This window comes from Symphodus melops (assembly GCF_947650265.1).
Source record: "Symphodus melops genome assembly, chromosome: 5".
NCBI classification, from domain to species: domain Eukaryota; kingdom Metazoa; phylum Chordata; class Actinopteri; order Labriformes; family Labridae; genus Symphodus; species Symphodus melops.
In genome coordinates this window covers 8,201,567-8,273,655 of record NC_136695.1, presented here as the reverse complement: position 1 = coordinate 8,273,655, position 72,089 = coordinate 8,201,567, and the positions used below count along the sequence as shown (strand labels likewise).

The 72,089-nt window shown below is 41.6% G+C and overlaps 1 protein-coding gene across 3 annotated transcripts; it reads right to left on the bottom strand.

The window, feature by feature from the left end:
- Window positions 1–23,268: 23,268 nt before the first annotated feature.
- On the bottom strand, window positions 23,269–70,529 carry LOC306823531 (dynein regulatory complex protein 9-like). Of its 3 annotated transcripts, none has more exons than XM_079343120.1 (10): window positions 70,273–70,529; window positions 69,150–69,273; window positions 68,955–68,989; window positions 68,745–68,864; window positions 66,881–66,965; window positions 66,629–66,790; window positions 51,583–51,657; window positions 47,911–48,042; window positions 47,719–47,808; window positions 23,269–23,406 (listed from the first exon to the last, which is right to left on the bottom strand). In XM_079343120.1, exons 2-10 carry the CDS (start codon window positions 69,270–69,272, stop codon window positions 23,296–23,298), a joined length of 933 nt encoding a protein of 310 aa, XP_079199246.1. In that variant the 5' UTR covers window position 69,273; window positions 70,273–70,529; the 3' UTR covers window positions 23,269–23,295. The 3 variants fall into 3 exon arrangements, with proteins under 3 accessions (XP_079199246.1, XP_079199248.1, XP_079199247.1); XM_079343122.1 differs by having other exon boundaries at window positions 68,745–68,826; XM_079343121.1 differs by lacking the exon at window positions 51,583–51,657.
- Between the last annotated feature and the right edge of the window lie 1,560 nt (window positions 70,530–72,089).

The window sequence follows — 72,089 nt, the reverse complement described above, 5'->3', positions numbered from 1 at the left end:
ACTAAATGGTTCAGAGACTTCTCTTCATTGAACTAAAAGGTTCAGGAACTTCTCTTCAAAGAACTAAAAGGTTCAGGGACTTCTCTTCATGAAATAATAGGTTCAGGGACTTCTCTTCATAGAACAAAAATGTTCAGGGACTTCTCTTCTCAGAACTAAAAGGTTCAGGGACTTCTCTTCATAGAACTAAAAGGTTCAGAGACTTCTCTTCATTGAACTAAAAGGTTCAGGAACTTCTCTTCAAAGAACTAAAAGGTTCAGGGACTTCTCTTCATAGACCTAGAAGGTTCATGGACTTTTCTCCAGGAACAAAAAGGTTCAGGGACTTCTCTTTAGGAAGTAAAAGGTTCAGGGACTTCTCTTCATAGACCTAGAAGGTTCAGGGACTTCTCTTCATAGAACTAAAAGGTTCAGGGACTTCTCTTCATAGACCTAGAAGGTTCATGGACTCCTCTTCAGGAACTAAAAGGTTCAGGGACTTCTCTTCATAGAACTAAAAGGTTCAGGGACTTCTCTTCATAGAACTAAAAGGTTCAGGGACTTCTCTTCATAGAACTAAAAGGTTCAGGGACTTCTCTTCATAGAACTAAAAGGTTAAGGGACTTCTCTTCATAGAACTAAAAGGTTCAGGGACTTGTCTTCAAAGAACTAAAAGGTTCAGGGACTTCTCTTCATAGACCTAAAAGGTTCAGGGACTTCTCTTCATAGACCTAGAAGGTTCATGGACTTCTCTTCAGGAACTAAAAGGTTCAGGGACTTCTCTTTAGGAAGTAAAAGGTTCAGGGACTTCTCTTTCAAGAACTAAAAGGTTCAGGGACTTCTCTTCAGGAACTAATAGGTTCAGGGACTTCTCTTCATAGAACTAAAATGTTCAGGGACTTCTCTTCTCAGAACTAAAAGGTTCAGGGACTTCTCTTCATAGAACTAAAAGGTTCTGAGACTTCTCTTCATTGAACTAAAAGGTTCAGGAACTTCTCTTCAAAGAACTAAAAGGTTCAGGGACTTCTCTTCATAGACCTAGAAGGTTCATGGACTCCTCTTCAGGAACAAAAAGGTTCAGGGACTTCTCTTTAGGAAGTAAAAGGTTCAGGGACTTCTCTTTAAAGAACTAAAATGTTCAGGGACTTCTCTTCATAGAACTAAAAGGTTCAGGGACTTCTCTTCTCAGAACTAAAAGGTTCAGGGACTTCTCTTCATAGAACTAAAAGGTTCAGGGACTTCTCTTCAGGAAGTAAAAGGTTCAGAGACTTCTCTTCATATAACTAAAAGGTTCAGGGACTTCTCTTCATAGAACTAAAAGGTTCAGGGACTTCTCTTCATAGAACTAAAAGGTTCAGGGACTTCTCTTCATTGAACAAAAAGGTTCAGGAACTTCTCTTCCAAGAACAAAAAGGTTCAGGGACTTCTCTTCATAGACCTAAAAGGTTCAGGGACTTCTCTTCATAGAACTAGAAGGTTCATGGACTTCTCTTCAGGAACAAAAAGGTTCAGGGACTTCTCTTTATAGAACTAAAAGGTTCAGGGACTTCTCTGCATAGACCTAGAAGGTTCAGGGACTTCTCTTCATAGACCTAGAAGGTTCATGGACTTCTCTTCAGGAACAAAAAGGGTCAGGGACTTCTCTTTATAGAACTAAAAGGTTCAGGGACTTCTCTTCATTGAACTAAAAGGTTCAGTAACTTCTCTTCATAGAACTAAAAGGTTCAGGGACTTCTCTTCATAGAACTAAAAGGTTCAGGGACTTCTCTTCAAAGAACTAAAAGGTTCAGGGACTTCTCTTTATAGACCTAAAAGGTTCATGGACTTCTCTTCAAAGAACTAAAAGGTTCAGGGACTTCTCTTCAAAGAACTAAAAGGTTCAGGGACTTCTCTTCATGAAATAATAGGTTCAGGGACTTCTCTTCATAGAACTAAAATGTTCAGGGACTTCTCTTCTCAGAACTAAAAGGTTCAGGGACTTCTCTTTATAGACCTAAAAGGTTCATGGACTCCTCTTCAGGAACTAAAAGGTTCAGGGACTTCTCTTCATCAAACTAAAAGGTTCAGGGACTTCTCTTCTCAGAACTAAAAGGTTCAGGGACTTCTCTTCTCAGATCTAAAAGGTTCAGGAACTTCTCTTCAAAGAACTAAAAGGTTCAGGGACTTCTCTTCATGAAATAATAGGTTCAGGGACTTCTCTTCATAGAACAAAAATGTTCAGGGACTTCTCTTCTCAGAACTAAAAGGTTCAGGGACTTCTCTTCATAGAACTAAAAGGTTCAGAGACTTCTCTTCATTGACCTAAAAGGTTCAGGAACTTCTCTTCAAAGAACTAAAAGGTTCAGGGACTTCTCTTCATAGACCTAGAAGGTTCATGGACTTTTCTCCAGGAACAAAAAGGTTCAGGGACTTCTCTTTAGGAAGTAAAAGGTTCAGGGACTTCTCTTCATAGACCTAGAAGGTTCAGGGACTTCTCTTCATAGACCTAGAAGGTTCAGGGACTTCTCGTCATAGACCTAGAAGGTTCATGGACTTCTCTTCAGGAACAAAAAGGTTCAGGGACTTCTCTTTATAGAACTAAAAGGTTCAGGGACTTCTCTTCATAGAACTAAAAGGTTCAGTAACTTTTCTTCATAGAACTAAAAGGTTCAGGGACTTCTCTTCATAGAACTAAAAGGTTCAGGGACTTCTCTTTATAGACCTAAAAGGTTCATGGACTTCTCTTCAAAGAACTAAAAGGTTCAGGGACTTCTCTTCAGGAACTAAAAGGTTCAGGGACTTCTCTTCATAAAACTAAAAGGTTCAGGGACTTCTCTTCTCAGAACTAAAAGGTTCAGGGACTTCTCTTCTCAGATCTAAAAGGTTCAGGGACTTCTCTTAATAGAACTAAATGGTTCAGAGACTTCTCTTCATTGAACTAAAAGGTTCAGGAACTTCTCTTCAAAGAACTAAAAGGTTCAGGGACTTCTCTTCATGAAATAATAGGTTCAGGGACTTCTCTTCATAGAACAAAAATGTTCAGGGACTTCTCTTCTCAGAACTAAAAGGTTCAGGGACTTCTCTTCATAGAACTAAAAGGTTCAGAGACTTCTCTTCATTGAACTAAAAGGTTCAGGAACTTCTCTTCAAAGAACTAAAAGGTTCAGGGACTTCTCTTCATAGACCTAGAAGGTTCATGGACTTTTCTCCAGGAACAAAAAGGTTCAGGGACTTCTCTTTAGGAAGTAAAAGGTTCAGGGACTTCTCTTCATAGACCTAGAAGGTTCAGGGACTTCTCTTCATAGAACTAAAAGGTTCAGGGACTTCTCTTCATAGACCTAGAAGGTTCATGGACTCCTCTTCAGGAACTAAAAGGTTCAGGGACTTCTCTTCATAGAACTAAAAGGTTCAGGGACTTCTCTTCATAGAACTAAAAGGTTCAGGGACTTCTCTTCATAGAACTAAAAGGTTCAGGGACTTCTCTTCATAGAACTAAAAGGTTAAGGGACTTCTCTTCATTGAACTAAAAGGTTCAGGGACTTGTCTTCAAAGAACTAAAAGGTTCAGGGACTTCTCTTCATAGACCTAAAAGGTTCAGGGACTTCTCTTCATAGACCTAGAAGGTTCATGGACTTCTCTTCAGGAACTAAAAGGTTCAGGGACTTCTCTTTAGGAAGTAAAAGGTTCAGGGACTTCTCTTTCAAGAACTAAAAGGTTCAGGGACTTCTCTTCAGGAACTAATAGGTTCAGGGACTTCTCTTCATAGAACTAAAATGTTCAGGGACTTCTCTTCTCAGAACTAAAAGGTTCAGGGACTTCTCTTCATAGAACTAAAAGGTTCTGAGACTTCTCTTCATTGAACTAAAAGGTTCAGGAACTTCTCTTCAAAGAACTAAAAGGTTCAGGGACTTCTCTTCATAGACCTAGAAGGTTCATGGACTCCTCTTCAGGAACAAAAAGGTTCAGGGACTTCTCTTTAGGAAGTAAAAGGTTCAGGGACTTCTCTTTAAAGAACTAAAATGTTCAGGGACTTCTCTTCATAGAACTAAAAGGTTCAGGGACTTCTCTTCTCAGAACTAAAAGGTTCAGGGACTTCTCTTCATAGAACTAAAAGGTTCAGGGACTTCTCTTCAGGAAGTAAAAGGTTCAGGAACTTCTCTTCCAAGAACAAAAAGGTTCAGGGACTTCTCTTCATAGACCTAAAAGGTTCAGGGACTTCTCTTCATAGAACTAAAAGGTTCATGGACTTCTCTTCAGGAACAAAAAGGTTCAGGGACTTCTCTTTATAGAACTAAAAGGTTCAGGGACTTCTCTGCATAGACCTAGAAGGTTCAGGGACTTCTCTTCATAGACCTAGAAGGTTCATGGACTTCTCTTCAGGAACAAAAAGGGTCAGGGACTTCTCTTTATAGAACTAAAAGGTTCAGGGACTTCTCTTCATTGAACTAAAAGGTTCAGTAACTTCTCTTCATAGAACTAAAAGGTTCAGGGACTTCTCTTCATAGAACTAAAAGGTTCAGGGACTTCTCTTCAAAGAACTAAAAGGTTCAGGGACTTCTCTTTATAGACCTAAAAGGTTCATGGACTTCTCTTCAAAGAACTAAAAGGTTCAGGGACTTCTCTTCAAAGAACTAAAAGGTTCAGGGACTTCTCTTCATGAAATAATAGGTTCAGGGACTTCTCTTCATAGAACTAAAATGTTCAGGGACTTCTCTTCTCAGAACTAAAAGGTTCAGGGACTTCTCTTTATAGACCTAAAAGGTTCATGGACTCCTCTTCAGGAACTAAAAGGTTCAGGGACTTCTCTTCATCAAACTAAAAGGTTCAGGGACTTCTCTTCTCAGAACTAAAAGGTTCAGGGACTTCTCTTCTCAGATCTAAAAGGTTCAGGAACTTCTCTTCAAAGAACTAAAAGGTTCAGGGACTTCTCTTCATGAAATAATAGGTTCAGGGACTTCTCTTCATAGAACAAAAATGTTCAGGGACTTCTCTTCTCAGAACTAAAAGGTTCAGGGACTTCTCTTCATAGAACTAAAAGGTTCAGAGACTTCTCTTCATTGACCTAAAAGGTTCAGGAACTTCTCTTCAAAGAACTAAAAGGTTCAGGGACTTCTCTTCATAGACCTAGAAGGTTCATGGACTTTTCTCCAGGAACAAAAAGGTTCAGGGACTTCTCTTTAGGAAGTAAAAGGTTCAGGGACTTCTCTTCATAGACCTAGAAGGTTCAGGGACTTCTCTTCATAGACCTAGAAGGTTCAGGGACTTCTCGTCATAGACCTAGAAGGTTCATGGACTTCTCTTCAGGAACAAAAAGGTTCAGGGACTTCTCTTTATAGAACTAAAAGGTTCAGGGACTTCTCTTCATAGAACTAAAAGGTTCAGTAACTTTTCTTCATAGAACTAAAAGGTTCAGGGACTTCTCTTCATAGAACTAAAAGGTTCAGGGACTTCTCTTTATAGACCTAAAAGGTTCATGGACTTCTCTTCAAAGAACTAAAAGGTTCAGGGACTTCTCTTCAGGAACTAAAAGGTTCAGGGACTTCTCTTCATAAAACTAAAAGGTTCAGGGACTTCTCTTCTCAGAACTAAAAGGTTCAGGGACTTCTCTTCTCAGATCTAAAAGGTTCAGGGACTTCTCTTAATAGAACTAAATGGTTCAGAGACTTCTCTTCATTGAACTAAAAGGTTCAGGAACTTCTCTTCAAAGAACTAAAAGGTTCAGGGACTTCTCTTCATGAAATAATAGGTTCAGGGACTTCTCTTCATAGAACAAAAATGTTCAGGGACTTCTCTTCTCAGAACTAAAAGGTTCAGGGACTTCTCTTCATAGAACTAAAAGGTTCAGAGACTTCTCTTCATAGAACTAAAAGGTTCAGGGACTTCTCTTCAGGAAGTAAAAGGTTCAGAGACTTCTCTTCATATAACTAAAAGGTTCAGGGACTTCTCTTCATAGAACTAAAAGGTTCAGGGACTTCTCTTCATAGAACTAAAAGGTTCAGGGACTTCTCTTCATTGAACAAAAAGGTTCAGGAACTTCTCTTCCAAGAACAAAAAGGTTCAGGGACTTCTCTTCATAGACCTAAAAGGTTCAGGGACTTCTCTTCATAGAACTAGAAGGTTCATGGACTTCTCTTCAGGAACAAAAAGGTTCAGGGACTTCTCTTTATAGAACTAAAAGGTTCAGGGACTTCTCTTCATTGAACTAAAAGGTTCAGTAACTTCTCTTCATAGAACTAAAAGGTTCAGGGACTTCTCTTCATAGAACTAAAAGGTTCAGGGACTTCTCTTCAAAGAACTAAAAGGTTCAGGGACTTCTCTTTATAGACCTAAAAGGTTCATGGACTTCTCTTCAAAGAACTAAAAGGTTCAGGGACTTCTCTTCAGGAACTAAAAGGTTCAGGGACTTCTCTTCATAAAACTAAAAGTTTCAGGGACTTCTCTTCTCAGAACTAAAAGGTTCAGGGACTTCTCTTCTCAGATCTAAAAGGTTCAGGGACTTCTCTTAATAGAACTAAATGGTTCAGAGACTTCTCTTCATTGAACTAAAAGGTTCCGGAACTTCTCTTCAAAGAACTAAAAGGTTCAGGGACTTCTCTTCATAGAACTAAAATGTTCAGGGACTTCTCTTCTCAGAACTAAAAGGTTCAGGGACTTCTCTTTATAGACCTAAAAGGTTCATGGACTCCTCTTCAGGAACTAAAAGGTTCAGGGACTTCTCTTCATCAAACTAAAAGGTTCAGGGACTTCTCTTCTCAGAACTAAAAGGTTCAGGGACTTCTCTTCTCAGATCTAAAAGGTTCAGGAACTTCTCTTCAAAGAACTAAAAGGTTCAGGGACTTCTCTTCATGAAATAATAGGTTCAGGGACTTCTCTTCATAGAACAAAAATGTTCAGGGACTTCTCTTCTCAGAACTAAAAGGTTCAGGGACTTCTCTTCATAGAACTAAAAGGTTCAGAGACTTCTCTTCATTGATCTAAAAGGTTCAGGAACTTCTCTTCAAAGAACTAAAAGGTTCAGGGACTTCTCTTCATAGACCTAGAAGGTTCATGGACTTTTCTCCAGGAACAAAAAGGTTCAGGGACTTCTCTTTAGGAAGTAAAAGGTTCAGGGACTTCTCTTTATTGACCTAAAAGGTTCATGGACTTCTCTTCAAAGAACTAAAAGGTTCAGGGACTTCTCTTCAGGAACTAAAAGGTTCAGGGACTTCTCTTCATAAAACTAAAAGGTTCAGGGACTTCTCTTCTCAGAACTAAAAGGTTCATGGACTTCTCTTCTCAGATCTAAAAGGTTCAGGGACTTCTCTTAATAGAACTAAATGGTTCAGAGACTTCTCTTCATTGAACTAAAAGGTTCAGGAACTTCTCTTCAAAGAACTAAAAGGTTCAGGGACTTCTCTTCATGAAATAATAGGTTCAGGGACTTCTCTTCATAGAACAAAAATGTTCAGAGACTTCTCTTCATTGAACTAAAAGGTTCAGGAACTTCTCTTCAAAGAACTAAAAGGTTCAGGGACTTCTCTTCATAGACCTAGAAGGTTCATGGACTTTTCTCCAGGAACAAAAAGGTTCAGGGACTTCTCTTTAGGAAGTAAAAGGTTCAGGGACTTCTCTTCATAGACCTAGAAGGTTCAGGGACTTCTCTTCATAGAACTAAAAGGTTCAGGGACTTCTCTTCATAGACCTAGAAGGTTCATGGACTTCTCTTCAGGAACTAATAGGTTCAGGGACTTCTCTTTAGGAAGTAATAGGTTCAGGGACTTCTCTTTCAAGAACTAAAAGGTTCAGTGACTTCTCTTCAGGAACTAAAAGGTTCAGGGACTTCTCTTCATAGAACTAAAAGGTTCAGGGACTTCTCTTCTCAGAACTGAAAGGTTCAGGGACTTCTCTTCATAGAACTAAAAGGTTCAGAGACTTCTCTTCATTGAACTAAAAGGTTCGGGGACTTCTCTTCATAGACCTAAAAGGTTCAGGGACTTCTCTTCATAGAACTAGAAGGTTCACTGACTTCTCTTCAGGAACTAAAAGGTTCAGGGACTTCTCTTCATAGAACTAAAAGGTTCAGGGACTTCTCTTCTCAGAACTAAAAGGTTCAGGGACTTCTCTTCATAGAACTAAAAGGTTCAGAGACTTCTCTTCAGTGAACTAAAAGGTTCAGGGACTTCTCTTCATAGACCTAAAAGGTTCAGGGACTTCTCTTCATAGAACTAGAAGGTTCAGGGACCTCTCTTTAGGAAGTAAAAGGTTCAGGGACTTCTCTTTCAAGAACTAAAAGTTTCAGGGACTTCTCTTAAGGAAATAAAAGGTTCAGGGACTTATCTTCATAGACCTAGAAGGTTCAGGGACTTCTCTTCATAGACCTAGAAAGTTCAAGGACTTCTCTTCAGGAACAAAAAGGTTCAGGGACTTCTCTTTATAGAACTAAAAGGTTCAGGGACTTCTCTTCAAATAACTAAAAAGTTCAGGGACTTCTCTTCATAGAACTAAAAGGTTCAGAGACTTCTCTTCATTGAACTAAAAGGTTCGGGGACTTCTCTTCATAGACCTAAAAGGTTCAGGGACTTCTCTTCATAGAACTAGAAGGTTCAGTGACTTCTCTTCAGGAACTAAAAGGTTCAGGGACTTCTCTTCATAGAACTAAAAGGTTCAGGGACTTCTCTTCTCAGAACTAAAAGGTTCAGGGACTTCTCTTCATAGAACTAAAAGGTTCAGAGACTTCTCTTCAGTGAACTAAAAGGTTCAGGGACTTCTCTTCATAGACCTAGAAGGTTCAGGGACTTCTCGTCATAGACCTAGAAGGTTCATGGACTTCTCTTCAGGAACTAAAAGGTTCAGGGACTTCTCTTTAGGAAGTAAAAGGTTCAGGGACTTCTCTTTCAAGAACTAAAAGGTTCAGGGACTTCTCTTCAGGAACTAATAGGTTCAGGGACTTCTCTTCATAGAACTAAAATGTTCAGGGACTTCTCTTCTCAGAACTAAAAGGTTCAGGGACTTCTCTTCATAGAACTAAAAGGTTCTGAGACTTCTCTTCATTGAACTAAAAGGTTCAGGAACTTCTCTTCAAAGAACTAAAAGGTTCAGGGACTTCTCTTCATAGACCTAGAAGGTTCATGGACTTCTCTTCAGGAACAAAAAGGTTCAGGGACTTCTCTTTAGGAAGTAAAAGGTTCAGGGACTTCTCTTTAAAGAACTAAAATGTTCAGGGACTTCTCTTCATAGAACTAAAAGGTTCAGGGACTTCTCTTCTCAGAACTAAAAGGTTCAGGGACTTCTCTTCATAGAACTAAAAGGTTCAGGGACTTCTCTTCAGGAAGTAAAAGGTTCAGAGACTTCTCTTCATATAACTAAAAGGTTCAGGGACTTCTCTTCATAGAACTAGAAGGTTCATGGACTTCTCTTCAGGAACAAAAAGTTTCAGGGACTTCTCTTTATAGAACTAAAAGGTTCAGGGACTTCTCTGCATAGACCTAGAAGGTTCAGGGACTTCTCTTCATAGACCTAGAAGGTTCATGGACTTCTCTTCAGGAACAAAAAGGGTCAGGGACTTCTCTTTATAGAACTAAAAGGTTCAGGGACTTCTCTTCATTGAACTAAAAGGTTCAGTAACTTCTCTTCATAGAACTAAAAGGTTCAGGGACTTCTCTTCATAGAACTAAAAGGTTCAGGGACTTCTCTTCAAAGAACTAAAAGGTTCAGGGACTTCTCTTTATAGACCTAAAAGGTTCATGGACTTCTCTTCAAAGAACTAAAAGGTTCAGGGACTTCTCTTCAGGAACTAAAAGGTTCAGGGACTTCTCTTCATAAAACTAAAAGTTTCAGGGACTTATCTTCTCAGAACTAAAAGGTTCAGGGACTTCTCTTCTCAGATCTAAAAGGTTCAGGGACTTCTCTTAATAGAACTAAATGGTTCAGAGACTTCTCTTCATTGAACTAAAAGGTTCCGGAACTTCTCTTCAAAGAACTAAAAGGTTCAGGGACTTCTCTTCATGAAATAATAGGTTCAGGGACTTCTCTTCATAGAACTAAAATGTTCAGGGACTTCTCTTCTCAGAACTAAAAGGTTCAGGGACTTCTCTTTATAGACCTAAAAGGTTCATGGACTCCTCTTCAGGAACTAAAAGGTTCAGGGACTTCTCTTCATCAAACTAAAATGTTCAGGGACTTCTCTTCTCAGAACTAAAAGGTTAAGGGACTTCTCTTCTCAGATCTAAAAGGTTCAGGAACTTCTCTTCAAAGAACTAAAAGGTTCAGGGACTTCTCTTCATGAAATAATAGGTTCAGGGACTTCTCTTCATAGAACAAAAATGTTCAGGGACTTCTCTTCTCAGAACTAAAAGGTTCAGGGACTTCTCTTCATAGAACTAAAAGGTTCAGAGACTTCTCTTCATTGACCTAAAAGGTTCAGGAACTTCTCTTCAAAGAACTAAAAGGTTCAGGGACTTCTCTTCATAGACCTAGAAGGTTCATGGACTTTTCTCCAGGAACAAAAATGTTCAGGGACTTCTCTTTAGGAAGTAAAAGGTTCAGGGACTTCTCTTCATAGACCTAGAAGGTTCAGGGACTTCTCTTCATAGACCTAGAAGGTTCAGGGACTTCTCGTCATAGACCTAGAAGGTTCATGGACTTCTCTTCAGGAACAAAAAGGTTCAGGGACTTCTCTTTATAGAACTAAAAGGTTCAGGGACTTCTCTTCATAGAACTAAAAGGTTCAGTAACTTTTCTTCATAGAACTAAAAGGTTCAGGGACTTCTCTTCATAGAACTAAAAGGTTCAGGGACTTCTCTTTATAGACCTAAAAGGTTCATGGACTTCTCTTCAAAGAACTAAAAGGTTCAGGGACTTCTCTTCAGGAACTAAAAGGTTCAGGGACTTCTCTTCATAAAACTAAAAGGTTCAGGGACTTCTCTTCTCAGAACTAAAAGGTTCAGGGACTTCTCTTCTCAGATCTAAAAGGTTCAGGGACTTCTCTTAATAGAACTAAATGGTTCAGAGACTTCTCTTCATTGAACTAAAAGGTTCAGGAACTTCTCTTCAAAGAACTAAAAGGTTCAGGGACTTCTCTTCATGAAATAATAGGTTCAGGGACTTCTCTTCATAGAACAAAAATGTTCAGGGACTTCTCTTCTCAGAACTAAAAGGTTCAGGGACTTCTCTTCATAGAACTAAAAGGTTCAGGGACTTCTCTTCATAGACCTAGAAGGTTCATGGACTTTTCTCCAGGAACAAAAAGGTTCAGGGACTTCTCTTTAGGAAGTAAAAGGTTCAGGGACTTCTCTTCATAGACCTAGAAGGTTTAGGGACTTCTCTTCATAGAACTAAAAGGTTCAGGGACTTCTCTTCATAGACCTAGAAGGTTCATGGACTTCTCTTCAGGAACTAATAGGTTCAGGGACTTCTCTTTAGGAAGTAATAGGTTCAGGGACTTCTCTTTCAAGAACTAAAAGGTTCAGTGACTTCTCTTCAGGAACTAAAAGGTTCAGGGACTTCTCTTCATAGAACTAAAAGGTTCAGGGACTTCTCTTCTCAGAACTGAAAGGTTCAGGGACTTCTCTTCATAGAACTAAAAGGTTCAGAGACTTCTCTTCATTGAACTAAAAGGTTCGGGGACTTCTCTTCATAGACCTAAAAGGTTCAGGGACTTCTCTTCATAGAACTAGAAGGTTCAGTGACTTCTCTTCAGGAACTAAAAGGTTCAGGGACTTCTCTTCATAGAACTAAAAGGTTCAGGGACTTCTCTCCTCATAACTAAAAGGTTCAGGGACTTCTCTTCATAGAACTAAAAGGTTCAGAGACTTCTCTTCATAGACCTAAAAGGTTCAGGGACTTCTCTTCATAGAACTAGAAGGTTCAGGGACCTCTCTTTAGGAAGTAAAAGGTTCAGGGACTTCTCTTTCAAGAACTAAAAGTTTCAGGGACTTCTCTTAAGGAAATAAAAGGTTCAGGGACTTATCTTCATAGACCTAGAAGGTTCAGGGACTTCTCTTCATAGACCTAGAAAGTTCAAGGACTTCTCTTCAGGAACAAAAAGGTTCAGGGACTTCTCTTTATAGAACTAAAAGGTTCAGGGACTTCTCTTCAAATAACTAAAAAGTTCAGGGACTTCTCTTCATAGAACTAAAAGGTTCAGAGACTTCTCTTCATTGAACTAAAAGGTTCGGGGACTTCTCTTCATAGACCTAAAAGGTTCAGGGACTTCTCTTCATAGAACTAGAAGGTTCAGTGACTTCTCTTCAGGAACTAAAAGGTTCAGGGACTTCTCTTCATAGAACTAAAAGGTTCAGGGACTTCTCTTCTCAGAACTAAAAGGTTCAGGGACTTCTCTTCATAGAACTAAAAGGTTCAGACACTTCTCTTCAGTGAACTAAAAGGTTCAGGGACTTCTCTTCATAGACCTAGAAGGTTCAGGGACTTCTCGTCATAGACCTAGAAGGTTCATGGACTTCTCTTCAGGAACAAAAAGGTTCAGGGACTTCTCTTTATAGAACTAAAAGGTTCAGGGACTTCTCTTCATAGAACTAAAAGGTTCAGTAATTTTTCTTCATAGAACTAAAAGGTTCAGGGACTTCTCTTCATAGAACTAAAAGGTTCAGGGACTTCTCTTTATAGACCTAAAAGGTTCATGGACTTCTCTTCAAAGAACTAAAAGGTTCAGGGACTTCTCTTCAGGAACTAAAAGGTTCAGGGACTTCTCTTCATAAAACTAAAAGGTTCAGGGACTTCTCTTCTCAGAACTAAAAGGTTCAGGGACTTCTCTTCTCAGATCTAAAAGGTTCAGGGACTTCTCTTAATAGAACTAAATGGTTCAGAGACTTCTCTTCATTGAACTAAAAGGTTCAGGAACTTCTCTTCAAAGAACTAAAAGGTTCAGGGACTTCTCTTCATGAAATAATAGGTTCAGGGACTTCTCTTCATAGAACAAAAATGTTCAGGGACTTCTCTTCTCAGAACTAAAAGGTTCAGGGACTTCTCTTCATAGAACTAAAAGGTTCAGAGACTTCTCTTCATTGAACTAAAAGGTTCAGGAACTTCTCTTCAAAGAACTAAAAGGTTCAGGGACTTCTCTTCATAGACCTAGAAGGTTCATGGACTTTTCTCCAGGAACAAAAAGGTTCAGGGACTTCTCTTTAGGAAGTAAAAGGTTCAGGGACTTCTCTTCATAGACCTAGAAGGTTCAGGGACTTCTCTTCATAGAACTAAAAGGTTCAGGGACTTCTCTTCATAGACCTAGAAGGTTCATGGACTTCTCTTCAGGAACTAATAGGTTCAGGGACTTCTCTTTAGGAAGTAATAGGTTCAGGGACTTCTCTTTCAAGAACTAAAAGGTTCAGTGACTTCTCTTCAGGAACTAAAAGGTTCAGGGACTTCTCTTCATAGAACTAAAAGGTTCAGGGACTTCTCTTCTCAGAACTGAAAGGTTCAGGGACTTCTCTTCATAGAACTAAAAGGTTCAGAGACTTCTCTTCATTGAACTAAAAGGTTCGGGGACTTCTCTTCATAGACCTAAAACGTTCAGGGACTTCTCTTCATAGAACTAGAAGGTTCAGTGACTTCTCTTCAGGAACTAAAAGGTTCAGGGACTTCTCTTCATAGAACTAAAAGGTTCAGGGACTTCTCTTCATTGAACTAAAAGGTTCAGGGACTTCTCTTCATAGAACTAAAAGGTTCAGAGACTTCTCTTCAGTGAACTAAAAGGTTCAGGGACTTCTCTTCATAGACCTAAAAGGTTCAGGGACTTCTCTTCATAGAACTAGAAGGTTCAGGGACCTCTCTTTAGGAAGTAAAAGGTTCAGGGACTTCTCTTTCAAGAACTAAAAGTTTCAGGGACTTCTCTTAAGGAAATAAAAGGTTCAGGGACTTATCTTCATGACCTAGAAGGTTCAGGGACTTCTCTTCATAGACCTAGAAGGTTCAAGGACTTCTCTTCAGGAACAAAAAGGTTCAGGGACTTCTCTTTATAGAACTAAAAGGTTCAGGGACTTCTCTTCAAATAACTAAAAAGTTCAGGGACTTCTCTTCATAGACCTAAAAGGTTCATGGACTTCTCTTCAGGAACAAAAAGGTTCAGGGACTTCTCTTTATAGAACTAAAAGGTTCAGGGACTTCTCTTCAAATAACTAAAAAGTTCAGGGACTTCTCTTCATAGACCTAAAAGGTTCATGGACTTCTCTTCAGGAACTAAAAGGTTCAGGGACTTCTCTTCAGGAACTGAAATATTGAGGGACTTCTCTTTAACGAACTAAAAGTTTCAGGGACTTCTCTTCAGGAACTACAAGGTTCAGGGACTTCTCTTCATAGAACTAAAAGGTTCAGGGACTTCTCTTCTCAGAACTAAAAGGTTCAGGGACTTCTCTTCTCAGAACTAAAAGGTTCAGGGACTTCTCTTTATAGACCTAAAAGGTTCATGGACTTCTCTTCAGGAACGAAAAGGTTCAGGGACTTCTCTTCAGGAACTAAAATGTTGAGGGACTTCTCTTTAAAGAACTAAAAGGTTCAGGGACTTCTCTTCAGGACCTAAAAGGTTCAGGGACTTGTCTTCATAGAACTAAAAGGTTCAGGGACTTCTCTTCTCAGAACTAAAAGGTTCAGGGACTTCTCTTCATAGAACTAGAAGGTTCATGGACTTCTCTTCAGGAACTAAAAGGTTCAGGGACTTCTCTTTAGGAAGTAAAAGGTTCAGGGACTTCTCTTCTCAGAACTAAAAGGTTCAGGGACTTCTCTTCATAGAACTAAAAGGTTCAGGGACTTCTCCTCAAAGAACTAAAAGGTTCAGGGACTTCTCCTCAAAGAACTAAAAGTTTCAGGGACTTCTTTTCATAGACCTAAAAGGTTCATGGACTTCTCTTCAGGAACAAAAAGGTTCAGGGACTTCTCTTCAGGAACTAAAATGTTGAGGGACTTCTCTTTAAAGAACGAAAAGGTTCAGGGACTTCTCTTCATAGAACTAAAAGGTTCAGGGACTTCTCTTCTCAGAACTAAAAGGTTCAGGGACTTCTCTTCATAGAACTAAAAGGTTCAGAGACTTCTCTTCATTGAACTAAAAGGTTCAGGGACTTCTCTTCATAGACCTAGAAGGTTCAGGGACTTCTCTTCATAGACCTAGAAGGTTCATGGACTTCTCTTCAGGAACAAAAAGGTTCAGGGACTTCTCTTTATAGAACGAAAAGGTTCAGGGACTTGTCTTCAAATAACTAAAAAGTTCAGGGACTTCTCTTCAGGAACTACAAGGTTCAGGGACTTCTCTTCATAGAACTAAAAGGTTCAGGGACTTCTCTTCTCAGAACTAAAAGGTTCAGGGACTTCTCTTCTCAGAACTAAAAGGTTCAGGGACTTCTCTTTATAGACCTAAAAGGTTCATGGACTTCTCTTCAGGAACTAACAGGTTCAGGGACTTCTCTTTAGGAAGTAAAAGGTTCAGGGACTTCTTTTTCAAGAACTAAAAGGTTCAGTGACTTCTCTTCATTGAACTAAAAGGTTCAGGGACTTCTCTTCATAGACCTAGAAGGTTCAGGGACTTCTCGTCATAGACCTAGAAGGTTCATGGACTTCTCTTCAGGAACAAAAAGGTTCAGGGACTTCTCTTTATAGAACTAAAAGGTTCAGGGACTTCTCTTCATAGAACTAAAAGGTTCAGTAACTTCTCTTCATAGAACTAAAAGGTTCAGGGACTTCTCTTCATAGAACTAAAAGGTTCAGGGACTTCTCTTCAAAGAACTAAAAGGTTCAGGGACTTCTCTTTATAGACCTAAAAGGTTCATGGACTTCTCTTCAAAGAACTAAAAGGTTCGGGGACTTCTCTTCATAGACCTAAAAGGTTCAGAGACTTCTCTTCATTGAACTAAAAGGTTCAGGGACTTCTCTTCATAGAACTAGAAGGTTCATGGACTTCTCTTCAGGAACTAAAAGGTTCAGGGACTTCTCTTTAGGAAGTAAAAGGTTCAGGGACTTCTCTTCTCAGAACTAAAAGGTTCAGGGACTTCTCTTCATAGAACTAAAAGGTTCAGGGACTTCTCCTCAAAGAACTAAAAGGTTCAGGGACTTCTCCTCAAAGAACTAAAAGTTTCAGGGACTTCTTTTCATAGACCTAAAAGGTTCATGGACTTCTCTTCAGGAACAAAAAGGTTCAGGGACTTCTCTTCAGGAACTAAAATGTTGAGGGACTTCTCTTTAAAGAACGAAAAGGTTCAGGGACTTCTCTTCAGGAAATAAAAGGTTCAGGGACTTATCTTCATAGAACTAAAAGGTTCAGGGACTTCTCTTCTCAGAACTAAAAGGTTCAGGGACTTCTCTTCATAGAACTAAAAGGTTCAGAGACTTCTCTTCATTGACCTAAAAGGTTCAGGGACTTCTCTTCATAGACCTAGAAGGTTCAGGGACTTCTCTTCAGGAACAAAAAGGTTCAGGGACTTCTCTTTATAGAACGAAAAGGTTCAGGGACTTGTCTTCAAATAACTAAAAAGTTCAGGGACTTCTCTTCAGGAACTACAAGGTTCAGGGACTTCTCTTCATAGAACTAAAAGGTTCAGGGACTTCTCTTCTCAGAACTAAAAGGTTCAGGGACTTCTCTTCTCAGAACTAAAAGGTTCAGGGACTTCTCTTTATAGACCTAAAAGGTTCATGGACTTCTCTTCAGGAACTAACAGGTTCAGGGACTTCTCTTTAGGAAGTAAAAGGTTCAGGGACTTCTTTTTCAAGAACTAAAAGGTTCAGTGACTTCTCTTCATTGAACTAAAAGGTTCAGGGACTTCTCTTCATAGACCTAGAAGGTTCAGGGACTTCTCGTCATAGACCTAGAAGGTTCATGGACTTCTCTTTATAGAACTAAAAGGTTCAGGGACTTCTCTTCATAGAACTAAAAGGTTCAGTAACTTCTCTTCATAGAACTAAAAGGTTCAGGGACTTCTCTTCATAGAACTAAAAGGTTCAGGGACTTCTCTTCAAAGAACTAAAAGGTTCAGGGACTTCTCTTTATAGACCTAAAAGGTTCATGGACTTCTCTTCAAAGAACTAAAAGGTTCGGGGACTTCTCTTCATAGACCTAAAAGGTTCAGAGACTTCTCTTCATTGAACTAAAAGGTTCAGGGACTTCTCTTCATAGAACTAAAAGGTTCAGTAACTTCTCTTCATAGAACTAAAAGGTTCAGGGACTTCTCTTCATAGAACTAAAAGGTTCAGGGACTTCTCTTCAAAGAACTAAAAGGTTCAGGGACTTCTCTTTATAGACCTAAAAGGTTCATGGACTTCTCTTCAAAGAACTAAAAGGTTCGGGGACTTCTCTTCATAGACCTAAAAGGTTCAGAGACTTCTCTTCATTGAACTAAAAGGTTCAGGGACTTCTCTTCATAGACCTAAAAGGTTCAGGGACTTCTCTTCATAGAACTAGAAGGTTCATGGACTTCTCTTCAGGAACAAAAAGGTTCAGGGACTTCTCTTTATAGAACTAAAAGGTTCAGGGACTTCTCTTCATAGAACTAAAAGGTTCAGTAACTTCTCTTCATAGAACTAAAAGGTTCAGGGACTTCTCTTCATAGAACTAAAAGGTTCAGGGACTTCTCTTCAAAGAACTAAAAGGTTCAGGGACTTCTCTTTATAGACCTAAAAGGTTCATGGACTTCTCTTCAAAGAACTAAAAGGTTCAGAGACTTCTCTTCATTGAACTAAAAGGTTCAGGGACTTCTCTTCATAGACCTAAAAGGTTCAGGGACTTCTCTTCATAGAACTAGAAGGTTCAGGGACTTCTCTTTAGGAAGTAAAAGGTTCAGGGACTTCTCTTTCAAGAACTAAAAGTTTCAGGGACTTCTCTTCAGGAAATAAAAGGTTCAGGGACTTATCTTCATAGAACTAAAAGGTTCAGGGACTTCTCTTCTCAGAACTAAAAGGTTCAGGGACTTCTCTTCATAGAACTAGAAGGTTCATGGACTTCTCTTCAGGAACTAAAAGGTTCAGGGACTTCTCTTTAGGAAGTAAAAGGTTCAGGGACTTCTCTTTCAAGAACTAAAAGGTTCAGGGACTTCTCTTCATAGAACTACAAGGTTCAGGGACTCCTCCTCAAAGAACTAAAAGGTTCAGGGACTTCTCCTCAAAGAACTAAAAGTTTCAGGGACTTCTCTTCATAGACCTAAAAGGTTCATGGACTTCTCTTCAGGAACGAAAAGGTTCAGGGACTTATCTTCATAGAACTAAAAGGTTCAGGGACTTCTCTTCTCAGAACTAAAAGGTTCAGGGACTTCTCTTCATAGAACTACAAGGTTCAGGGACTCCTCCTCAAAGAACTAAAAGGTTCAGGGACTTCTCCTCAAAGAACTAAAAGTTTCAGGGACTTCTCTTCATAGACCTAAAAGGTTCATGGACTTCTCTTCAGGAACGAAAAGGTTCAGGGACTTCTCTTTAGGAAGTAAAAGGTTCAGGGACTTCTCTTTCAAGAACTAAAAGGTTCAGTGACTTCTCTTCAGGAACTAAAAGGTTGAGGGACTTCTCTTCATAGAACTAAAAGGTTCAGGGACTTCTCTTCATAGACCTAGAAAGTTCATGGACTTCTCTTCAGGAACTAATAGGTTCAGGGACTTCTCTTTAGGAAGTAAAAGGTTCAGGGACTTCTCTTTCAAGAACTAAAAGGTTCAGTGACTTCTCTTCAGGAACTAAAAGGTTGAGGGACTTCTCTTCATAGAACTAAAAGGTTCAGGGACTTCTCTTCTCAGAACTGAAAGGTTCAGGGACTTCTCTTCATAGAACTAAAAGGTTCAGAGACTTATCTTCATTGAACTAAAAGGTTCGGGGACTTCTCTTCATAGACCTAAAAGGTTCAGGGACTTCTCTTCATAGAACTAGAAGGTTCAGGGACTTCTCTTTAGGAAGTAAAAGGTTCAGGGACTTCTCTTTCAAGAACTAAAAGTTTCAGGGACTTCTCTTCAGGAAATAAAAGGTTCAGGGACTTCTCTTCAGGAACTAAAATGTTGAGGGACTTCTCTTTAAAGAACTAAAAGGTTCAGGGACTTCTCTCAAGAACTAAAAGGTTCAGGGACTTCTCTTCATAGAACTAAAAGGTTCAGGGACTTCTCTGCTCAGAACTAAAAGGTTCAGGGACTTCTCTTCATAGAACTAAAAGGTTCAGGCACTTCTCTTCACTGAACTTTTCAGAATAATAAACATAAATAAAAATATATATGAGAAATACTAATAAATCCAATGAAATTAAGGAAATAAAAAAAATAAAACCTCAAGCGGTGATGAAGGGACCGAAGCACCCCACGCATGTCGGCGTGTGTCGCGACTGCGAGAGTGCAACCGCGGGCGTGAAGCCGCGACACGAGGCCAAGCAGCAGGCCTTACAGTCATCAATGGTTAAGAAAATGGGGTGAACAGAGACATCAAAGTGTGATGGTACGCCATGGCCACGCCCTTTAACGAAATAACGTGCGGAGCACAACGAGAGACCTTCAACATGTCTAGAACACACTAAGATTGAGTTTACGATGATCTGATGAACGCTGTTGGAGGAGTTTGTTCATATAGCTAACCTATCAAACGCGAATTTGAACCATTCAAAAAAAAAAATATGCCGGACTTCCTGTTTGGTTATGACTATGGGTGTAAGAGGATTTCATGTAGCTCCTGACATGCCCAATGAGCATAAAAAATTTGAAGCATGTAGGACAAAGAAACCTCTATAGGGAGGCCATTTTTAAGATTTCAAGGGGGCGCCACTGAGTCATTTAGCCACGCCTACTTATTATAACAACATAACAAGTTTATTTTTTCTGCTGGGATCATGTGTGTTATGTTTGATGACTCTACGGCTATATTAAGCACTGTAACAAACTACTTCCTGTTTGTGACGAACATCACGTCCGTATGACCACGCCCTTTGCCGAAATAAGCACAACGAGAGATCTACAACATGTCAAGATCACACAGACACTGACTTTTTGTCAATCGGATAAACGCTTTTATAGGAGTTCGTTCAAATAGCTAACCTGTGAAACATGGATTTGAGTCAAAAAAAATATGGCGGACTTCGTGTTTAGTATTGACTATGGGTGTAAGATGATTTTTTGCAGGTCCTGACATTATGAATGTACAAAAAAATTGTCATGCATGTAAAAGAAATAAACCTCTATGGGGAGGCCTTTCAGAAAGGTAAAATAGGGGTGAGCCGAGACATCAATGTTTGATGGTACGCCATGGCCACGCCCTTAAACGAAATAACGTGCGGAGCACAACGAGAGATCTTCAACATGTCTAGAACACACTGACACTGAGTTTACGATGATCGGATAAACGCTGTTGTAGGAGTTCGTTCAAATAGCTAACCTGTGTAACGCGAATTTTGGCCATTTTTCTTGCATTCAAAAAAATATGGCAGATTTCCTGTTTAGTATTGACTAGGGGTGTAAGAGGATTTTATGTAGGTCCTGACATGCCCAATGAGCATAAAAAGTTTCAAGGACAAAAAAACTTCAATGGGGAGGCCTTTTTGAAAATTTCAAGGGGGCGCCACTGAGTCATTTAGCCACGCCCACTTTTTATGCCAACATGTCTAGTTTTATTTTTCCACTGGGATCGTGTGTGACGTTTGATGAATGTATGACTATATTAAGGCCCATAACAAACTACTTCCTGTTTGTGACGAACAACGCGTCCGTATGACCACGCCCTTTGAGGAAATAACGTGCAGAGCACAACGAGAGATCTTCAACATGTCGAGAACACACTTGCATTCTCATTATGTCAATGGGATAATTGCTTTTGTAGGCGTTCGTTCAAATAGCTAACCTGTGAAACGCGAATTTTCGCCATTGAAAAAAAATATGGCGCACTTCCTGTTTGGTTTTGACTATGGGTGTAAGAGGATTTTATGTGACATCTCGCATGCTTAATGTGCATAAAAATTGTTGTGCACGTACAATGAAAAAACCTCAATGGAGAGGCCCTTTTGAAAATTTGAAGGGGAAAGAGAAAGCCCCGGGCGGATGACTCCACTCCGCTCTGATGAAATTATTGAATAACTATTGAATTGTTATTAAATTATTATTATTATATTAATTATTATTATTATCATTTTTATTATTATTATTGTGATATTGATCGACTGATGTGGGCCGGGGGAGGCTGGCAAATAATTAAATAAATAAAATAAATTCCACAACATATCCACCCGGGTCAAAATGACCCGGAGGAGAGTGCGAGGGTTAAAGAGGTTTTCTGACTTAAACAACAATTTAAGTTTGGAAACACCACAGAAAGATGTTTTGAGTCACTTTTGATGTTCTCCATGTAGTTGAGCATATGTTGTTCTTTAAAGAGGTTGTCTGACTTAAACATATCTCTACGATATTTAACATACCTCCTAATGCAATAACGTGTAGATTATTTTGTGCAACAACATATTCAATTTGTATGTGCATGATAGTGTTTTTCTCATCACTACTGCAGCTGTTTTTGGCTACTCAGCTATTTTGATTTTTTATCCAGTTTTTTCAGTACCGTTGTGAAGGTATCATGGTCTATTTGTTATATTAATATCTTGCACAGTCGGGTTTTGCATGCTCTTTTTTGGCTGTCCTTGCTGCTGTAACATTTCTACGTTGTGGGGTGAAAAAAGGTTTATCCTATCTTAGTTGATGGTCTGTGAGATAACATAAAATAGTTCTTCCCTGCAGAATCGCAGAAAGGAAACACAGATGAATGTCTGTCAGAAGAGGTGATTAGGTGATATGTGTCCCTCACTGGACTTGTAATATTATTTCTCCACTAAGGTTGTTTCATTGCTACACTTATGTACAAACATACCAATTAAGACTTAAAGTTTCAATTATTGTCTTTAATTATGTATTTGTATATAATGTGATGTTGATGATTGATGTCACCTTCACTAATCAATAACATTCTCATATTCTGTTCAAATGATTTGTGAGATTAGTATTTTTTTTTTCATCACATATGTTTGAATTTAAAAATACAAGATTTCCCAATGTTAAACAACAAGAAACATGGACTTTGTATTGCTTGTTACTAACCAGAAACTTCTTGCTGCTCAATTCGGACAAGACTGAAGTTATAGTGATTGGACCTAAAAACCTTAGAGACTTTCTCTGCCGATATAAGGGCCCTTAGTAATATAAGCGTAGCCTCTAGTACCACTGTTAAGAATTTAGGAGTTCTCTTTGATCAGGATGTCCTTTGATTCCTACATTAAACAAATTTCAAGGACAGCTTATTTTTACCTTCGTAATATCTCTAAGATCAGGTAGATCCTGTCATGATGATGCTGAAAAACTAGTTCATGCATTTGCTACCTCCAGATTGGATTACTGTAATTCTATTTTAGCAGGGTGCTATGGTAAATCTCTACAGACCCTTCAGCTAGTCCAAAACGCTGCAGCTCGTGTTCTTACTAGAACTAGGAAAAGGGACCACATTACTCCTGTATTGGCTTCTCTCCACTGGCTCACTATAAAATCTAGAATAGAATTTAAAATCCTTCTTCTCACTTACAAAGCTCTAAACGGTCAGGCACGATCCTATCTTAAAGAGTTAATTGTACCGTACTATCCATCAAGAACATTACACTCCCAGAATGCAGGCCTGCTTGCGGTGCCTATAGTCTATAAAAGTAGGTAGAGCCTTTAGTTATCAGGCACCGCTCCTTTGGAATCGTCTACCAGTCGGGGTCCGGGAGGCAGACACACTAGGTACTTTTAAGAATAGACTTAAAACTTTTCTTTTTAATAAATCTATAGTTAGGGCTGGCTTAGGTATAGACCAACTCATAGTTACGCTAACTCTTATCTCTCCCTCCCTCTCTCTCTCTGCTTTCATATCTTATTACTGCTTGTCACAATCTTTATATTGAAGTTACTAACCTATCCTTTTTCTGGGAGCTTCTGAGCTCTCTTAGGTTCCTGGGGACTGTTGATGAGGATGGCCTGCCCAAACAACCACCCGCCCCACCATCCTATCCTATCCTACCCTTCTTTCTGCATCTCATCCCATCTCCCCCATCCCATTTCAAGCCCAGCGCAGATGGGCTGTTCCGTCATGAGCCCGGGTCTGCTGAAGATTTCTGCCTGTTAAGGGGAAGTTTTTTTCTTGCCACGCTATGACGGATTAAGCTGGGCTCTTGTAATTTAGCCATAAGTAAGGTCCTTTACCATGAGCATGGTCTTGTTACCTGCTCTTTTGTGAATGTTAACAGAAAAACAGTAAGGTCCTTTACCTGCTTTTTGTAAAGTGTCTCGAGATAACACCTGTTATGAATTGACGCTATACAAATAAAGATTGATTGATTGATTGATTACTGGATTATAAAAACAAATGTCAGTGTCTCAAAGAACTTTTAAGAAATCATTTTTTCTTCCTCCTCTTTTCTTCCTTCTTCTTGCCTTTCTTGTCTTGCTCAGGTTTTCTGAAACTTAGGCCATGGCGGACTGTGCAGCCTCTCCACCAGGCTTGAAGCTGCATGGGAAAAGGTAACATGCGAGAGACAGATTTAGTGAACTACATAGGAAGATGGTCATGTTAAATGGCATGATCTTAATGACAATAAACTGTTGTGAACTGAGTCATATATATATATATATATATATATATATATATATATATATATATATAAATGTAGACAACATAAACATACCAGTATACAATTTCACAAACTACAACAAAAAACAATCAAACTGGGGGCGCTCGTGCGCAGTAATGGACTAGACGTGTTTTACAGAGGCTCTGTGTTGTCTCTCTCAACTTGACTGTTTTAATTAGTGTACCTGTCAAAATTTACTTGCACAGTTATCCGAGTTGTGTAACGATTTTTCGAGAGTGATTTCGAGTCATGCCACCGGAAAAACACAATAACCAGACTCATAAGACTTAGGCTCGCTCCCATGCTGCTGGCAACGAAGCTATACTAGCTGCCATCAGTAAACAGGGAGCCGAGTTGACAAAAGTATTTAATCTCATGGACGACTTGAAGAAGTCAATGGAGGGTCGCCTTGATGCAATCGATGCTGGTCTTTTGACGCTTCAGAAAGAACACCGTGAAGCTGAACATCGTATGGACAACATGGATCAAGCCCTTACAGCTGCTGATCACCGCCTTACAGCCCTGGAAGCTATGTGCAAGGAGCTACAGGTTGCTAACGGTTTCCTTAAAACTAAGGTAAACGACTTGGAGGGGCGCTCGCATCAGGATCGAGGGAGAGGAGGATGGCCTGAATCTGAATTTGTCTCAAGATTGATTCAGGAGCTACTCAGCCAGGACAACTTTGACAAGCCAAATAGAAAATAGACCGAGCTCATCGCACGCTGAGACCAAGACCTTGTTCATCATTGCCAAGGTCCACAACGACAGCGATGTGGGCAACATTTTTCGCCTTGCGAGTCAACGTGCACCGCTGCGCTACCATGGTGAAAGAGTTTCAATATTCCCGGACTACAACGCCGAGGTATTGGCCATCTTTTAACAATGTTAGGAAGAAGCTCATTGGTTTCGGTGCAAAGTGCACCCTGCTTTTCCCAGCCAAACTCCACCTTGTCCTCAACGGCTCAGTCAGCATCTTCACATCTCTGACAGATACTGAACGGTTTGCAGACACTCTTACTGACAATACTTAACTCTTGTCTCTTTGCATGACTCTCACTATTTTGTGTGGTGCAACATGACTATTGTGAAGATATGATGCAAGGTATTTGTTATATTAATACCTTGCACATTGTACCAGACAGTATACTACAACTCTTTTTGGTCGGGTGTGGGACATGTATTATATTGTTCTTGGTTTGTATGACATAAATATGCCAGGTCTTTTAAGTTAAAACATTTAGCTATATTAATCTCAATAATTTCTACCTGGTGCCATTCTCCATTTGTTATATTATGTGGACAGGGCATGCCTCTGCTCCATGTTCCCTGGTTGACCAAGTTATTTGTTTCATCATTACTTTCTCATGCAGGTACCATTTATCAGCCTTTTTTTAAGCATAATGGTTGAGCACACGGGGCTGGCGGTTTAGGTCAGCTTGTTACTGTTACTTTTTTGGCCGGTTCTGTTACCCGGCAGCCCCCTCTTTAACAACTTGGATGTGCAGCTTGTTCTTCGCTGCGGTTTGGGGTATTTTGGGTTGTCTGTTCTTGGTGTTTTTGTGTTTTTATAGTTTTTTACGTTTGTCACTCTGCCAGTCTTTTGTCCACTCTGTCAGTCCTTATCCTTTAGATGCAGGATAGCTGTTCATCTAGGTCAGGTATGAGTCCCTTCACCTTTACCTCTTGGAACTGTAGGGGTCTTGGCACGGCTGTGAAGAGAGCAGCAGTGTTTTCTCATTCGAAATCTGCCGTCTGATATAATATTTTTACAGGAAACCCACATTCAGCCAACTGAGCAGAGACGATTGAGGTCTATATGGGTGTCGCAGGTGTACCAATCCACATTTTCTTCCTAAGCGAGAGGGGTCACCATACTAATCCGCAAAACTATTCTGTTTGTATTCCAGTCCATGATCACTGACCCAGGTGGGAGATATGTTCTTGTCACTGGTACAATAAATTCCCTTCCAATCATTCTCTTATTTTTTTGTCAAGTTTTTGATCTTGTCTCTGTAAACAGCAACCATAATTTAATTGTGGGAGGTGACCTCAACTGCCATCTTGACCCTTATTTGGACAGATCTTCTTCTTCATCTATCCTGGTCCTTAACAATCTTGTAAAATCACTAGATCTGGTTGACATCTTTAGACTTCAGCACCCCTCAGAAAAACAATACTCCTTTTTTTCTTCTGTACATGGTAGTTTTCCCAGGATTTACTATTTTCTAGTTGACTCTAAACTGCTTTCAAGCACTCTTAGCTCAACTTATCATGGTATACTAATTTCTGATCATGGCCCTCTGTCTATGAAAATTGATTTTAATATTCCCATGCGTCGCTACATTTGGAAATTCAACCCTTCTCTGCAAGGCAGAACCATCCTTTTGTGAATACATATCAGCTAAGATCTCAGACTTTTTACTCACAAATGATGACAGTATGGTTTCAGATTCAATTCTATGGGAGACCTTTAAGGTTGTCTTGACCCCTCAAGACAACCTTAAAGGTCTCATATTGTCTCCTACCAGTCATCGAGCAAGAGAGCCAGACAGCAGCGATTATCTGAGATTGAGGCCGAACTATCTGTATTAGAAGGTATTTATCGCTAATCTAAGTCCATGGACTCCTTTAATTCCATCTTGAGACTGAAATATGAATATAGTAAAATAGTTGGAGAGCAGGTTAAAAACCATATCTGCAGGCTCAGGCAAAAGCACTTTGAGTTAGGTGATAAGGCCGAAAGGCTGCTTGCCAGGCAAGGCGTGCTGGCTGACAGGGCGATACATAAAATCTCCTCCTCTACTGGTGACATACTAACAGACCCTAAACTAATAAATGAGAGATTTGTTAGTTTTTTTCAGCCAGCTGTAAGCCTCTAAGTTTAAAGCCACTCTAGCTGACATTGCTGGCTTTCTTGGTGATGTGGCGAGGCAAGATATAGATTCAGATATTACTCTGGAGGAAATCAAAGGTGCTATTTGTTCATTTCCTAATGGCAAAGCGTGCAGCCCAGATGGCTTTGGAATTGAGTTTTACAAAGTGCACATAGATACTGTTGCCCCTCTTTTACTCCGTATGGTAAACTGCTCTCTTGATGATGGTAGTTTTCCGAGAACTTTGTATGATGCTCACATCCGTCTCCTTTTAAAAAAAGACCCTCCTAAGCTTGTTAAACCTTGTTAAACAGCGATCAAAAGATTGTCGCAATAGTTCTGACTTATCGACTAACTAAACACATAGACACGTTGATTCATCCTGACCAGACAGGGTTTGTCCCAGAAAGATTTCCGTTTTCTAACACTCGGCGTCTGTTAAATATAATGTACTCTACCAAGCTGCCCCACTCTGCTATTATCTCTTTGGATGCTCAGCAAGCCTTCAATCAAATTGAATGGGACTATATGTTTGCTATAGGGTTGCTGCCTCTCTCCCATGCTCTTCGCTTTGGCCCTCGAACCGCTGGCAATCTCTATAAGATCGAATCCCTAGATTTCTGGAATAATGTGTGGCTCGACCGACCGACCGACCGACCGACCGACCGCCCGACCGACCGACCGACCGACCGACACTTTATTGATCCCGAGGGAAATTCAGGGCATCCAGTAGCAGTATACAGACAGGCAGGACACAAGACACAAGACATTGGTTACAGTACAAAACATTGGTTACAATACAATACACACCCGCTGTCCCCCCTCCCCTCTTTATATAATAATCCCCCAAACAAGATTTAGCAGCCCCTATGTGACTAAGAGTAAAGGTTTAACCTGTGTGGTTGGCATTAGCATTAGATTTAAAACTTATATAGCATGGTGTACCTAACCTGTGAGGAGAGAGAAGCATGTGCGCTGTTTGCATGAGAGAAGCATGTGTGCTGGGTGTATGTACAGAGGTCTTTGAGCTTATGCCCGAGGTGTGAGTACAGTCGTTAAACAGTCGTTAAACAGTGAGCAGTGATTTGCATTAAGTGTCCTAAACAAAGAGGTGAGACCAGGGATGATTCGGGTGATTGCCATTTAAGTACCCAACTATTGAGGAGCATTAAGTGTTGAAGACAATAGAGTGAAACTTGACCTAATTAGGGTGATTATGTCAACCCTTACAGATGTAGCATAACAATACAGTAGGGTGGAACCAGATGATTAGAGTGATTATCGTTAAAGTGACCTGTGCTCAGTAAGGTGACTATCAATATGCATTAAAGTGTCCAACTGGAGACTGACTCTGAGGTCAGCAGTGCAGATGAGGAGTGAGAAAAAAGTGAAAAAAGAGTCCAGGGATCACCGTGCGCTTCTTCCCTGCCGTGACAGTGAAGTGTTATACAGTCTGGTGGCCAGGGGGACAAAAGAGTTCTTGAGTCTGTCCGTGGAGCACGACTGTGACAGCAGTCTGTCACTGAACATGCTCCTCTGGCCGGTGAAGGTGCTGTGCAGAGGGTGGTGTGTGTTGTCCATGATGGAGAGCATTTTGTCCAGAGACCTCCTCTCTGCCACTGTCACCAGTGAGTCCAGCTCTGTACCCACCACAGAGCCGGCCCTCCTCACCAGTCTGTCCAGGCGTGCTGCGTCCCTCTTCTTGCAGCTTCCTCCCTAGCACACCACGGCGTAGAAGAGGACGCTGGACACCACAGACTGGTAGAACATCTGCAGCAGCTTTTTGCAGATGTTGAAGGACCCCAGCCTTCTCAGGAAGTACAGACGACTCTGTCCCTTCCTGCAGGTAGTGTCCATGTTAGGCGACCAGTCCAGCTTGTCATCCAGCTGCAGCCCCAGATACCCGTAGGTCCTGACCACCTCCACGTCGACCCCCCCGATGGAAACAGGTTCTAGATGTGGTTTGTTCCTTCGGAAGTCCACCACCATCTCCTTGGTCTTGGAGGTGTTTAGCTGCAGATGGTTGTCACTGCACCATGTCACAAAGTCCTCGATCAGGCTCCTGTACTCCTCCTCCTGTCCATCCCTGACACAAGCAACTATCGCAGTGTCGTCCGAGTGTTTCTGCATGTAGCAGAGCTCAGAGTTATACTGGAAGTCAGAGGCATACATATAGGCCTGTACAATAGCTTCTCTTCTTTATCTGATTAAGAACTTTGGGCTGCTCTCCGGCTTTACCATAAATTGGGAAAAAAGTTACTGTATGCCTCTTTCGGATGACTTCACTTCCAACTTCCTTGATAATTTACCCTTCAGGATTTCCAAGGACAATTTTACTTATCGAGGAATTAATATTTCTCAAAACCCAACGCTTCTTTTTTTTTTTTAAAGATTTATTTTTGGCCTTTTGCCTTTGTTGTGGGGGCGGGGATCGGGGAGGGAGGGTGGGGGGGGCGTGCGGGGGGGGAGCCACGGGCTGGACGCGAGCCCGGGCCGCCCGAGTGAGGACTGAGCCTCAATGCATGGGGACGCGCGCACTGCCGCTGCGCCACCAGCGCCCCCCCCCCAACGCTTCTTTTTAAACTTAATTATTTACAGTTGATTGAGAAACTAAAATCTATAAGAGACAAATGGAAGCTCCTTCCTCTATCTCTTATAGGTCATGTTCATATTGTAAAGATGGTAGTTCTTCCTAAGTTTATACCTTTTTCAAAATCTTCCCATTTTCCATACATCTTTTTTAAAACTGTCGACTCTATTATAATTCCCTTTCTTTGGGCCTTCAAACCTTCTTGCATTTCTCAGGCACACTTACAGAAGCCAAAGCATGAAGGTGGACTGGGCCTTCCTGTTCTCCGACACTGTTATTGGGCCTGTAATACAAGAACTTGGATTTTCTGGTCCCATGTTCCAGCTGTGCCTGAACAGGAAGAAACACTTTATCCTAGTTGGCCTTCTAACAATAACGCCAAGTCACTCACAGGGGCCTCTTTAAAAGCATTTTTGTTTTCTAAGTTTACTTTTTCTACCAAACAGTTGAGAAATGATTTCATTCTCCGCAACTCTTTCAAGATCCTCAAACAAATTAGGGGTGTGCTGGGTCTCTCGGATTTGTCTAATTGCCTGGGTTGATATAGTTTTTTCGACAATGCCTGTGCAACATAGTTTTTATGACCTTACGACCAGATCTCCTACTTCTAAACACCTGATTTCACAGTTAGTTAATCTTTTCTCTATGGCAACCTCTTCTCTTCATATAAAGGATGCATGGATTGAGGACACAGGTGTTGAGATTTCAGATGACCTATGGGCTAAAAGTTTAGCTGAGATAAGTTCATGTGCTATTAATGCTAGACTCCAACTCATACAGTTCATGGTCATTCCTCGACTTCACTACTCCAAGTCCAAACTGAATAGACTCTTCCCTGCAGTCTCCGCTACATGTGATAAGTGCCAGTCAGAGGTTGGGACCCTAGGTCACTATTTCTGGTCCTGTCCAAGACTTAGGGCCTGATTTACTAAGATCTCAATAAAAGAGTACTAAATTGCGTGCTCATTGCAAAACTTTGCACACAAAGAACATTTGCATGAATGATGTCAGGTGCAAATCTTGTGGAGGCGGTAGTATTTCTGTCAGGCTTTTGCGTGTTCTACTGGTTTACGTCACAGAGAGTTTGGACAGAAAGCTGGTATTAGTTAGAGGCAAATGAACGTAAAGTATTTTCAAGTAATAGCAGATAAATCTGAATACAACAAAAGGAAAAAGTGGCTTATAAGAAAACCGCGGTAACTAACACGGTCCTCTGTGTGTGTGCCACTCGTGCCATCGTTGCGCACCAGAAGCTGGTCAGCGCTGTGTCTGGCAACAGGTACTGAAGTTGGGGGTACAAGCATGGTGAGCCCCCCATTCAAGCGTCCCAGAGCACAGCAGCAGGGGATTGAATGTAGAGTGAAGAGCAGATGTAGAGTGAAGAGATGAGCGTGCTCTTGAGAAGCGCTCCGGAGCGTAACCCGAGAAAATTCAATGCCCAGTTTAAAATGTAATGTTGGCGAGAAGAGGGAAATAGGACGACAATAGTGTCAATGTTGAAATTCTTTAGAATGCAGAGGCTGTGAATGTTCAGTTATAGTTTAATCATGGCCTTTCTTTTAAACTATTATTGAAGCAAGATAAAAATAAATGCATACCATTTATTTTTCTGTCATTTAAACATGTTAACACGTCTTTTATTGTGCCTATGTCCCTTCCTAGCTGCAGCCTGCAGTCTTTTATTGTGCCTATGTCCCTTCCTAACTGCAGCCTGCAGTGCATAACACTGGGGCTCTTGGAAAATGATCAACACGTTCTTTTCAAAGGCGTTAAATTCACCATGACAACCACCGCAATTTTTGCCTGGCTTGGTAAATCACATTGCGTGTACAAACTTAACTTCTTTGCATTCTCTCCTCCCAGTATTTTGCACGCTGAGGCAGAAACGCCTCGTTTTGCATATTCATTAAGGCAAACGTACTATTTGGACGATACGTGTTATTTTGCTCATATGAAAGATGCAATCCTCACTGCACGCTGTTAGTAAATCCGATAGCACATTTTTTGCTGGTGGTATAAAGTTTGCACACGTTTTAATACACGCAAACCTAAGTAAATCAGGCCCTTAATGTCTTTTGGGACAACATCTTCCAGTTGTACAGTGTTATGTATGATGTGCAGCTAATTCCTGATAGCCTGTCTGTGATATTGGGTTTCTCGAACCAGGTTTTGACTCTTCCTCTTTACAACAAGCTCTGAGGTTTGGTCTGGTTGTTGCGAAGAGAGTTATCTTGAGAGACTGGAAATCAACCTCCCCTCCTTGCTTTAAAAAATGGCTTAATTACATGGGGGACATGGGGTTTATTTATATCTTGAAGAAATTCGGTATACACTGTCGAACACACCAAGTTTCTTAACATTTGGGGCCCTTTCATTGAGCATATTAAGAAGGAGATAAATCAGAATGTGGACTGATTGTACCTGTAATTTTCCTTTAGTTTTGCTTTGTCTTGTTTTTACGGACTCTATCCCTGACTGTCAACGCACCGAAGGACGCTGGGTTCTACTTATGGACGAGTTAGACTCATTCACCTTTTCCTTTTTTTTTTTTTTCTTCAGGGTGGCAGGGTGACTTGAGTGGATGTTGTTGTTGCTGTTTGTCTTTTTTGTTTGGTATTGTGTTTTGTAAATCAAAACTGTTTATAAATAAAATCTTAACAAAAACAAAAAAACCCAAAAAACAATCAAACTGACAAACAGAATCAATCTGACTGTTGGGCAGAGAAAAAAACAGTCCTTTAGGACAGAAAAGGCTGCAAGATCCAAGACCCATCAGCCAAGTCATTCCACAGCCAAGACCCAGAAGTAGCATCAGGAAACTGTAGCTTAATAAGTTATTTATTTACCTAATATTTGCAAGAGCACTGAAACATGTTAGAGGCTGTAACCACTTGTTAGCAACCAACATTGTAAGTATGCATAAAAACGTAAGGTTTAGTACTTTATGAACAAAAGGTCTCTAAAAAAATATCTTTATAACCACAGACCTTATTTCAGGCATCTAACCACAAACACATTCAAAATCTCAATTTAATTTAGACTTAGACTTAGACTAAACTTTATTGATCTCCTGACTCCTGATTTCCTGACTCCCTCAGGAAATTTAGGTTCCAGCAGCATATACAATAATAGTACAAAATAAGGATAAAAAATGTAACACAAAATACAAAAAATGTATTGTAAGTAACAATATACAACAGTTTCAGTTGTATATTGTATATTGTTCAGTTTCAGTTTAGAACCTATGGCGCTTATATGCCACTTCTGGGTTTTAGGACATGAGTCCTAAAACTATACAAACAGCAATGGTTGGATTTCAACTTTACCAATTGACAAGGAGAGGAGGAACAAACACCACAACCTTTGCCACGAATGCAGGAGCACAACGTTTCAGTGTTGGAGGTATTTATATTGCAGCAGGAAGTTTTATTGTTTTATGTTTAGGTGTGGAAACTGCAGCTATATGCTATATGCTATTTGCAACCGCACAAAATGTGTTTGCATCACTTTTCCTCAGAAAAACACACAAAAACTCTAACATCTTTCAATTTTATTGACTGGAGCTAGCAACATAGTTCTCTAATCCAAAAAATATACAGGTACATCTCAAGAATATCATGAAAATGTTCAATATTTTTTGTCACTCATTTTAGAAAGTCAAATTTAATTTATAGAGTTTATATTCCATAGAGTGACATATTTCAAACCTTTATTGCTTGAAATTTTATGAAATGAAAACCCAAAATTCAGTGTCTCAGAAAATTAGAATATTACAAAATCAATAAAAAATGATATCTTAAACAAAAATCTTCGGTTTCTGAAAAGTGAAAAAGTATGTTCATTTCTATGCACTCAATACTGGGTTGGGCCTGCTTTTGCATTAATTACTGCATCAATGTGGCATGGCATTTAAGTGATCAACCTTACTGCTTAGGCATAATAGAAACACAGGTTGCTTTGATAGCAGCCTTCAGGCTATCTGCTTTGTTGGGTGTCTCACCTTCCTCTTGACAATAGCCTATAGATTCTCTATGGGCTATTGTCAGGCGAATTTTCTGGCCAATCAAGCACAGTAACACCATCGTCATTGAAGCAGCTTTTGGTAACTTTGGTAGTGTGGGCAGTTGCCAATTCCTGCTGGAAAATAACATCTGCATTTCTATTAAACTTTTCAGCCAAGGAAGTATGAAGTGCTCTAAAAGGTCCTTGTAAATGGCTGCATTGACTGTGGACTTCAGAAAACACAGTGCACCGACACCAGCAGATAAAAGCTTTTTCTCCTCACCCTATGAGAGAGGGAATGCTGGCTCTGCCTTTGAATACATATTTATTGAGACCAGATTGATCTTGGGGTCACTCGTTGGTAATAGGAAAATTCCACAACACATCTTTCCTTTGGTGTTTCACCACACAGCAAATGAAAAGAGTTCCAGGGGAAAATGGGAGGAAAATGATCAATTGTATCCTGGTACAGAACATGAATGTACTTTTCCTAATGAAGAAGGAGAACTACTGGCACCGACCCTGATACAAACACATGGGGCAGCTGACACTGAGGTTGATACAAAGGGCCCTCAGCTGTTCTTTTAATGTTAGATTCTCCCAGTTCTCACACATGAATTGCAAGGTGCTCCCCTATTCAAGGTATAGGTAACAGCAACGAACCAGATTTGGGTCAGAGTTCTTGTAAGTAAGTAAGTGCAGTGTAAGTAAGACGCTACAAGGGATAAAAGAACTGGATAAAAATCGTGGGTTTCAATTTGGGGATTTTAATGAATTGTTTGGTTCAGGTGCAGGTGTTGTGAGATGTCTAACACCTCTTTTAGTTACCTTAATGCTGATTCTATTTTTATTAAAATGTCTGGTAACTGTAATTAAGGACATTTTTCGACGGGTCGTTAAACCTCAGGCCTCAGATTGTTATTGATAATAATATTGAACTCAAACCAGTTAATCATAAACAAAGGCCACTCTTCACAAATTGTAAATTGCTGAATATTGGATTTTTAAGTTTTTTTTCTATTTTAGACAATCACATTTAATATTAACTGAATTTTATATTTGGATTGATGAGAAATTAATGATGTAGTTTAAATAAAATGTGTTGGTAAATTGACATTGAGTGGTCAAGTCTTGATAATTTCCTCGACAATCTGTATTGCCTGCTGGAGGAGAGAAGCTTGAACTGTTTGTGTCCAGGCTGTTAGGGGTCTGCAGTACCTGCCCGTTTCCTGACCCTGGATCGGTATAAGTCCTTCATGGGGGGGAAGGGCGACACAATGATCTTAATCCTGATTGTCCATTGCAGTCTATGTCTGTCCAGTTTGGTTGCAGATCCAAACCACACAGTAATGAAGGCGCACAGAACAGACTTCCTGAGTTGGCGCAGGAAATACATCCTCTGCTGTGACTTCTTTCTGATTGAGTCTATGTGGGAAGTCCACTTCAGCTCCAGTGAGATTGTGGATCTCAGGAACCTGAACCAGTCCACAGTAGACACTGTGCTGGGATGGGATGTGGAACGATGGGAGGTGGATGTGGAACGATGCGATCGTTCATAGTTCCCATAGTTTAGTCCATGTTGACTGCATCCTCCACCAACCTGTTTGCCCAATATGCAAACTGCAGGGGGTCCAGCAGGGGCCCTGTGATGTCCTTCAGGTGGCTCAACACCAGTCTCTCAAAGGACTTCATGACCACAGATGTCAGGGCGACGGGTCTGTAGTCATTGAGTCATGTGATGGAAGGTTTCTTTGGGACTGGGATGAAGGTGGACTTTTTGAAGCAAGAGGACACTTTGCACAGTTCCAGTGATGAGTTGAAGATCTGCGTGAAGATGGGGGCCAGTTGCTAGCACAGACTCTCAGACAGGAGGGGGGGGACACCGTCTGGTCCTGGAGTTTTTCTGATCTTTTGTTTCTGGAAGAGCTTGCACACATCCTTTTCACAAATCATCAGTGCGGTGGGGGGTCAGAGCTAAGGGGGTGATGGGTGTGAAAACCTTCAATAGAAGCTGTTTAGGTCCTCAGCCAGTGTATTGTTACTCATCAGGAGAGGGTTTCTTGTAGTTGGTGACCTCTCGCAGGCCTTTCCAAACTGCTGATGGGGTTGTTAGCTGGGAAGCGTTGTTTTAGCTTCTCAGTGTAGCTGAGCGCGACATACTCGGCTTCTATCCTTATCACCTTTGTCAGTAAGTTCATGGCCTGCCTGAATAGGTCTCCCCACTCTTGTAGGCTTCTTCCTTGGCCTGACGTAGCTTCCTAAAATGAGGTGCAAACCAGGGCTTGTTGTTGTACGTGCAGATGGTCCTGGTCTGCACATACATCCTCACAGAAGCTGATGTCCCAACCCAGCCCATCAACATCAGCCCATCACAGTGTCGAGATTTTCTGATGCAGCTTCAAAAACATTGAAATGTTTCAGTGCAATCAAAGCAGGCCTCTAAGTCCTGTTTTGACTCCTCAGTCCACTTCTTTACAGTCCTTACTTAGCAGTTTTTAATTTCTTCCTGTAGGTTGGGATGAGTTGAATTATACAGTGACCAGAGAGTACCGGCTGCAGAGCAATATGAATCCTTTATTACTATGTAGCAGTGGTCCAGTCTGTTAATTGTTGTAACTTTAATGTGAGCTTTATTTAGTGAGCGTAGCGAACAACATTACTTGATGAGTTATGGACTAACAGTGAGAACAGTGCCACCCATTTGTAAAATGACTGCACTACAACACTCCCACTTAAGGATAAGGATAATCTTTATTGATCCCCCAAACGGACAGGCTTAGAGGTAGAGGTAGGTGGTTCATCCCAGTTTGTTTGAAAGATCTCATCATCAGATGGTGGCTCATTTTCAGGATCTGTTGCAGGTAAGGTGCGTTTGGTGGGTCTTTTGGCAGGTACTGATGACTGAACTTGAGACTTGGCAGGTAAGTACCCGCAGGGTAGGAGTAGATCTCGGTGGAGAGTTCTCAGCGGCTTGTCAGCATGCTCAAGTCTGACAGTGTACACAGGTAAGTTTTCAGCTTTCTTGACCACCACATAGATGTCGAATTCCCATTTGTCAGCAATTTTGTGCTTCCCTCTCAGTCTGACGTTTCGGACAAGTACACGATCTCCCACGTCCAGCTCTGATGCAGTCACTTTTCGATCAAAACGAGTCTTGTTCTCCAGCATGCTTTTCTCTGCATTTTCCGAAGCCAGTTGGTAGCTCTTCTCCAAGTGTGACCGCAACTTCTGGATGTAGTCAGAGTGATTGCTGGGTTTACAGACATGGAGGCCAAAAACGAGATCAATGGGGAGTCGGGGCTGACGACCAAACATCAGCTCATATGGTGAAAATCCAGTGGTGTCATTTCGCGTGCAATTATACGTGTGTACGAGTGGTTTGACGAAGTCCTTCCAATGTGACTTTTCATGTTCAGCGAGTGTTCCAAGCATGTCTAACAGAGTCCTGTTAAATCTCTCAACCGGGTTACCTCTCGGATGATAAGGAGTGGTTCTGATCTTGTGGATCCCCGCCAATGCACAAAGTTCTTTTATTGTTCTTGACTCAAAGTCTGGGCCTTGGTCATTATGGATTTTCTGAGGAATGCCATAGTGCACAAAGAAGTTTTCCCAAAGGCATTTGGCAACGGTTCTTGCTTTTTGGTTCGGGGTTGGTATGGCAACGGCATACTTAGTAAAGTGATCTGTGATGACCAAGATGTCTTTCGTTTTGCTCTTATCAGGTTCCAACGTCAAAAAGTCAATACAGACAAGCTCAAGTGGATGTGAAGTTCGGATGTTCACCAAAGGTACAGCTTTCTCGGGTAGTGCTTTACGTTTTATGCATCTTTCACATGTCTTCACCTTGGTCTGCACATCATTGGCCATCCGTGGCCAGTAGAAACGATTCCGAATAAGATCCAAGGTGCATTCAATGCCCATATGGCCCATATGGTCGTGTAAACTTGACAGCACATCTGCGCGGCATTCCAGTGGTAGCACCAGTTGATGTTGAAGCTGGGGCCCAAGCTGCCTTCTCTGTACGAGGATGTTGTTCTGGAGCTCCAAACGATTTAAATCCTGTAGAAGGAGTGGCAACTCTGGCAATTCTTCTCTCAAGGAGGGTAGTGGTGATTCACCAGTCTCCAGCTGTGCTATCACGTGTCTCAGAACTGGGTCAGCGCGTTGTTTGTCAGCAATGTCAGATGGGCTCAGCTGAGGGACCACTGATGACGCAAACTGCTCATCAGCAGTGTAGCTATCCGGCAGACTGTCACAGCGGACATGGATAACGAGTGGACGAGTGCATAATCAGGAGTTGAATCGGGGGCACTACATATTAGCTGTCGGTCTGAAAGAGCTTGAACTGTGTGTTGGCCAATGGATATGACGTTGGGACATTCAAGATGTTGCTCGGTGAATCTGAGAATTCGTTCCTTTTCTTTCTGTGACATCAGGTCGGGTAGGTGTTTGCCATGGGGTCTGCGTGAAAGACCATCTGCATCTGCATTTTGCTTGCCAGCCCTGTAAGTGATCTTGAAGTTGTATGTGGAGAGAGCAGACAACCAGCAGTAGCTAGTACCGTCAAGTTTGGCTGAAGTTAGGAGATAAGTCAATGGATTACTGTCGGTCACGATGGTGAAAGTCTGTCCCGTACAGATAATTTAAATAATTTGATAAGTTGAATTTCTCAGTGACGGCCCATTTTAAGGCAAGAAACTCCAACTTGTGCGCTGGGTATCTTGACTCACTTCTTGACAATCCTCTGCTAGCGTAGGCAATGACTCTCTTCTCGCCTTCCTGTTCTTGATATACAGTAGTACAGCACCCAGCCCTATGGAACTGGCATCGGTGTGGAACAGATAAGGTTTCTGGGGATTGGCGAAAGCAAGCACTGGAGCGGAGGTAAGTTTCTCCTTTATGGTTTCAAATGCTTCTTGGCAGGCAGATGTCCAGTGGCCACCAAACGGTTCTTTGGGGTTGAGGTAAAATTCAGGTTTTACTTCAGTTTCTTTTGTGATGGTGGATATCCAGAGGTGAGTATATGGAGCGGCTTCACGATGTTGGAGTAGCCTTGCACAAATCTCCGATAGTATCCGGAAAATCCGAGGAACGATCGAAGTTCTTTAAGGGTTTTAGGGACAGGCCAGGTTCTCAGAGCTTCAATCTTGTTAGGGTCCGTTTCAACGCCGTTCTTCGACACAATGTGTCCGAGGTAGCGTACGGAGGTCTGGAAAAAGGAGCATTTCTCAATGGAAAGTTTCAGCCCAAAATCTTTGAGGCGGTTCAGGACTCTCATCAGTCTCATGTTCCTCCAACGTGGGGGCAAAGACAATGAGGTCATCAATGAATACAAGCACCTCCTTCAAGTTCATCTCCCCGACGCATTTTTCCATCAACCGTTGAAACGTGGAAGGCGCATTGGTGACCCCTTGGGGCATTCAATTGAACTCCCAAAATCCGAGTGGGAACACAAAGGCGGTTTTACATTTGTCCTGTTCATCCATTTCTATTTGATAGTATCCTGACTTTAGGTCCAAAACCGAAAACCACTGAGAACCGGTCAACGCTGTGAATGTGTCTTCGAGTTTGGGCAGAGCATATGCATCCTTGATCGTCTGTAAATTGAGCTTCCTGTAATCAATACAGAGCCTGACACTCTCGTTCTTCTTTCGGACAACCACGATTGGTGAGGCGAAAGGTGAGTCGGACGCTCTGATTACTCCGGAATCAAACAACTCTTGAAGATGTTTCCTGACGGCATCCAGGTCTTGAGGATGTATGGGTCGAGGTCGCTGTTTATAAATGGGGTTGGATCAAGGGAGCTTTATTTGATGCTTTACCTTGTCGGTTTTTCCAAAATCCATATCATGTCTTGAAAAAACTTCCAGAATGCCGTTTAGTTTTTCAATGATTCTGTTCTTCCACTCAGAAGTGAGAGGAGAATTTTCAAAGTTGTAGTTGAACAATGGCTCTGTAGAGTTGGACGGGGTGCAGTCCGAAGTAGTATGTGCAGCACAGGACACAGACTGGAAAGCACTTATTTCAGCAAGCATGGCTCGAGGAGGTAAGATCACATCATGGTCTGACTCGTTTTTTACAGGAACGGGCAAGAACACAGGATGAGGCCCAGGGAAATCAACAAGACATGACTCTACCATCAATCCTCCAGGTAAGTGGAATGAGGACGGATGTTCAATCATGACCGCTTTTTCTGCTTGCAGGGAGTGTTCAACGGCGATGCCTTCCAGAAGGACGGTTTCTCCGGCAGGAATGACTTGTGGTATTGTGCTGTGAAGTCTGACAAGTCCATGATGTTCTTCACTGCCCATTTTGTGTCTGTGTTCTAGGATTTCAAGACAGCACGGTACCCATAAGGAACAGGATGAAAATCAGGACTGTGTTTACTGGACAGGGCATATGCGGTATCAAGAGTGTTTGTTCCAACCAGGATGAATGGCTGAGTCTTGATGTCGGGCACCACCAAAGCCAATGTGGCAACATCTATCGGAGTCCCAAGGAATTCTGGAGGGAACGTGACATCAAGGTTTATGCAACCCAGATAAGGTACTACTTGGCCGTTGGCCCCTTCAACTTCAGTCGGTCGTCCAGAGGTTTGAGTTCATGGTTGGATAGATGTGCATTGTAGAATGATTCTGGAATAGTGGTGACTTGTGACCCCGTGTCGAGTAGACAGTTAATCAGTGTTCCTTTGATGATGATTTGAGCTGTGCATTTGATACCGATGAGTCCTCTTGGCAGCGCACTGAAGTTCTGGGTTCTTGGGTTGGGACGCGGTGATGTTACTGCAGTCTCTGCTTGTCCCACAGAAGAGACTGAATCTAGTTTGACTGCTTCTGATTATTCTTTCTGTCCCACTGTCCTTGTCGTTGCTGAAGTCGAAGTTTCTTTTGTTGCACCAGGTCGGGATTTGCTGGTTGGTTGCAGTTGGGAACAATGTGGCCATCTTCTCCACATTTGAAGCAAAAACCAGCTCTGGGTCTAGTGTTTGGCATCCTTTTACTTGAGGACTGTGATGTAGACGGTTTGTTGTGGCTGGGTGCTTTGGCAGGGGTACGTGTCATTTGTGCAAACAATGTTGACATTTGCTGTTGCAGCTTCTGTACTTGCTGTTGCAGCTCATCAATGGAAGATGTGTTAGTGTTGCTATGGCTGCAGGCACAGGTTTGGGCATGGAGAGATGTGTTTTTTCATTAGACTCTCCTTAACCAACTGCCGGTCTTCTTCAGTCCTTATAAGAAGGAGCAACGCTGCAAATGCAGGTGGATTATCCCGTTTCTGTTCCAGCTGCAGCCTGGTGATGATGCCATTATCCCAGCATCCCCTAAAGAACTGTTTTAACAGATGCTTGTCGATGTCTGCGGCTGCCACTCCGCCTCTCTTCACAACTGTGTTTATTGCTAATAACAGGCGCTGGATTCTCACCAGGATCCTGAAGTGTGTTTAAAAACTGGGCAAACAGCTCTTCTCCATCTTGGACGGTGGAACAGAGTCCAACACTTGTAAGTACACAGATGGCAACGTGTCTGGTTTCAGGCCCTTCACAACATCAGCAGCAGGGGACAGTAGACTGTCAATGATTCTTCTGGTGACACGAATTGGAGGTAAGTTTACGTCAGCCAGCAACAGTTCAAGGTGAAATCTCCATGTTTCATAATCGGTTTCGTTGGCAGGTTTGGGGACTTTGCCGGAGAATGAGCGAAGTCTCAAGGTGGGCATTGAAGTGTGTTTGTCTGCTCTCACAATATGCTCCATGACGACTCTTTGCATGTCAGGTGGGTTCAGGTCAGCGAGAGAGAGTGAAGCTGTGGTGTTTGTTGTTCGGGTGAAGAACGAGTGGGTACAGTTTGAGAGAATGCTGCCTGTGCTGTTGCTCCAACTGGCGACCCCTGCTGGCCAGGCAGGGGTGCTGCAGCACCCACATGTTGTACTGCTTCTTCTCCTTGTTCTTTTATAACACTAGGTGGGTCCACACCCAAAGATGTCAGGTGCTCATTTATTTGGGACAGAACATTCTGTAGTACACTCTGAAGTGGCTGTCCACTCGTCAGTGCCAAGTGTTTCAGTTCATGCATGTAGTCCAGGGAATCTGCCTCTGCTCCGACTGTGACCGTACTTTCAATTTCCGGAATCGCAACGCAAAATTTAACTCAAGGTCGCGCTCGGAAATGTGCGTGTATGGCAGAATTTTTTTCAGCTCTACTGTAGCGGAGTTAGTTGTATGTTCAACGACCAGGTTTTTAAAGAATGGGCTTTTCTCGTCATTAACGGTTGCTAATCTATAACGGCCATATTGCTTTAGAACAGTCTTAATTTCATCATCTTTACTAGTGTGAGTAACACCAGAAACAATGACACTTTTTTCAACATCTACCCCAGATCTTTCAAAAAATTCCATAATTATACCGGACACAAAAATCAAAATTAATATATTAAATATTTACACAATATTTCATTCACACACCAAGCTCCTGGCTAGCTCGCCACGTGTAACGCTTACGTGTTATTTAATAATATTTTATAAGGTTAGGACTGGTATTGCAATGGGATGAATATGACTGAACAGAAAAACCAGATTTGTTGTTGGAGCTTGGGAGTGGATGAAAGTCAGAGACACCGAAATATAGTTTAAAGTGAATTATATTGAACAAAAAGTATTAACCACACATGTAAAAACATATAAATAAATTATTTGATGTGCACACAATAACTAATATAAGGACAAAAAACAAAAAAACCCTTATGACCTTTGGTCAGAGTTTCACAATAAAGTTTAAAATTTCTTTTCAGAATTCAAAGTGTTGTTCAGTTTGAACAATCCTTGTCTCAAAAATGCAAAATTCAGTTTTTTATGATCCTTCGTTAACAAAAAAAAACAGTTCGGTTTGAAATCCAGAGGAGGGAAAAAAAAATCCAACAAAAGGCGTCCGGTCACGGTAACAAAAAGGAATAAATAAGGTTCTACCGGTTCAGCTCGCCACCTCTAGAAGAGGAATCATGGGGCAGGGGGAAAAAAAACCTGATCGTTTACTTTCGAAAAGTTTGGTTACTTTTTCACTGAGTTACGGACAATTTCAAGGAGAGTTTGGCGCATCGGTGTGCAGTCGGTCGCAGTGGAGCAGAGGTTGCTGACCCGGAAGTGACGGCCGTCAAGCACTTTTATCACAGTGTGTGGCGGGAGGCTGCAGGTGCTTTGTGAGCCGTTGAGTGTTACATTTATGTTTCAAGCTTGGACAGTTACATTTCATATGAGCTTCTTTCCCACATTTGTAACACTGCCACGTAGTGATGGGAATTGCGGCTCTTTTTAGAGAACCGGCTCTTTTGGCTCGGCTCACGAAAAAGAGCCGGCTCTTCCGGCTCCCAAGTGGCTCTTCAGATTTTTTGTAAAAATATGCATTGTATCAAATGTTTATGATATAAACACACTTTTATTTATACACTCTGCAGAGTTGCAGCTTGAAGAGGAAAAAGAACAGAGAGAGAGGCCTTCGAAAAACATTTATTTTAGGCAAAACTGTTTAGTGTGTCTTTGTATGAATGTGTTGCTGCAATCATAAAATATATAAAACTATAACTTAAGTATTTGTGTGTGTGGTGTTGCTGCCTCACAATAAATAACTAAGGTGATCTCTAACTGTATATGAAGTGTTTGGTATAGGATATGTTGATTGACTGAGTGATATAGAGAGACTCTTTGGATGTAACTGGGTCCTGGGCTGATAATGGGCTTCCTGGACCTGACTCCACATTCATCTCACTGGTTCCTTCCCCTGCTCTTTCTCTCTCCTCTCCTCCTGTCTCAATCTCTGTTCAATTGTTAAAATGAAAAGCCTCAGTATACTGAGTCATGATTATTACAATTGTAATGCCATGTTTAGTCACAGTATTACTTATCCATCCAAACATCCAAATAATATTATAAAATGCTGTTCAGCCTTGAACATGAACTTCAAATATTCTGATTCATGTCCTTTCATTTTTCAGCCGAGGCTACATTTACATCTTTATTGTCTATCTGTTGCATCTATAGTCTCGTTCACTGTTTCTCATTCTCTTAGCATATTACAGTTTTGGTCACCAAACACCTAAACACATAGACACTAAATGGTGACAATGTCTCAAATTCTCCTCTCCTCTTTGCCTGATCATCCCCTGCCTTTCTTGCTGTAACAAATGATAACTTGATTGACGCTGCCTCTTAAAACTACGTTACATCGTTGCTCCGATTCATTTAAATGCTGTTCTAAAAAATAGACCTGCAGTCATGTCGCGAGAATCGCGACCGTGTTTACTTTCGGTTTTAATGAAACGAAACTTAAAGAGCATATTGCAGGTTAAAGACAAAACGTAACTAATCATAGGAAAATACGTTAACAATACTGTTTTTAAAGAAATTCTGAAATTAATAACCCACAGGGTCTCCTGGAGACGTTTTAGTACGTGTTCGCACGTCTTTGCTTTTTACTTCCGCATTCGGCTGTGACGTAGCATAAGGGAGTCCCGCTGAATCCCCGTCTGTTTAACATAGAAAACCATGGATCCGAGTGTCACTCCCGTCAATAAATAGGAAGAAAATATGTATTTCTTTACATATAATGGTGTGCTGGCTTATTATTCTGAACCTGTTAGATGTGCTAGAGAGCAGAAACAGGCAGGATTAGAGGAATAACGGCCTCAGGAGAGGAGCTGTGGTGTGAGGAGAGACCCGGAGCAGGCGTCCTGCTGAGTGACAGGTGTCAGCTCGCCATATATGGGCTCGTGCTTTGTTCACATCAGCATATATAAAGTTTGTAATCACATTCAATCAATTCAAAAACAATTTGTAGAAGGTGCAAGTGACGATCATTCACCTTTACATTGTATGGGAGCTGCTTGTAAAAACTGCAAATCTGTACAACGTATTACGGTGCCGCGCTGTGCGCGCGCGAGAGAGAGAGCGAGAGAGAGACAGACAGACAGACAGACAGACAGACATAGAACCCGATTACATGGCCTGTGCAAATGCAGCACCATGTCTTTATTGTTTATTCCTCATGCAGCCCAGTGCTCACGTTGTTATAGAAAATACAGTGTATGGTGCAGGATCACGGCGCACGTAATCCACACAAAACATGCACAACAGCGCACACACTCCACAGTTTAATACGTGCACATATATTAGGCTACTACAAAAAGTTTAAAGTTTTAATGGGATAGAGGACCGACGTAAAGCTTGTGTTTCTGTTTGTTTCCAAACCGCGCGTTCCGTCTTTTCCCACTGCGCACACACAAACACACACACACTCCACAGTTTAATGCGTGCACATATATTAGGCTACTACAAAAAGTTTAAAGTTTTAATGGGATAAAGGACCGACAGAAGTAAAGGTTGTGTTTCGTTTCGTTTCCAAACTGCGCGTTCCGTCTTTCCCCACTGCGCACACACACACACACACACACACGCACACATACACGCGCTCTCTTGTAACAGAGTTGGATTTATAATAAATCGTATGACTACATATATTAAAACAGACTGTCCGGTGTCTATTACGCTCACACTAGAGAATATAACAGAGGATTCCAGCAGATCAAATCATTAAATGTTTGTCTGCGTATATAATATTTTATGTTAAACAGCCAGAGATTTAAATCATTAATAAGGGAACGTTTTTGTGTCTGATGCCGAAATATTCAACGTGTCTGTTCGATGTTTCTGAGGTTGTGAGAATAATTCACCAAAACACACTATGAATAATCAAGCCACTTACACTATGCACCCGAATGTGCGCCGCTCAAGTTACAAACTATTGCAGGGAGGCATCATGTCTGTTCCCACGTGTCATTACACCTCTTTAATCATGTTTTATCCTGTTTTTTGTGCTTTAATTCTTTTGTGCTGCCTTCTAAATGTTTGTTTGTAAAGTGTTTGATGCTCTCGGTGCAAGACAAGTTCCCCCAGGGGCAATAAAGGCTTCATTCATTCATTCATACACGGACGCATAAAGCCGATCAAAGCAGAGTCAGAGAACGGGACTCCCTCATGTTACGTCATATGACGCGTTGTTGAAAAAAAAAGCACGTTCTAAACGGCTATGCTAAAACAGCCACTTTCTCCTCTAAATTAGAGCACTTATGTGTTGTAGAACATATTAAAAAAATAACCTACTTATTTTACAGCCATTAACAGACTATATAAAATATTAATTAAAAAAATTTTTTAACCTGCAATATGCTCTTTAAAGAAAAATACGAGGAGGATATAACAGAGGTCTCTGTCTCTGTCTCTCTTTCCTGTTCGTCTGCTGCGTGTATAACCCCTCCCCTCTCCCTGCTCAGCGAGGACACAGACGCAACCGCACATCTTCACCAATGATATCCGACTTTAACAGAAAAAAGACAAGAAAAAAACTAATGACGAGCCGGCTCCTGTCGTTCACTTCAAAGAGCCGAGTCTTAGAGCCGTTACGTTCGCGACCGACACATCACTACTGCCACGTGTGTGGTCTCTCTGCTCCCACTGACTTGGAGTTATCCTGCAGATTTCCCCGAAATTGTGATGACATGGCTGATGCACCACCTAATGTAACAATATATCTTCCATTAGGGTTCATCCGCTTTTGCTCTTCATTTATTAATGCTTGCTGAACAAACTGCAACATTAGATTGTCAATCTTTGTTTCTAGTGCAGTAACAATGGTAGCATAAATTGTGGCAAACTACCCAAAAGTGTTACAAGTGTTAAAAACTTCTTTTTTAATGTCAGCTTCTATTGCTGATAGCCTTCATTTGTTTCGAATGTTCAGTTAAACGATCTCCTTCCTTCATTTCACATCGGAAATATTTTTTTCTTCAGAAACAGTTTATTGGTATCCCTCTTAAAATGGCCTTTCAGCATAGTCCACGATTCTGTGGGAGTCTGGCAGCTTGTTATCAGGTACAGCTGGGGTGTACATAAATTCAGCACTATCATAGAGAATGCCTTCTCTCTTCGTTTGATGAACTCAGCTTGTGCTAGTGCGTTAGCATCCGCGGCTAGCGTGTCCATCTCTGTTAGCATACACCATAGTCCTTTAGCCTTTAGCAAGTGCTCCATCAAGCAAGTGCACTTGATATGCAGTCTGAGGCATTCGTTGAGCATTTTTGTATTTCTTCTAGAGACAGTTTGGCTTATTGGGGACAGCTGTGCGTCGATGTGCTCAGAGAGCTGCAGAGACAGATGAAGAAACCGAGGCCTCAACAACATACACATTTGTTTGTTCAACTCAGTGGACTTAGGTTAAGGCCTGCTTCCCTTCTTCAACAACTGCAAGGCAGTTTTCCCCCGGATGGCCTAAGTGATGTAACCCATTTGTTCCTGCATCGAACTGCGACTGCTGAGTTGCAGTGTCGTGCCGCCATCTTCGTCTCTAACATGGGACCTTTGAAAACTATTAATTCACTCTTCAGTGTTTACCATAAAATGGCTTCCCATCTAATAGTATATCAGAGTTTATCCAAATCACTTGATCTTGGACCTCTTCTTGGTGGGATATTGAAAATTCAGCCATGCCTGGCTTTCGATTTTAACAAGCTTATTATTCAAAAGGTGTGTCTTTTTTTTGTTCCAAATATTTAAAAAAGGATACTTCTGGGGACGGAAGTGCCATTAACAGATATTTAACAGATCTTTTTCAATTATCAAGACTATAAATTGAACATGTACTGAGCCATTACTCCACTTGGCTGGAGCTGGACACCATATATTAAAATCAGTACCTATGAGCCAATTCTTATAAGGCCACCTAGCATTTTTTCCGGGCAGAAAAGCGCTAGCTGTGCGCTCAGAAGCGCTCGCATGAGCGTTTTGTGTGCTGACAGAAAAAGTGATATAGTCAGCTTGTTGACAACGGCCACTGTATGAACGACACGGCTGTTACTTTTTAGTGCATATTTTATTATATTTTGAGATCATTTGTTCCCTTTGATGAGCATTAATCAGAATATTCTCGCCACGTAACTTTGTCTCGATGATGAGCTTCATAATGATCGCCCCGCTATCACGGCTCCGATCAGACACGGCGTGAGGAGGCTGTGGGCACAACACGATCCGTATGAGACAGCAATACGGGGAATATCCCCTTGTTCCGGAGTTGTTACTGGATGAAGCCTGGTTCCAGTCATATTTCAGGCTTACTAAAAATGAATAAATATGAAACTGAAACGGCCGAGGCCAACTTTTCCACCAAGGTGACGAGTACCGGCCTTTCAACCTTGTGATTAGTTCGCTGAAAATGCCCTCTACCCATTAAAAAACAACTGAAAAAAGACGCTGGCGCTGAGAAAAAAACGCTAGGTGGACACGGGGCCTAATAGTGCATTTCTTAAAATTTCGATGTAATCCAGATAGTTTTTAAAAGGAAACTATATCATGAGGGCATCTAGTGGACATTTCTTAGGCTGCAGAAAAAAGGTTGCATTATCTGCACAGTGTTATTTTTGTTTTATACCATTTGGTTTTAAGCTGATTATACAAAGGTTATTTCTGATTCGAATCGCAAGAATAGTAACACAAACAAATATGGAGACAGTGGACACACCTTGCATACACCCCTAGCCAGTGTAAAATTGTTATTTAAATACCCATTACTATTTTGCTGATTAGTTGATTATACATGACCACCCATTTTATAAGGGTATTCCCTTAAAGTTGACCTTAAAGTTAAAAAAAATTACGTTTTTTTGTTTGTTTCTGTTGTTACCTTTATGGCAGCCTTGGCCTCTGCCTGCTGTAATTGGAGTTTCTCCAGTTTCTCCCTGTCCTCAACCACCAACTGCTTCATCTCCATGAACTGGAAATAATTCAGCACTTGTTATGACATTGTGACATTTGCACCCTGTTCTACATTTGAAGATTAATGAATCATGTTAAACATACAGAGCTTGTAGCTTACCCATCTCTTTTTCTCCATTAATCTGTCCAAATGTATTGTTCTTTTGCACTGCACATTGTAGAGCTGCTTCTCCTTTTCCTTCTGTGTCTGCTTAGTGTACTCCTGCCACTGCTGCAGCTTTTGCTGAAACTCCTGAAACAACAATAGCAACAGGATCAGCTGCTGAGAAGAAGGAGAAGAAGAATAAGAAGATGATGATGATGAAGAAGAAGGCTTTTTGACTTTCAAGTAACTTTATTTAAGCTTTATTTACTTTTCTTGGTTGTGTATTTTGGTCCAAAGGCAAAGAGGGGAACAAAGAACACCTCTCCCAAGCCATCCAACCACTCCTGCAGCATTTTAAAAAATTCAACCAATTGGGGACAGGAAACCACCATGTGGTCTAAGGACAGAGAACAGAAAGGACAACCCTTCCCTGTGCACAGGTCAAAGTGAGCTCTGTGTCTGTTTGTAGCTATCACTCCATGAATAATTTCCCATTGGATATCAGCCATCCGTTTCTTGACAAGGAGGCTTATACAGGACCTGCCAGCTGCCATTAGGGGAAAAGTCTGAGCCTAGACTCTTGCCAGAAGAAAAATGTTCAGCACCTTCACACAGCTGGAGTACAGCTGTTTACCTGTACAGGAGCTGAAAGTTCCCAGTGCTGGAGTCATCAGTGTTAGAATAAGGTCTCCTTTCTCCATTCCCTCACCTCAGGACTCACACTCAAGGGGGGGAAGCCATACTCATGTCCTCTACTCCACTGCTCAGCCAAATCTTGGCTCTGTGCGAATGTCAAGAGTGGTGCACAGGTGCAGACAGAGATTTACCAGGTTCAGGTAGCGAAAGCGTTTTTAGGGTGGCTGAAAAGAAGGTGCTGTGAACCAGTTTAGGCAAAACCAGGCCTCTCAGCCGGCTCCTAAGCCTCCATAAAAGCGGCTCCATGGCCACAATGTACAACTGGGGCAGCCCTGCCCGACCCCTCTTTTTACTGCTACAGGTCTGCTCAAACCTCCCCCAACCTTTACAACACTACATGCACCACTGTAGAACATCTTCACCCAGGACAAAAAGTGCTCCCCAAAAACCAAAAGCTTGCAATGTGGCAAAAAGAAAAGAGTGATCGACATGATAAAATGCTTTCTCCTGGTCAATAGAAATGATACCCACATTGATGTTGTAAAGTTTGCAAACGTCAAAAATGTCTCTCATTAAAAACAAATTGTCTTGTATTGAGCTATCTGGGACACAATACGACTGATCTGTACCAACTGGCCTCACATGGGGTAATCATAATGTTGGGGTTTACAGGAGCGAATACCTCTTCAACAATTATGGTTTTATAAAGTAAAATTTGGTTATCAAATTAACATTAATAATTAACTTTATTTATTTTATTAATATAAATCAATGTGCTTATAAACTGAGTTTATTAAACCTTGGGGCACCAAGCTGAAATCAGAATATCAGAATACAACCAAATATTACAATATCAGTCTCAAATTTATTCAGTAAATACTAATATTATTAATAATTAACAATCTGTATTTAATTGAAGGTATGAAATCCAAACACAAAGCCCTTTCACCCAGCCTGTCACAATGTAAATACACAGTAATTACAAACAAAATGAATAATCTGAGCTCGGAATTCAGAACGTTGGTCTGCTGTGAGGCCTTGGGTTACCTGAAAGAGGAAAGAGGAAGAACAATGGGGGACAGCTGCTTTTATCCACCCCAAACTTCACACCTATGTGTTAGGTGTGGCAGAGCATTTTAAGGCCCCATCTACACAGAGACGTTGTGACAGTAAGATTCAAAGTACAGACAGTCTACACGGCAGTCTTGCCTGAGTGAAAACAATGTAGTTCTCACGCCCGGCCAGTAGTGGGCAGTGGAACTTTACAACGCAACACACGCGACACTCACCAGTACAACCACTTCCTCCACAACATCCTCTTTAGCGGCTAGTTCTCCCAAGTCTTACTCAAATGCTGTGTATGATCGCCCTGTGCTTGGGTAAAGCTTGAACAATTTGCCGCAAGTGTTTGATGCTCTTTCGGCGGCGACATACACAGTGTATCATATCAAAGTTCTGTTTATACAACGCGAATAGCTGCTGAAGCACATAGCACAAGTGAATCCGCCGCCATTGTTGTTTATGTTTGTTCTCGACTAAATGTATGGGGGAGGTGTGGTGAGGTCATCGCAGCCAGAGAGTCCGTTTCGCTTCGTTCACATGGCTGCGATATGCCCCCCGTATTCGTTTCGCTCCACTCTGGAGGTCGAATTCAAAAGCTTGCGTTTTCACCCCCGTGAAACACCGACGCTGTTGACGTCGAGCTCCAGGGTGGAGCGAAACAGATGCGGGGGCCGTATCGCAGCCATGTGAACGAAATGGAGCGAACTCCTTGGCTGTGTTGACCTCACCACATCCCCCCCCCCATAGATTTGGACTTGCGCAGTAGCCAAGGACAAACATAAACAACAATGGCGGTGTATCCACTTGTGTTATGTGTGCTTCAGCAGCTATTCACTTTGTATAGTCTTTTAAAACAGAAACTTGATATGATACATTGCGTATGTCGCCGCTGAAAGAGCATCGATTTCTTGCGGCAAATAGTTCAACCTTTACCCAAGCACAGGGCGACCATACGCAGTCTTTGGGTAAGACCTAGGATAGCTAGTATCCTAGGAGGATGTTGTGGAGGAAGTGGTTATACAGCTGAGTGTACCACTGAGAGTTGTAAAGTTCAACTGCCCACTACTGGCCGGGCCTGAGAACTACATCGTTTTCACTCAGGCAAGACCTGCAGTGCAGACGATCTGTACTTCGAATCCGGAGTGGGGTTGTTTTGCTGCGTTTCTGTCACAGCTTCTCCGTGTAAACGGGGCCTAAGGATTCGAAGTACAGTACCTCGTAATATCTTTGGCATGTAAAAAACACTTGTTAGGGCAAGCAGCGCTACTAACCCGCAGCTACCATGATAACGAATGCTTGCCAAAACCAATGCCTCTGCTCTACAGCTCACGATATTACTGACAGGGTCCGAAATTAACTTTTTGACTCATCGGCCAAGGTGTCGGATACATGAAAAATTCACTGGCCAAATATATTTTTTAACAGCCGAAATAACAAATTGTGTATTTGTGTCAAACAATACAAAGAAAAAGCGGTTCCATCTGTGTATGTCAGAGCTAATATCTATTCGGAAAAGGGCCATAATTTATCTCAGCTACTGTATGATATATATATATTTGTAATATTTTAATAAGCTATAGTCATGATTAAAAAAAGAAAACAGAAACGTATATATACTATTATATACTACTACCATGTTTGCTTAAAATGGGGTCAACATGTTTGCACATTGTTGACCCTCAGTTTTCACAGGTGTAATGTATCTTCTTATGTACAGAACGCTAGCAGCGAGAGTATGCTTTATCTTCATCACAGGAACAGAGTACTTGACCACAGGTATAGAAAATAACTTCAGAATAAACCCCAGCTTCAATAACAAATTGGATTGGACAGAGCTGTTCATGTTGTTGTTCAGTTTTTGTTTTCGGCAACACATATTCAAATTCATATTGAGCTAAAACTTCAGCTGTGATTATGACAGAGCAGCTTTCAAAAGCAAACCATTCATATATGTATGTCTGTTATTTATTGAATATTTACTTTACCAACCTTATTTTGATTTTGCAGGAATATCTCAGAGTCCTTGTGAACTCTTATCTCCCCCTGACGCTGTTTCTGGAGCAGCTAAAAGAAAGATCACAACACATTATTTGGACATTTACTGTATACCTTGAGTCTGTGGGCCTTATTTTACACAAGAGCACAGTTTTTATTGTTTTTCTTTGAAACATTTTTCTGGCATTTTGATTGTGGCCAGTGAGCAGCCAGAATTTGATAATGTAGCTATTGGTATCAATTCTGAGAGGACTCTGCGCATGGGGTCTTTGCAAGCCTGGCAACATCATTTATTGAAGTTACAACCATTGCTCTTGGTTGATCAAAAAGCCATGTAGTATCTAGGCTAGTTTTATTGGAAAAATAAGTGGGCATGTACAATAAATTTGACACCGTGTTCTACATTACTTTCAATAGACAAAGAAATTGATATTCAACACGTATATCAGCACACCCAGGAAATTGTGCTGCTTACTCTCTGCACTGCTGTGCCAGTGATTGGAGAGTGGCTGGGCTCGCACCTCCTGAAGTCGACGATGATCTCCTTGGTTTTGTCAATGTTCAGGACCAGGTTGTTTTTTTTGCACAATAACTTAAGGGCTCTTATTAGGGCCAGAAGCACTGACAAGTGCTAAGGACCCTATTGGAATCCAAACTATTAGTAGGGCCCAAAGCACTGACAGTGCGAAGGACCCGATTGTTTCCTGAAGGATTGTTTTTATTCTTCCGCAACTTCAACGAAAACTTGAACACATCCAACGCTTTCCCAAAACTCAGTATCAGTGTGTTCTAGACATGTTGAAGATCTCAGCTATATCTATACAGTGCGCTAAATACAGTATCTGATAAGGCTACATTCTAATTCTGGCAAAGAATATGTTTGCCGAATACTGGTACCGACAAGCCTAAGCCCGATCCCGTTTGTGTTTCCACAGCCACCCGTGCCCTATATGGTAGGCAGCGTATAAGCCAGATGCCGATAGCCGCTATGTAAATAGTGTCATATGATAGCAGCAAACAGCTAACCGCTAACTAATAAATTCAACAAAGGAGAAAAACGCTACACAAACAAAACCAACGCTGGAAGACATCCAGCAGTTAATCCACTTTGTCATTGGCATGTGACTCTTTATTACATAACTCAATCAAGCTTTGTTTTAGAGAAGGCTGTGTGCCGCGAGGAGAAATACAGACGTAAACAATCAGCTGTGTATTACAGTCAATGGTTTAAACAACACGGCGGAGTTTTGTTTTCCGACGTAACACGGGAAGTGACAATTCTTTCAACCAATCAACGAACTGCAGTGTTTAGCTCCACCTTTTCGGGTCGGCTCCACATTCGAACATGCTGACAGCTGATTGACTTGTCAAGGTCTAGGGATCTATTATTACTGGATGATACATGTAATATTATAAGTTTATTTGTTTGTTTGTTTTTTAAAGAAAGTGCCGATAGAAGCAGAGGGCCAACTACAAAGGGGTTAGACAACATGAACCAAGTGAGTTGCAGTCAAACGACGAAGGGGTGTGTCAGGGCAGGGGCTGTACAGTAAATCAACATTATCAAGCTTGGAAAAACTAAAATATGAAAACTGAAATGTGTAACAATGCATCTTATTGAACAGAATGCACCATTTAGAGACTTATTCAGTTATCTTCAAAACCAGTGAGTTACGGAGCACATAACCTCCACTTTGATGAAACTTTGATGTCTTGTCCCACCACTTTTAACCAAAAGGCCTCCCCAGCAATCTTTTTTTCACCTACATGCATAACATTTTTTATACACATTTACCATGTCAGGACCTAGATAAAATCTTCTCACACTCATAATCAAAACATTACAGGAAGTCTGTTTTTTGCATGCAAGAAATATGGCTTAAATTCGCATTTCACAGGTTACCTATTTGAACTTCTATGAGGAGCTTCATCATTCGATCATTGCAAACTCGGCGTCAGTGTTTTGGACATGCTGAAGATCTCAGCTTGTGCTCTGTACGTTATTTCGTTTAATTAATCAATCAATCATCAATCTCAGACACTTTACAAAAAGCAGGTAAAGGACCATTCTGGTTGTTAACATTAACAAAAGAGCAGGTAACAGGACCATGCTCATTGTTATGTTTACAAAAAGCAGGTAAAGGACCCAGGTGTTGGAGATCACCCCGGTGAACGAGAGGGTCGTGTCCCTGCGCCTTCGGGTAGGGGACAGGTCTCTCGCTGTCGTCTCGGCCTACGGCCCGAACGGCAGTGTGGAGTACCCAGACTTTTTGAAGAGTCCCCACTAACAGCTATTTAAATCGACCCCTTTTTAACCATTCAAAAACACCTTCCCATAGAGGTTTTCTTCTTTTATCTTTTAACCATTTCAGCACCTACAAAACATCATCTTGCACCCATAGTCAAAACCCAACAGTAAGTCTGTCATCATTATTTGAATGTATAAAAAATGACCAATGTTTGCATTTTCAGGCTTCCTATTTGAACATACCGTAAATTCCGTACTATTGAGCGCACCTGGATATAAGCCGCACCGGCTAAAAATAAGTAAATAAATGTATTTGTACATATATAAGCCGCACTTGATTATAAGCCGCAGGTGTCCACGCTATAACAAGAGCTATTTACACAGACGTAGGCTACCGGTAACATCCGCAAATACTGTAGCGTCCGTACGGACGTTAAAGGACGACGAGAGCGTTCAAATAATAACTTTTAATAACCCGATCACTGTCGGCCGTGACCACGCCGTTTACAGCAGAGAGCAACACATAACTTGCCGTAACAATCCAACTCTCTTCCCCAGCGTTCTCTCATACAGCCACTCAACACGTTCTCGCTGGTGCATTCACTGACTCTCCACATAATCGGAATTATGAACACATTATCAACTACTGACTTTACAACATGAACCGTTACAATACGAAGCCTAGCCGACGGTGTCTGTAACACGGCTGATGAAAAAGATGACCGTAATATATTTCACAAGAAAAAGTCCATCCATTCACTGCCTCAGAATGACTTCATTACTCACTTCCTCAGTCTCTGTTGTCGCTGTCAGTGTCATCTTAACGTGCAGCAGCTCTGTTAGCTTCTTTGACAGCCAGGTCGATCGCCTTTAACTTGAAAGCTGCATCATATGTATTTATCCGTGTGTTTTCCATCATGAGGGTGCGTGCATGAAGCGCAAAATGACTGATATTAAGATCCGACGTGACAAAGTCAAATGTTTTTGCGGCAGAAGCTCATTGTCCCCCATAAAAAATCCATGCATTAGCCGCACCGGAGTAGAAGCCGCAGTGCTCGAAGTGTGAGAAAAAAGTAGCGGCTTATAGTCCGGAATTTACGGTACTTCCTCAAGACCCTGTTCATGTGATCATTGCCAACTCTGAGTTCTAGGCATGTTTAAGATCTCCTGTTGTGCTCCACACGATTTTACAGAGAGCGGCGTGGCCTCGGTGTAGTGTCAAAGTTTTACTTTTACACAAATCAAACAGTAAGGCCTGCTGCTTGGCTACATCTCGCTGTTGTACTCCCGAGGTTGTACTCCCCCAGTCGCAACACACCCCGACATGCATGGGGTACTTTAGGCCCTTCATCACCGCTTGCGGTTTGAATGTGCTCTTATGTTTCATCTAAAGTTCTCTTATTTTACTCTCTAACCAAGACCTGCGAACATGTACACATTTTGTGTAGCATGTACGCAATTTGACATCAAAATACATAGGTACGATTTGCCTCTCTAAACTACACAAACTGTGGATGCTTATGTTGAGTTTTGAGATGCGGGGAAATGTCCACGATCATTCTGAGCTTGTTACTAACAGACTGTATAACTGCTGCAGTGCAGTGATGTTTTTCAACCTATCAGAGTGCTCTGGTGCCTTGTGTGCTGAACCAGTAGCGTTACAGACTGACGCCCTCTGCTCATGGAATAGCCTTTCGCTCAACAGATTGTATGAAGGCTATCAGGTGTGAGATTAATAATCAGTAAGCACTTCGACACAGCTATGGAAAAGGTAAACTTGATTTGGATGACTGTATGTTGGCCTTGCTTTTGAAAGCAGTGATGAACTCATTGATAACGTTACTTTCAATTTTTGGTTTTACGAGTTGCCATGCAGGCAAATGATGGATGTTCATGGCCTAAAGTGCCTGGATAGCCTAGCAGTTTGTCTCGGACTGGTGCAGGTGCATGCATTTTTGGTTTATCTGTAGTTGCAACCCAGAAAGATTTCGAGCTCATTTTAGTGATGAGCAGGGTGATCTGTAGGCCAACTCATTTTAACCGCAGGTTAGGTGGGGATTAAAGATCAGAAGATATTAGATGCATTCCAGTTCTCTTATTTACATCGACTATTTATTATTAGTATTATACAGCTTTGACTTAACCAAGCCTGTATTTCGACAACGAACTCTGTATTTTATAATGATTGATTAGAATCTAAATGACAAAACTTTCTGAAGATAAATAAATGTAAAACATGTTTGTGACTGACAGACTCCCTCTTTATCAAACTGTTTTCCTCATCATCATCACATACAAACAGTCTGAGGGATGAACAGAAAATGAAGGATGTATTGATTTTATAGAAGTTATGGAGCTTCATATTTAGTTGTTAATCTTCATGTCAGAATGTTTTTAATCCCAGCTCATCACAGACCGACTCTTTCCAAACTCACTGATGTTTATAATCTGTTTAAATGTCCAACGCTCTGTTCAGCGTCTTTTTAATGTCCGTCTTTTCTCCATTATTAAACTCTGCTCATGTCAAGAAGTTTCACTGAAGTCTTATCCTCTGCAGCGTCCAATCAATGAGTGATATAAGAGAAGGGGGCGTGTCTGTTAGTGAAAAGACTTCCGTGAATTCAGCTCTCGTGTCTCCTCGGTCACTGCTCCTCGGATCTGCCTCCTCGCTCCTCTCTCCTCCATTCGCTATTAGAGCTTTGGAACGATCCTCAACATGGCGGCTTTGAAACTACTTCCGGTTCAGCCATGGACCGAGGAGACTACAAATAAGAGAACTGGAATGTACCTATTGTGTGATTTGGAGGGCGCGGGTCAAGCACACATTATCAAAAGAGCAGTAGGACTATTGCCAAGTAAAATAAATCCATTCCCAGACAAGTGTTTTTTGTTGTTCATTATATTGTATCAAACAAAATTGCCCAGCTCTTACATAGCCTACGAGAGTGGGCTTTAAGAGCAGGTAACAAGACCATGCTCATCGTTATGTTTACAAAAAGCAGGTAAAGGACCTTACTTATTGCTATATTACAAGAGCCCAGCTTAATCCGTATAAGTTTCACCAATTGATGAAAGTTTAAAAACTGCTATGTGTCAAGCTTGCCTGAGGTGTTTTCCATCAAAATGACATTTGAATGTTTTTTTTACCATGCATCCACTTTAGCCCGGACATGTCCTTCTTTTGGGCCATAAACGGATCCTGTACGCCACAGCTCAAGGAAGGTCAGCGTGCCCCACATCTCAAAACTCACTTGTCAACCCTATCCACGATCATTTTCTGCAATAGAGGCTGTAAAACGCCCAAAAATAAATCTTAAATGAATACATTTAAAAAAAAGAAGAGAAATGTATCCTTTAACTGGTCATTCAAGTAGCGAAATATTTATGCCAAAGGAATTTAACTTTAGTAGACTGTGCTCTCTCTGTACAAAGTGAACATTAAATAAAAACAATTAGTTAAAGATAAAAAAAGATAACTTAAGACTAATATGTACAAGACTGACGGGCAAGATGACTTTTACAGTAAATACAAAGCTTTATCACTTGGAACGTTCAACCCCAGAAAGGGCTAGGCTAGCGGCTAAGCGGTGGATGTACAGGCCCTCTGTTCCGGTGATAGAAACACTAAACGCAGCGGCAAACAGAAAGGAGGAGGACTCGTGCTGTTTATTAACACCTGGTGGTGCCACCAGGGACATGTTACTGTGAAGGGGGCAACGTGCAGCAAAGACATCGAGCTGCTGGCAGTAGTTATCCGTCCTTACTACATGCCCAGGGAGTTATACCACACCATTGTTGTTTGTGTATACATTCCTCCGCGAACGCAGGCTGAGACCGCGTCTGATGTCATCCACTCGAACATCGCGAGACTACAAATACAGCACCCTGATGCTTTTATTGCCATGTTAGGGGACTTTAATCATGTCACATTGGACTCTACACTACTGGACTTTCACCTGTTTGAAAGCTGTCCCACCAGGAAGAACAGGACAATTGACCTCCTCTACGCAAAAGTGAAGGACGCCTACACTGCCACCTCCCTACCACCTCTATGGAAGTCCAATCACAACCTTGTCCTACTTAAACCACAGTACAAGACAAAGATCCAGAGACAACCAGTAACAACACGCAACTTCAGAAAATGGTCTCATGAGGCAGAGACTGTTTTGAGACCACTGACTGGAGTGCCTTGCAAGACACACATGGTGAGGACATTGAGGGGGTCACACACTGCACAACTGACAACATGAACTTCTGTATGGACGTTGTGGTTCCCACAAAAACTGTGCGCTGCTTCCCGAACAACACGCTCTGGATTACCAGCAATGCCAAGGTGATCCTTAACAGGAAGAAAAAGGCATTCAAGGAGGGAGACCAGGCAGACCTGAAGCGTGTGCAGGGGGAACTCAAGGTCAGACTCCTAAAGGCAAAGGAGTAGTACAGAAGAAAGGTACAGCAGAAGCTGCAGAATAACAACACGAAGGAGGTCTGGGAGAGCATGAAAACAATCACAGGCTGTAAGAAGAAAAACAACAATGCAGAAGATGGGGACCCTGAAAGAGCAAACCAGCTCAACTTGTTTTTTAAGAGGTTTGACTGCCCCATCGCTGCAGCCAGTGCCTGCCACCCCCAGACCCCTCTACAAACCCGCAACCTCCTCCATCTCCAGAGACAATTCATCCCCCCTCCCCCTCCACCATCACCAGGGACGAGATGATCAAAGAGCTGAAAAGACTCCGCCCCAGGAAGGCAGCGGGCCCGGACAAGGTGTGTCCCAGGATGCTAAAGGCCTGCTCTGCTGAGCTGGGGGAGCCGCTTCAGCACGTCTTCAACATGAGCTTGTGGCTTGGGAAGGTTCCTGTGCTCTGTAAGACTTTGTGCCTCACCCCGTCCCCAAGAAGAAAAACCCCAGTGAGCCAGGCGACTTCAGACCAATTGCTCTGACCCCAGGTCCAACACGCCCAGGATCCCCTGGGCATATCAGCCAAAGCTGGGCGTGGATGATGCCATCCTCTATCTACTACACAGGGCTTGCTCTCATCAGGACAAAGGGAGCAGCGTGATGAGAATCATGTTTTTTGATTTCTCAAGCGCTGCTGACACCATCCATCCCCTCCTACTGAGAGACATGCTGACAGAGATGAGCGTGGGCTCACACCTGGTGAGGTGGATCACTGACTACCTCATAGAGAGACCACAGTTTGTCAGACTGAAGGACTGCACATCCTACCCTGCGGTCAGCAGCACCGGAGCACCACAGGGGACTGTGCTCTCCCCCGTCCTGTTCACCCTGTATACCTCTGACTTCCAGTATAACTCTGAGCTCTGCCACATGCAGAAATACTCAGACAACACTCGATAGTTGGTTGTGTCAGGGATGGACAGGAGGAGGAGTACAGGAGCCTGATTGAGGACTTTATGACGTGGTGCAGTGCTAATCATCTGCAGCTAAACACCTCCAAGACCAAGGAGATGATGGTGGACTTCCGAAGGAACAAACCACATCTAGAACCTGTTTCCATCGGGGGGGTCGACGTGGAGGTGGTCAGGATCTACAGGTGTCTGGGGCTGCAACTGGATGACAAGCTAGACTGGTCACCTAACATGGACACTACCTGCAGGAAGGGACAGAGCCATCTGTACTTCCTGAGAAGGCTGGGGTCCTTCAACATCTGCAAAAAGCTGCTGCAGATGTTCTACCAGTCTGTGGTGTCCAGCGTCCTCTTCTACGCCGTGGTGTGCTGGGGAGGTAGCTGCAAGAAGAGGGACACAGCTTGTCTGGACAGACTGGTGAGGAGGGCTTGCTCTGTGCTGGGTAAAGAGCTGGACTCACTGGTGACAGTGGCAGAGAGGAGGACTCTGGACAAAATACTCTCCATCATGGATAACACACACCATCCCCTACACAGCACCTTCACCGGGCAGAAGAGCATGTTCAATGACAGACTGTTGTCACAGACTGAAGAACTCTTTTGTCCCCTGGCCATAAGACATTACAACACCTCACTGTCACGGCAGGGGAGAAGCACACTGTGAATCCTGGACTCATTTAGGGACCGAAGCACTGACCAGTGCAAAGGACCCTATTGAAACCCAAAAGATTTTTATTTTTTTTCTCCGGTCCATCTCTGTGACACCATTTTTCACAGCCTGAACATGAATGAAAATTCACCAAAATTTCCAATGTCATCAGGTCTGGCAAAAAATGTTTTATTCTAGTAGTTTCGTAAAACAAAAAAATCGCAAAATGACTCAGGGGCGCCCCCTTCAAATTTTCAAAACGGCCTCCCCATTGATGTTTTTTCGTCATACATGCATGACATTTTTTATGCACGTTAAGCATGTGAGATCTCACATAAAATCCTCTTACACCCATAGTCAAAACCAAACAGGATGTCCACCATATTTTTTTTGAGTGCTTCAAATTCGCGTTTCACAGGTTAACTATTTGAACGAACTCCTAAAAAGGCGTTGATCTGATTGACACAAAGTCAGTGTCTGTCTGTTCTTGACATGTTGAAGATATCTCGTTGTGCTCTGCACGTTATTTCGTTAAAGGGCGTGGCCACGGTGTACCATCAAACTTTGATGTCTCGGTGCACCTCTATATTACCATTCCGAAAGGCCTCCCCATAGAGGTTTTTTTCTCTGACATGCATGACACATTTTTTGGATGTTAAACATGGCAGCACCTACGAAAAATTCTCTTACACCCATAGTCAAAACCAAACAGGAAGTCCGCCATATTTTTTGTGAATGTTTCAAATTCGCATTTCGCATGTTAGCTATTTGAACGAACTCCTATAAAAGCATTTATCCGAGTGACACAAAAATCAGTGTCTGTTTGTCCTGTTTGACATGTTGAAGATCTCTCGTTGTGCTCCACACGTTATTTTGTCAAAGGGCAAGGTCATATGGATGCGTTATTCGCCACAAACAGGAAGTAGTTTGTTAAGGACCTTAATATAGGTGTAGTCATCAATCACACATGATCCCAGTAGATAAATTAAACTTCTCATGTGAGTAGTTAAAGTGGGCGTGGCTAAATGACTCAGTGGCGCCCCCTTGAAATTTTCAAAAAGGCCTCCCCATTGAGGTTTTTTTGTCCTACATGTACAAAAAATGTTATGCACATTAAGCGCGACATAAAAGCCTCTTACACCCACTCTCGTGGTCGCGACACACGCTGACATGCGCGGGGTGCTTCGGTCCCTTCATCACCGCTTGCGGTTTTTATTATCTTACTTTTTTTCTCACCTCTCAACTGCACTGCTGACCCAAGAGTCAGCCTCCAGTTGGACACTTTAATGCATATTGATAGTCACCTTACTGAGCACTAGTCACTTTAATGATAATTAATTATGTCTGGTTTCACCCGACTGTAATGATTGACAAGATCAACCAATCAGGTCTGGTTTCACCCTATTGTCTTTGACACTTACTGCTAATCTGCTCCTTAATAGTTGGGAACTTTAATGACAATTGACCTTATTAACTCCTGGTTTCACCTTATTGTTTTGGACACTTAATGCTGGTTTCACCCTATTGTTTTGGATACTTAATTCTAATCTAATCATTGCTCCTTTATCTTGCTTCCTTTAATGACTTAACCTGCACTTTAATATGCATCCCTAATTGTCTGCATTGACTGTTTAATGTCTGTTCTCACACCTCTGGCACAACCCCCACCTCAAACACCACTGTACATGCGCAAACAACACTAACTTCTAGAAGGTCAGCACTTTGTTTCTAAGGCTCTGTAACTGTTTACAGGTGTCTTTTAATCAGCACATATGCTTTCTCTTCTTCACAGGTTATGTACATTTATGTTACATAAGCACACGTCTAATGTAAATGTTAACTGCACAGGTTAATTCAGTAATTATGTTTACTCTTAGTCACATAGGGGGCTCCTAATCTTATTTGGGGATTATTGTATACAGAGGGGAGGGGGACAGCGGGTGTGTACAGTAACTAATGTCTTGTGTCCTGCTTGTCTTGTATACTGATACTGGAGGCCTTGAATTTCCCTCAGGATCAAAAAAGTACCTACCTACCTACCTACCTACCCACCCACCCGAGCCCCGTATAAGTGTAAACCGTATAAGTGTAAAAAAAAAAAAAGACAGATTCCACCTTCTCAGGATCACACCTTGGTACCAAAGACATACACCCATTTACATAAAGTACTTCTTGCTGTTGCTGACATCTATGATCCAAAGCAAGTTTAGCTCTCTCAAAATCAAATTTTTTTTTCATGCTCTCTTTCTCTCTCTCGCTCTTGAAACTCAACTTTCTTTCTCGTCAGGGTTACAATTTACTAATAACTCTGTATGAGTTCTGACTTTTTGGCATCCTCAGTGGCATCTAACTCCAAATATTCCATCAGTTTCCATAGTTTAGTTTTATCCAGTTTTGCCAGCCGTGTACGTGTCACATCAGTTTCAAAGAACTCCCCTGGTTGAAAAGTTGAGTACAAAACAATGTACAGTGGGGCAAAAAAGTATTTAGTCAGCCAGCGATTGTGCAAGTTTCTCCCACTAAAAATAATGACAGAGGTCTGTTTCTTTATTTAAAAATCCAGGAAATCACATTGTAGGGTTTTTTAAGAATTTATTTGTAAATTATAGTGGAAAATAAGTATTTGGTCAATCACAAAAGTTCAACTCAATACTTTGTAATATAACCTTTGTTGGCAATGACAGAGGTCAAACGTTTATTGTAGGTCTTCACCAGGTTTGCACACACTGTAGATGGTATTTTGGTCCATTACTCCATGCAGATCTCCTCGAGAGCAGTGATGTTTTGGGGCTGTCCATCCACAGATTTTCTATGGGCTCCAAACTGGCTAAAGGCCACTCCAGGACTTTGAAACGCTTCTTACGGAGCCACTCCTTTGTTGCCCGGGCAGTGTGTTTGGGATCATTGTCATGCTGGAAGACCCAGCCACGTTTCATCTACAAGGAGGTTTTGGCTCAAAATGTCACGATACATGGCCCCATTCATTCTTTCCTTAACAGGGATCAGTCATCCTGTCCCCTTTGCAGAAAAACAGCCCCAAAGCATGATGTTCCCACCCCCATGCTTTACAGTAGGTATGGTGTTCTTGGGCTGCAACTCAGCATTCTTCTTCCTCCAAACACGACGAGTTGAAAAAAGTTCTATCTTGGTTTCATCTGACCACATGACATTCTCCCAATCCTCTTCTGGATCATCCATATGCTCTGTGGCACACGGGCCTTGACATGTACTGGCTTAAGCAGGGGAACACGTCTGGCACTGCAGGATTTGATTCCCTGTCAGCGTAGTGTGTTACTGATGGTAACCTTTGTTACTTTGGTCCCACCTCTCTGCAGGCCATTCATCAGCTCCCCCCGTGTAGTTCTGGGATTTTTGCTCACCGTTCTCATGATCATTTTGACCCCACGAGATGAGATCTTGCGTGGAGCCCCAGATCGAGGGAGATTATTGGTGGTCTTGTACATCTTCCATTTTCTAATAATTGCTCCCACAGTTGATTTTGTTCACACCAAGCTGCTTGCCTATTGTAGATTCACTCTTCCCAGCCTGCTGCAGGTCTACAATTCTGTTTCTGATGTCCTTCGACTGTTCTTTGGTCTTGGCCACGGTGCTGTTTGGAGTCTGACTGTTTGAGGCTTTGCACAGGTGTCTTTTATACAGGTAACTAATTGAAACAAGTGCCATTAATACAGGCAATGAGTGGAGGACAGAAGAGCTAGAAGAAGCTACAGGTATGTGAGGCCCAGAGATCTGGCTTGTTTGTAGGTGACCAAATACTTATTTTCCACCATAATTAACAACTAAATTCTTAAAAAATCCTAAAATGTGGTTTCCAGGATTTTTTTCCCCACATTCTGTCTCTCACAGTTGAAGTGTACCTATGATGAAAAATACAGTCCTCTGTCATCATTTTATGTGGGAGAACTTGCACAATCGCTGGCTGACTAAATACTTTTTGCCCCACTGTATATAAAGTGAAGGCAAATGGAAGAAGGTAGCCTACAAATCCCACAAAATGCAGTGTAATTGACTTGCACAAAATATATGCATCCGAACACGGATAAGCCATGACAGCTAACACCCTCAAGCTTACCAGCCCATACAGGACTGCAAGACACATTGGTCACCTGTGCGCCGACGCGAGTGGCCGCACATTCAGTAGCTCCGTCCCTGTCTTACTCGTCTGATATGTTATTCGTTTGTTGTGGCTCTGTGCCAACTTCTACGTTTATAGTTTATATAGTTTTTATAGTACTATACTATATAGTTTTTATAGTACACCTTCAGTGTATAACTTTATGTATCCTATGGATACTTTTTCGTGTTTTCGTGGAAAGAGCAGCGGAAAACTTTCCTATTCAAGGGAAACGCTGCTCTCGCTCCGGTCAGCGGGACAAGCCGGCATCGTTCACCCGATACCAGAGGAGCTGAGGCGGCGGTACAGAGGCTGTAGAGCCGGGGCCCTGGTAAGGGCTAAGCTCGCGGCTAAGCGATGGAGGTACAAGCCCTCGGTTCCGGTGATAGTTATGGGGAACGTAAACTGTCTAACAAACAAGACAGACGAGCTGGCTGCTCTTGTGAGGAACAACCGGACATTTAGAGAGTGCAGTTTAATGTGCCTCACAGAAACCTGGCTGACTCAAAACACCCCAGACGCTAACGTGGATCTACCGGGCTTTACTACAGTGAGAGCGGACAGAGACACGAAACGCAGCGGCAAACGGAAAGGAGGAGGACTCGCGCTGTTTATTAACACCAGATGGTGCCACCATGGACATATTACTGTGAAGGAGGCAACGTGCAGCAGAGACATCGAGCTGCTGGCGGTAAGTCTCCGTCCTTACTACATGCCGAGGGAATTCTCTCACGCGATCGTGCTCTGCGTCTACGTTCCTCCCCGGGCACACGCCGAAACTGCGTGTGACGTCATCCATGCGACCACCTCAAGATTACAAACGCTGCACCCGGATGCTTTCATCGCCATCTCAGGGGACTTTAACCATGTTACTTTGAACTCCACACTACCGGACTTTCACCAGTTTGTAAGCTGTCCCACCAGGAAGAACAGGACAATAGACCTCCTGTATGCAAACGTGAAGGACGCCTACACTGCCACCCCGTTACCACCTCTGGGTAAGTCCGACCACAACCTGGTCCTACTCAAGCCACAGTACAAAACTATGATCCAGAGACAACCGATAACCACACGCACCTTCAGAAAGTGGTCTCCCGAGGCAGAGGAGGCCCTCAGAGACTGTTTTGAGACCACTGACTGGAGTGCCCTACAAGAGACCCATGGTGATGACATTGAGGGGGTCACACACTGCACAACTGACTACATGAACTTCTGCATGGACGTTGTGGTTCCCACTAAAACTGTGCGCTGCTTCCCGAATAACAAGCCCTGGATCACCAGCGATGTCAAGGAGATCCTTAACAGGAAGAAAAGGGCATTCAAGGAGGGAGACCAGGCAGAGCTGAAGCGTGTGCAGGGGGAACTCAAGGTCAGACTCCGAGAGGCAAAGGAGGATTACAGAAGGAAGGTAGAACAGAAGCTTCAGCAGAATAACATGAGAGAGGTCTGGGAGGGCATGAAGACCATCACAGGCTGCAGGAAGAAAAACAACAACGCAGAAGACGGGGACCCTGAGAGAGCAAACCAGCTCAACTTGTTTTTTAACAGGTTCGACAGCCCCGTCGCTGCAGCCAGTGCCTGTCCCCCCAGCACCCCTCTACACACCCCCTCCCCCCCTCTCACTCCTCCCCCCCCCAGCACCCCTCCACACACCCCCTCCCCCCCTCTCACTCCCCCCAACACCTCCACCAGAACAGATACAACCTCCAGTGACAATCCATCCCCCCTCCCCCCCACCATCACCAGAGACCAGGTGAGCAAGGAGCTGAAGAGACTCCGCCCCAGGAAGGCAGCAGGCCCAGACAAGGTGTGTCCCAGGATGCTAAAGGCCTGCTCTGCTGAGCTGGGGGAGCCACTTCAGCACATCTTCAACATGAGCCTGCGGCTCGGGAAGGTTCCTGTGCTCTGGAAGACCTCGTGCCTCACCCCTGTCCCCAAGAAGAAAAACCCCAGTGAACCAGGCGACTTCAGACCAATCGCTCTGACATCCCACGTTATGAAGACCTACTGCAAAACTCCGACACAAAACAAAACATTGGTTTTATTGTGTCCCGCCTGAGAGAAAATGTAAACAGCTTAGTTTAACCAAGCTAACCGCAGACTTAACGTTACGACAGATGCAACCTAATACCTAACCAGACACACGCCAGATCGCATAAACACATTGTAGATAAAACAGACAACTAGTTTTTAAGTCTATATATTATATAGACTTAAAAACTAAAATATACTAAAAATATATATTATAATATAGCCATATTGAGACAGACTGTAAACCCTTTGATAAAAGGGGCATACCCTGCCACAAATATAAAAATGAATGCAATTCAGACCATGTGACATATTTCATTGAGTTTTTACGAAACCTGGTCCCACGCATTGTCCTGTAGGTTTAAACGTTTACCTGTTCCAACTCAACTCATTCATGTTACTTTTGTTTTTATATCTGTTTTGAAAGGTGCCTTAAAATAAAATGTACTAACATTGTTATTGAAATGAAAAAAATATTTGATTATTAGGATTCTTGATGAGGTGATCTTTTGAGTCAGGTGTGTAAGCATAGGTAAACACCTTAAACTTGCAGGTCAGTGGGCCCCCAGGACCAGGGTTGCGAAATAAGGGTCTAGTTGATCTACCTTCCATTTGTCCTCTAGCAGTTTCTCAGTCTGGATGGTCTCCTTTTGCGTCTGCTGTAGCTGCATCTCAGTGGTTTTCACCAAAATTCTTTTCTGGTTGGCAATTTTTGACGACTTTTCAATGAGCTGAAGCTCAAGGTCTTTGGCAAGTTGGTACACCTCCTTTTTTTGGTTTCACCAAAATCAACAGATTATTACTCACAACTGACAGACATTCATGCAGGAAATAGTTTTCTGCTCGCACTGTCTCACCTTTAGTTTCTCGGTTTTCTGCTGGAACTCCTGTTGCTTGCTTGTTAAATCCTCATTTCTCTGCTTCAGCTTTTTTCCTTCTCCCCTATGTGGTTACACTAACATTACTAATGGAGCTCAACATTGACCACACACTGTTTTGGCAGCTTGGGTTCTGGAAGTAAATGTCCTCATTTAAATCCTCCATTGACATTTCACAAAATCTCTCCAGAGATTGACACCTGGAACCAAAACCAATACTGACTATAATACAGTTGATTCAATGTAAAAACAGTATTGAAAAACTGAGAAAAAGAAAAATACAAGACTACATAATTTTTTTTCAGAGTCAATCAACTTCCCATCCCAAAACCATTGATAGATAGAAACTTTAAATGTTACTTTTGTCACTGTTATGCTGTTTATACTGTACAAGTGTACAATATCTACAACAAGTTTTGAAAAAATTGTGCAATTGAATGAGTGAGCTGTGCATCCCGATCATCAAATTGTGAATATATAAATTACATTCACTGCAAGACCATGACAAGGTTATTAGCACATATGAGCTGTGTCCCAACCCAGAGACTGCAACATTAATGGGCTGCATTTTAAGACCGATTGCACCACACCAGTGCAACAACTGCTTTCCCAATTCAGCGGCTTCTTCGAATGCAGCCGAGAAATGCAGCTTCTGTAAGTATTTATACAGTATGGAAGCTATGAGGATTGGATGAAGTGAAAGCTCAGATGCATCCAACCAATAAGCTTCCAATAAGTGTAGGTTGGAAGCATCTGAGCTTTCACTTCATCCAATCCTCATAGCTTCCATACTGTATAAATACTTACAGTTAGTCTGGCACTAAAGGGAAATGGACTTTCTGATGGAATAAAGTAAAATGATAACCTAATTGGTAGCCGTATGAAGAGTATTATTATACCCCTGCTTCACATTGAGGATATTATCAACATGAACTAGTATAGCTATAATTAAAACAACCAGCAGAAATGAAGTTAAACTATACTTTGATTTATTTAACAGAAAAAAAGAGGTAAAGCCTATTTCTATTATTTAAAATCTAACTCTAATATTAATGGGGAATTTACATTTAATTTTATTGAAAATCAAAAAAAAAAACAGGCTGTTCCTGTGCTGGACAGTCGGACTCTCTGCCTTATTCCCATGCTGCTGGGACTTCTCCACCAAGATCTGTCAGAAACAGATGCTGTAAGGGTTTCAAGGAAACCGAACAATTAGTGACGCAAGTCGGAAGACCAGGCCGTCTCATTTCGGAGACCGCTCGGTTAAGCCTTCGCGGTCCATGGAGGATGTGACTTCGTGGACCGCGAAGACCATGCCCTTCGAAAGCTGCGGTCGCTGGAATGGGACACAGCTATGGTGTTAGTTCGCTAACTAACTGGCTAGCAAACTTTCTATTCTCATATGGTGCAGAGGGGCAGGAAACACTGCCATGGTAACATTGAGGTCCACCAACCACAGACTTAGTGTGCTTCACATCCTAATATTGCAGTAAACCATGTTTTTCTTAAAACAAGGTTGATATCTTAAGAACATTTTTTTTCTAAATGAACGTAAAACATTGTTTCACAATTACGTGGTTCATGGTAAGTCTACCTTGGATGGTTATGACATTGCTAATACTAGAATCTGTCATGGAGAAAATTAAAAGGATTTTTACTTCCAGAACCACACTGTTGAGCCCTATACAAAACAAGCCTTTCTTCTTGTTTATCGCTTCTTCTTTTCCTTTCCTTCTTGTCCGAAGTAACATTTGGCAAACAAAATAACCTTTTGAATAACATATGATGATAAAATAACAGATTAGTTCATTTAGTATTACTTTCAAATAATCCACTGACAAACCTTCTCATGCTTCCAGCCTTCTTCTGCTTTTCTTCCTCCCCTACCTGCTGCAGACAAGTGAATGTCTGCATCTCCTCGAGCTCTGAACACAGTTTGGAAATATGCTGTGAGATCAAATGACTGCAGACAGAGACAGAAAATACAAACTTTGTTAATAAAAATGTTAGTTTAAAAAAAATGACTTTTCTCCTATATTTCTCCACCACTCACCAGTCTCCTTTTAGCTTAGTCAGCCTGGCTATTTCCTAAACACACAAGCATGTGGACGAAAGATACAGAAAAAAAAAACTATTTAGTAAGCAAGCAAAGAGATCAAAGATCTTGTTCTACAAAGGACAGATTAACTATTATGTTTTATTTCCCCATCCAGAGAAACATTAAGTGCAAATGTAAAGGAACAGTCACCTTTACTGCTGCAGAGCCTCTCACACTCTTGATCTGCAGTGTATGTCCCATTATGGCCAACTTGTCTGAACAGTCCTCCAAAACAACTGCCAGTCTGATTGTATGAGTTAGGGATAAAGACATACTGTGGAAAATGTTAGACATTTGGTTAAAATGAGTTAGTGTTACAAGTGAGGTTTTCCTTCCTCAAGAAAAATTACCTTTAAAAAACAAAACAAAATAAAAACTTGTGTATCTAGTGTAGAGACCTTCAAATGCTGTTTCAATTGTTGCTATTTTTCACAGATGATTATTGCTGAATAAACATAGTTTTCAGGATGCAGCATGTCATAATTATACAGACTTAAATGACTGTATAAGTGAGCTGTGCATCCCGATCATCAAAAAGCACACATGAGCAGACCTGGTGGCCCATGACTGCCACACATCTTGTAATAATGCTCTTAAAACAAGTTTATTTTTTTCCTATTCAAAGTTGTTTCCCCAGCTACTTTTACTGTTAGAAAATCATTTTTTATTTATTTAATGTAGAGTTTTACAACAATGGAAGTAAATAATTATTTAAGCTTTTCAGACTTCATATGAATCACTCTGTAAAGAATTGTGAACATTTTGGTCATTTGTCTTGATATTAGGCCTACTTTATTAAGTTTATGAAATTATGATTAAACAGCTTTTAGTTCAACTTAACAGGGTTCAACTATAAAGCTACGTCTGCCCCACCAACCCCACTCATTTCTTCCACCCCTCTTCAGCTCAAGTGCCTGTTCTTTGTCAACATTAATTAGAAGTAGATGGACAAAAACTGGAAAAAATAAAAGGTTATCTTTTTGGCCAAGAGCGAGCAATTTATAGAAGGAAACACAACTTTCGTTTTAACATGAATGATAACTGCCTCGATCCGTGAGCCCTGCTCTTGACAGCATGTAACAGCCGTTATGTTTTTGTTATCAAACAGTTATGTGGTGGAAGCGTAATATATCACATATTTACATCGATCAATAAGACCTGATTTCCGATAAGACATGACTAGTTTTCATTGTCTGTCGCATTATGCTGCAGAAAAATATATTTAGTGGGAGAGGAAACAGCTGTGGGATAGTAGATAAAATTCGTAACTTACTTCAGTGTCGCCGTCGCAGCTCCTCTGGTTGATTTAACGGTTTATACTTTAAAATAAATAAAGACCTTTCCTGAGCAGAACTGCTACTAGCCTACTTCTACTTCCATGCTACGTTTAGCCTTGTTTACATGTAACTATGGTAACAAATACAGGCGATTAAACTGAGCTGTGACCCATTCCAGCGTCCCCAGCCTTCACCGCGGTCAAGTGAGCCGTCATTTGCAAAACCCCAGTCAAGCCAGCCGCCCGATCGAAATACGATGCGCGTCTATTCAGGGGTTTACGGTATGGGTGCTTGGTGTGCCCAAAAAGCAAGAAAACGGCCGCATATTTTCGAAAACGTTCATTGAATGTGAAATACCAATAAAATAATCAGTGAATGACAACAATTATCATAGAACTTGAGGTTAATGAGGTATTAGTAGTTAAATTCAGCTCAAATTTCTTTGATATTCTGGTCATATTGAAATGTTTTAATGCATAATCTGTGAAAGGATAGATAGATAGATAGATACTTTATTGATCCCGAGGGAAATTCAGGTGACAAAGATCTTTCAGTGGATTCTTTTTCAATGTGTCCCTGGCTATTATCTTAACAATTTTCAGAAGACTTTACTGTACAGTTTCTTTTAAGAAAAATAAAGGTTTGCTCCATTCAATTTTCATTGAGAGATATCATATTTTAGTTTTAGTGTCACAGAGTTAGCAGGCAGGAAACAGGGAGGAGGACCCAAGTGCAGAATAAACTTAATTTATTTTAACAAAAAGGCAAAACAAAAACTTACTTAAAAAAAACTAAATCCAAAACGTCTCGAAGCATGATTGACAAAAAACACAAGAAAAACCAAAATCCAAAAACCACGACGAGGAGAAACACAGGGAGCGGAAACAACAGGCCACGACAACCGACATCCGACAAGACAATGAACCAACAAGAAAATGAGGCAAACACAGAGACTAAATAGACAAGGGGTAATCAGACACAGGTGATACTAACGAGACAGGTGAGGAACATCAGGGTAATCACAAAGGCGGGAAACACAAGGAACAAAGAACACAAGACCAGAACACTGAGGACATGTACAAAGTAAAACCTGACAATGAACAGACATGAACTAAAACAAGATATTACAAAATAAAACAGGAAACACTTAAAACAAGACTAGGAAACATTAAACACCAAACTAAGAACCTGAAAACACAAGTAACAGGAAAACAAGCCTACAGACAACATAGAAGAACACAAGGATACAGGGAAACACACTAAGGACTAAAGTAAACCACACTAGGAATCATACATACACAGAACAGGAGGGAAATAATGAAAACTAAAACAAGATTAAATACAGAACAAAATCAAACCATGACAATTAGTATTAGTAGGTATTTTATTTCGAAAAGTCTGTGAAAGGTGACAAAGAGCTTTCAATAGAGTCTTGTACCCAGGGGCCATGACTATTACCCCTGTGACTCTCAGCAGATTTTACTGTATCATTTTTGAGAAAATTCAAGGTGAATTCTGCTAAATTTTCATTGAGAGATAAGAAATTTGAGTCATATTCAGTGTTTTATTTTAAAAAATCTAAACGAGGTGACAAAGATGTTTTAATGGATTATTGTACCCAAGGGCCCTGTCTATTACCCCTGTGATTTTCAGCAGATTTTACTGTATAATTTTTGAGAAAATAAAAGGTGTTGGGCCCTGAGCCGATCTGGCAGCCCGAGTGGATCTGGTACCTACAACGGCTCACTTGACCGCAGTCAGCCTTCGTGGGTTGCATCATAGATATGTATAGAACACTAGATGACTCACGCCC

Excerpts from the sequence above, each read along its gene's own strand:
- LOC306823531 (XM_079343120.1), bottom strand. The coding sequence starts at position 69,272 with ATGTCTTTATCCCTAACTCATACAATCAGACTGGCAGTTGTTTTGGAG. Across the intron at positions 68,865-68,954 it reads ACTAAGCTAAAAGGAGACTG|TCATTTGATCTCACAGCATA; the intron begins GTGAGTGGTGGA and ends CTCTGTCTGCAG. Across the intron at positions 51,658-66,628 it reads TGCTAGAGGACAAATGGAAG|CTGCTCCAGAAACAGCGTCA; the intron begins GTAGATCAACTA and ends TCTTTCTTTTAG.